Source organism: Hoplias malabaricus, chromosome 8 (genome assembly GCF_029633855.1).
Source record: "Hoplias malabaricus isolate fHopMal1 chromosome 8, fHopMal1.hap1, whole genome shotgun sequence".
NCBI classification, from domain to species: Eukaryota; Metazoa; Chordata; class Actinopteri; order Characiformes; family Erythrinidae; genus Hoplias; species Hoplias malabaricus.
This window is the reverse complement of record NC_089807.1, coordinates 37743409-37814055: the sequence shown is the minus strand read 5'-3', so window position 1 is coordinate 37814055 and position 70647 is coordinate 37743409. Positions and strand designations below refer to the sequence as shown.

General features: G+C 38.8%; 5 protein-coding genes and 2 long non-coding RNA genes across 14 annotated transcripts in view; 3 read left to right on the top strand and 4 right to left on the bottom strand.

The window, feature by feature from the left end:
• Positions 1-4487: 4487 nt before the first annotated feature.
• Positions 4488-8045, top strand: LOC136705244 (uncharacterized). Its single transcript, XR_010804042.1, has 3 exons — positions 4488-4598; positions 4848-4913; positions 7979-8045. It is a non-coding gene; the product is annotated as an uncharacterized lncRNA (long non-coding RNA).
• Positions 8046-10135: 2090 nt separating this feature from the next.
• Positions 10136-11456, top strand: LOC136705126 (uncharacterized). The gene is made up of 3 exons (XR_010804013.1): positions 10136-10191; positions 10381-10443; positions 11323-11456. It is a non-coding gene; the product is annotated as an uncharacterized lncRNA (long non-coding RNA).
• Positions 11457-12640: 1184 nt separating this feature from the next.
• htra3a (HtrA serine peptidase 3a) lies at positions 12641-21852 on the bottom strand. 2 transcript variants are annotated; one of them, XM_066679104.1, is made up of 10 exons: positions 21532-21852; positions 19469-19568; positions 18854-19076; positions 16731-16925; positions 16276-16308; positions 16067-16181; positions 15869-15928; positions 15077-15134; positions 14002-14097; positions 12641-13709 (listed from the first exon to the last, which is right to left on the bottom strand). In XM_066679104.1, exons 1-10 carry the CDS (start codon positions 21770-21772, stop codon positions 13541-13543), a joined length of 1290 nt encoding a protein of 429 aa, XP_066535201.1. In that variant the 5' UTR covers positions 21773-21852; the 3' UTR covers positions 12641-13540. The 2 variants fall into 2 exon arrangements, with proteins under 2 accessions (XP_066535201.1, XP_066535202.1); XM_066679105.1 differs by lacking the exon at positions 15869-15928.
• Positions 21853-24395: 2543 nt separating this feature from the next.
• On the bottom strand, positions 24396-27866 carry LOC136705922 (ras-related protein Rab-33B). The gene is made up of 2 exons (XM_066679755.1): positions 27589-27866; positions 24396-25707 (listed from the first exon to the last, which is right to left on the bottom strand). The coding sequence occupies exons 1-2, from the start codon at positions 27766-27768 to the stop codon at positions 25243-25245; spliced, it is 645 nt and encodes a 214-aa protein (XP_066535852.1). The 5' UTR covers positions 27769-27866; the 3' UTR covers positions 24396-25242.
• Positions 27867-28726: 860 nt separating this feature from the next.
• Positions 28727-52133, bottom strand: naa15b (N-alpha-acetyltransferase 15, NatA auxiliary subunit b). Of its 3 annotated transcripts, none has more exons than XM_066678931.1 (20): positions 51880-52133; positions 49078-49162; positions 47159-47263; positions 40501-40658; positions 40033-40167; positions 37373-37526; positions 36866-36985; positions 36330-36425; positions 35729-35835; positions 35567-35639; positions 35273-35442; positions 34841-34993; positions 34618-34746; positions 33086-33299; positions 32804-32997; positions 32485-32593; positions 32260-32358; positions 31961-32104; positions 31772-31869; positions 28727-31421 (listed from the first exon to the last, which is right to left on the bottom strand). In XM_066678931.1, the coding sequence occupies exons 1-20, from the start codon at positions 51931-51933 to the stop codon at positions 31221-31223; spliced, it is 2598 nt and encodes an 865-aa protein (XP_066535028.1). In that variant the 5' UTR covers positions 51934-52133; the 3' UTR covers positions 28727-31220. The 3 variants fall into 3 exon arrangements, with proteins under 3 accessions (XP_066535028.1, XP_066535029.1, XP_066535030.1); XM_066678932.1 differs by lacking the exon at positions 51880-52133 and adding an exon at positions 46620-46737 and having other exon boundaries at positions 46944-47263; positions 49078-49121; XM_066678933.1 differs by lacking the exon at positions 51880-52133 and having other exon boundaries at positions 46620-47263; positions 49078-49121.
• A 1863-nt stretch (positions 52134-53996) lies between these two features.
• On the top strand, positions 53997-66018 carry clgn (calmegin). 3 transcript variants are annotated; one of them, XM_066678822.1, is made up of 15 exons: positions 53997-54063; positions 55872-56045; positions 56202-56275; positions 56389-56447; positions 56723-56864; positions 57601-57682; positions 57773-57965; positions 58841-59030; positions 59870-59983; positions 60312-60468; positions 60967-61182; positions 62465-62581; positions 63531-63693; positions 64657-64775; positions 65107-66018. In XM_066678822.1, the coding sequence occupies exons 2-15, from the start codon at positions 55872-55874 to the stop codon at positions 65188-65190; spliced, it is 1884 nt and encodes a 627-aa protein (XP_066534919.1). In that variant the 5' UTR covers positions 53997-54063; the 3' UTR covers positions 65191-66018. The 3 variants fall into 3 exon arrangements, with proteins under 3 accessions (XP_066534919.1, XP_066534917.1, XP_066534918.1); XM_066678820.1 differs by lacking the exon at positions 53997-54063 and adding an exon at positions 54274-54407; XM_066678821.1 differs by lacking the exon at positions 53997-54063 and adding an exon at positions 54958-54987.
• Positions 66019-66721: 703 nt separating this feature from the next.
• Positions 66722-70647, bottom strand: part of scoca (short coiled-coil protein a) — a 7384-nt gene continuing 3458 nt past the window's right edge. For 2 of the 3 annotated variants that reach the window (XM_066678824.1, XM_066678823.1), the window contains 3 exons: positions 69140-69208; positions 68966-69046; positions 66722-67757 (listed from right to left, as the gene is read on the bottom strand). In XM_066678824.1, coding sequence (XP_066534921.1) covers positions 67615-67757; positions 68966-69046; positions 69140-69208 — 293 coding nt within the window. In that variant the 3' untranslated portion in view covers positions 66722-67614. Of the gene's footprint in view, positions 67758-68965; positions 69047-69139; positions 69209-69808; positions 70022-70647 lie in introns of those variants that run through there. The other variant, XM_066678825.1, reaches the window with a different exon arrangement.

Sequence of the window (70647 nt, the reverse complement as noted above, 5' to 3'; positions counted from 1 at the left end):
TAGTCGGTGAGTTGGCTTTAAATTTCACATTCAATCTCACAACACTTTAACTACAAAACCTTTCACTCACCTGTGAACCGAAGAATAGGACTCAAAACACTTTGTCTTCTCAGAAAATCTCATCTTTGCTGTTGATTTTTGATGCCTTCTATTATTTAAATCTTAAAACAACAAGGTGGACTTCAATAATGGTCAATACAATGAATGGCCAAAAGATTCCATAAAACCAAAAGTATTATTAGGTGGTTTGTTGCCTCCTGACTGTAGTAACAGCCTTAACTTTTCTACTTAAGCTTTACATTATATTGTGGAAAACTGGAGTCCACTGTACTCAAAAACAAGACCATTAGTGAGGTCAAGTACTGATGCCACTATGTACTGAATGGTGCTCCATCACTCTGAAGAACCGTTTAAATTTTAATACAGAACCTGAATATGTATTAGTTTTATTCACTGCTGTTCCAGTCGAAAATTACATTTCAGTGAAAAGATAATAACAGAAAATGTCCTCCAAAACACTCAGCAGGAGCATTATTTCACTCTAGTTAAGAAAATAGAGTTTGTTTAAGACTCCAATTGCATACTCATATTGTGGCTGCATCGCAGCAGAGTCCCCAGTTGATCTCAAAATTGTACATCTGATCATTTGAGAGTTTAAACAGTATCATGATTCTGAAGGTGAATACATTTTCAACGTATTTTCCAGCCTCTACTTGCCCTTTGTGTTTGCTCATTTCTGAAAGTAGGCTATTACCTCAATGACATGTTTTTACAACACAAACTGGGTTGACACATGGATCGAACCTAAACCTCCGTGGCCATAAACACCAAGAAACACTAACCCCTAGTCTTTACCTTAGGCATACAACCCGTCATCACAATGGACGAGGTGAAAGTCGGACTTCCTGCCACAGTAACATGTTCAGTCAACTACAGCTGTGAATCAAGCCCACCCAAGATAAGATGGAGTCATGAGCAGAGAGGAAATACCGAGACAACTCCGAAGGATGATGGAAGTCAATGGACATTGACCTCAAATTTGACCTTCCAGTCCAATAAAAGTGACCTGGGCACCAAGATTAACTGTTCTGTGAAGTACAACAGAATGGAAATAAATGAAACCCTTTTACTTAAGCTGGGCTGTGAGTAGCTGTATTAAAGTATACTTCCAGCAAAGAGTGAATGTTTGTGACAGTTAAAGCTAATCTTTTATCAGATTCTATAAGTTACAGTTAAAACAGTTTAAAAAATCTGTGATAAACTAGTTTTGCTTTTACTGAATGCTGCTGTATAAAATTTTTCATTTTAACTGGCCACTGTTAACCGCCTAAAACTTCTTACTAAAAACAGGCATTTATCTATTTTAATTCAGTTCAGCAGTATCCTGTTTTTATTTCATTCAGATCCACCAGAGATAAAACAATCTTCTTGTGTCAATTATCTCTGCTATTGTGTGGTTGAATACAGTCCTCCCACCACTATACAATGGATTTTACCAAATGAAACTAGAAGTGTCAGTACTTACACTGATGGCCATGAAGTGAACGTTACTTTGAATTTAAGTGATGTGGACTGGAGAGGTGGAGCAGTGCAATGTCATGCCAGGAATCAGTATGGAAGTGCTACCAGGAGCTTCAGTCTGGGTACAGTAATCTTCTCCCATTATAATATAATGTAGAGAACAGAGAATTTTTAGGCCATTTACATAGCTGTTTTTTAGCTACTATGAAATATTTGTGACTACTGTGTAACTAATGTGTATGTTTTATGTGGATTGAACTTACCAGTCACATCTTAAAGGTGCATTAGGCTAGATTTAAAATACCTTTATGGAGATGTAGATACAATAAAACCAGAGCAGACGTTTCCCATTTTGGGACCATCTTCAAATTTTGTTCATGAAAACAAACACACCATACCTAGCTATAGTGTACTACTACTATACTACTTACTGTGAACACCATGATAATCTGCAAAATGTGCATTAGTCCTGTCTTCATGGTGCAATCAAGTTCAGACCAAACACAAATGTACACTCTGCGCAGTATTTTATGTTCTATCTTTAGTACATTCATAAATTCAGCTTCATTCTGTGAAGTTGTTTCATCCAAGATATTACTTTACCTACAGTAGTTTTGTAATGGATACAGATTTATTATGTAAAGACAGTCATTCAGACAGTTTAACGATTTAACGATGGTGTTTACATGCTTGTGTCTAGTTTCAATCCCCTTCAAATGTAAGATTCTGTCCAACTTGGCAGCACAGCTTTTACCCACAGTGATATCCTCTGCTTGCGCAGGGTGTTTACTGGAATCTGCCATGTTTTCTAAGATGAAGACATGAAGATGGCATTTAGGAGAGTCTGTTAACCCGCAGTAATCGCTGATTACTCCGGCGTGATTAAATTTTGTGACTGGTTACAGGCAAAACGTGTGAAAACAAAGTCACACTGAGCATTGCTGTCAATTACATTCAAAAGTACAGGCCTTATGTTGTGTGTTCATGTTTGTTTTATGTGGATGAACAAAGTAGAAATGGAGATATCATAAATTTAAATGTGATTTTTTTAAAAAACACGCTCCCACATAAGTAAAAGTGTGAAAAACAGGATGGGACAGGCACTGCTTTTACTAAATATCTTTGTAAATTTGTCTAATATAAATGGAAAAAAGGGTTGGAATGTACTGTCTAAATGCAAAATCAGAAGCATACTTAAATAAATAATATTTTAAATAAATTTCCTCATATTTTGTGGTTAATTGTAATTATTTAGAATCTAAAATAAAATTAAATAAATACTAATGCACCTTTAAGGCCAGAGAACACTGGCAGGGCACAAATGAAGGAATAACTATAAATAAATGTGAAACGTTTGAGAGATGAAATTCACTGAAATCTACTCTTCTTATTCATTCAGTTTCATTTAATATATCAGTTCTATTTCAGATGCAAAGATTAGAATGTATGTGCTCATTAAGGTGTGCGCATGAATCTACTACTTTGATCTTACTGAAGTTTACTGAATCAAATATGAGTTGTGTAACAAAGAGTTTATCTAAGGCTCCAGATTACTTGAATTAGAACCCATTAGAACAGACAGACTGAGAAAGTCATAGTCAAACACTGATTGTTTAATGTTATCTCTTATTTGTAGGTGTTCCAGTCCTGTACATCATAATCTCTGTCTTTGGTGCAGTCATCCTGTTCTTTCTGGCTCTTATTGTGCTGGTTTGGAGATACAGAAATCTTCAGAAGTATGTTCTCTTTCTGATTCTATGTTGTAATTTAACAGGGGGTTGGTGACAGAGGGGTGGTGTACTGTGGCCCATGACACAGGAAGGCTAGAGGAAACCAGACCTCAAGCAATCTATATCAGATCTCTCTTAAAGATACTGATGCAAAAGTACTTACATGAAACAAAAAAAGCCACTGTCTAAAGAGCATACATCTTCACAAAAACTACACAGACACCACAGAAATCTATTTCTCGCCTGCTTCTTGTAGTTGGTATATGTATTGGATTTCACCACTGTTCTCCAAACTGCAGGTCTGATAAGCTATACTAGTAAGGATCTTTGCACAACACTCCTAATGTCACATTGGCCTGCCCCTGTAACATGTCAGAGTATGTTGTTCTGGATAAGAGAATCTGATTTAAAAGTAAATCATCCATGGTAAGCATTTTCAGATGACTCCTCTGCACTCTGCAGCATTGTGCATGTATGATTTTATGGCTTATTTGAGACAACACGAATAACAGCAAAAACTGTTTGTGAAAGTCATTTATAGATACCTTTTCACATATATCATAACGTAAGGATCCAGGAGTCACATTCTAGCACATCATTGTTTGTATTCACATATTTTTTTTCCACTACAGAAAGAAAAACGATTGTATTATGATGAACCCACTGTACAAAATGACAGAGTGAGTAAACATGCAATGTAGAAACAGAATATGGAAAACTTCTGAATCCTTAGTGTAAAGGAAATATCCGTTTGTAGTTTAATTATTTCAAGGAGAAACTGACTTGTTGAATTTAAATTTCTGAACTCCTTAAATCATTCATTAAATTTTTCATATATTTTCTTTAACCACTTCATCCTGTCCATGGTTGTGGTGTGTCCAGAACCAAGACAGAATGACTGGGCACAAGGCAGGAACGCACCCTGAACAGGGTGCCAATCCAACCCCACATTCATGCAATCACTCACATCAACAAACACTTTCGAACAGCAAATCAACCTAGAAACAAGGGTTTTTGGGCTGTGGGAGGAACAAAGAAACCACAGCAAACCAACGCGTACACAGTAAGAACACATCAAACTCCTCACAGACAGCAGCCTGGGGAAGGGTCTGAACTAACAACCCCAGAACCCTGGAACTGTGTGTGACAGACCTGTTGTGCCACTGTGCTGCCTAAAATGGAAATTCAAATTGAACTATAGGAAATTTGTATTCAATTTTAATTTTAATTCTGAGATGTTGATTCCATACCCTCACTGTTTTTTTTCCCTTCTATCTAAGGCAAGGGGAACAACAGAGTTACAGGACAGAAACTAGAAAAAAATCAGCTGTGGCAACCAGACGGCCAGTAAGTCCAGAATGATTGAATCAAATTGATTAATACATACTGCCTCATTTGAATAATATATCTAACAACTTAAGGAAATCAATTTTCATTTAGTTTTAGTTAAGTAATTAAGTTTTCCTAAGTTTACTGTGATTATTTGAACTCTAAAGCCGATGATGATCAACACTATTCACATGAGACTGTAGGAGTTCTTACTCTTGTATTTCTGTTATACTTGTCTTTAATTATATCTTAATTTCTTCTAAACAGGCACCACCAATTCCAGAGATGAGCACAGCAAACAGCAACCAAACAGGCGGCGATTACATTTTTCCAGTACCAATGAAACTTTAGTTTATAAATTTATAAACTTTAGTATATAAATGATGAAAGTTTGTACATTAATGATGCTACTTGAGGGAGAAACTGTGTATTGTATTTCTGTTCACATTGTGTTAAGACGCATGAATGAACAACCAACATTATTCATGACAATAGCCTAGCAATAAGCTAAACTCAAATTTAGAGGTACCGTTATTCTTGTAAATGTGACCGAAGTCGAACTCGAATTCATCCGACACTATAAACCTCCATAGTGCAACACTGGGGTCAAGCTATCCGCACTTTAGAAACTGACGGTGAAGCCATTCGCGCTTCAAATCCGAATGCACTTATAAGCGCGTCATTACGGTTTTTCATTGCGGAGACCACCACATCCGCTTTGGGACAGATTGAGAATCTGAAACCCACGTTTGAGCAGTGATGTCTCTGTCACTACATCAATAAATGCACGCAATGCTAAAATGGACTAAAATGAACAAGCCATTATGAATATATTTCGTTTTAAATAACTTTAAAGAGGCAAAACACGCATTGATTATTTCATATATTTACGTATTTTTTACTTTTCTATAAACACTTGTTTGGCTTTGAATGGTAATCCTGGTGGACATGTAGAAATACAGATTACATTTTACTGTCATTAAACAGAGGGACCTCACTGTATAATTTTCTCATGAATTTATACTGAATACCTACTGATATGGATTTCACAAAAACTACCCATAATGCCTAAACCATTCCACTGTCATTAAACAGAGGGACCTCTTGGCTATTAATTGTATGATTTTGGCAAAATGTCACTGTATACTTTTCTCATAAAATCATACTGAATACCTACCAATATGGATTTCTCAAAAACTACCCATAATGCCTAAACCATTCTACTGTCATTAAACAGAGGGACCTCTTGGCTATCAACTGTATGGGTATAGGTTGGAAACTAACCCTAGCTGTCTATGTTTTTGAACTTAGCCTACATGACAACCAATCAAATGAGAGCATCCGTCCACTACAGCAACGAAGAGCCCAGGAAGCCATGCTTATGTAACTGCAGGGAAGAGACCACTGATGCAACAGCAGAATATATAGTGCCGTGTGAATATATTTGGCCCCCTTGAACTTTCAACCTTTTGCCACAGGCTTCAAACATAAAGATATAAAATTTTTATTTTTTGTGAAGAATCAACAACAAGTGGGACACGATCGTGAAGTGGAATGAAATTTATTGGATGTGTCGAAATTTTTTAACAAATAAAAAACTGAAAAGTTTTTTAAGTTCCCCTTGCGTTAATAATATTGCACGCCCCACTTTTCAGTTTTTTATTTGTTAAAAAAGTTTGTTAAAAAAGTGTCCCACTTGTTGTTGATTCTTCACAAAAAATTAAAATTTTATATCTTTACGTTTGAAGTCTGTGGCAAAAGGTTGAAAGTTCAAGGGGGCCGAATACTTTCACAAGGCACTATATATTCTGCTGTTGCATCAGTGGTCTCTTCCCTGCAGTTACATAAGCATGGCATGCTGGGCTCTGGGCTGCTGTAGTGGACGGATGCTCTCATTTGATTGGTTGTCATGTAGGCTATGCAGGCTATGTTCAAAAACATAGACAGCTAGGGTTAGTTTCCAACCTAAAAACAGCTTAAAAACAGCTGTGCAGTCTGCCTTCCAAGCATCACAGAAATACAACTGTAACTCAAATGTATTTGCCATATGTTATGAAAATGCACAAGGTCCTTTCCCATGGGCTTCAGAAAATATCTTTCTTATCTATGTGAAGAATATACAGTGAAATTCTGTCAAAATCATACAGTTGATAGCCAAGAGGTCCCTCTGTTTAATAAGAGTAGAATGGTTTAAGCATTATGGGTATAGTTTTGAGAAATCCATATACGTATGTATTTAATATGATTTTATGAGAAAAGTATACAGTGAAAACTTACCAAAATCAAACAGTTAATAGCCAGGAGATCCCTCTGTTTAATGACAGTGGAATGTAAACTGTATTTCTACATGTCCACCAGGATTACCATTCAAAGCCAACAGAAAAGTAAAAAATACGTAAATATATGAAATAATCAGTGCGTGTTTTGCCTCTTTAAAGTAGTTTAAAACGAAATATATTCATAATGGCTTGTTAATTTTAGTCCATTTTAGCATTGCGTGCATTTATTTATGTAGTAACAGAGACATTGCTGCTGAAACGTGGGTTGCAGATTCTCAATCTGTCCCAAAGCGGATGTGGTGTTCGCCGCAATGACCGTAATGATGCGCCTATACGTGCATTCGGATTTGAAGCGCGAATGGCTACACCGTCAGTTTCCAAAGTGCGGATAGATTGACCCCAGTAATGCTACTACGTAGCCTAGTATAAGCTGAGCCACTAAGTTTAGCAAGTCAAGCTAACGTTAACTAACACCAACTAAAACAGGCGAAGTAAGTGTCCTTACCCTGTTTACCTCCATGTTACAGAGGCTCTTGAACACCTTTCGTTGGTGTCCTTACATGCCCATATTGTTGGAAAAGCGCCAGTGAAATGAGCTACAGATAACGGAGTGAGCGGATGGTCCTTTTCAAAGTGCCCGTTTAAAGTGGACAAATTTAGTCCATTTTCTGGATATTTTGGGATCTTTGGGCCATTTGTTCATGTCCCACTGTACATTGAATGATTGCAGCCAAAAACAACACACCTTTTCATCATTTTCCATTAAATTAAGTGCAACTTCTAGAGTTGTTGTCCACCATCTACGTCACAGGCAAGACGCCTATTAGAGTTTCCGAACACCGTTGGGGGGTCTTTTAAATCTTATTCCTTGAACTAGTAAGAAAAAACATGTTTTCTGACTATCAATAAACACAAGTTAGGAACTCAAATTCCACTGTATGTATTTTTTTGACACTTTCATATCCCTGGTGCTTAGCCTTTAAGATTAGCATAAATGTCTGGTTGCAGAACTGACAAAACTGCACTGCTCACTCTGACAGTTAGGACTGGCCTGATATTGTTCACTAAAATATTCAGGTGGTTAAAATTTCTTGTGAATATAAGCTTCAATATTAACAGGACTCTGCCCAGGACAGACGGAATGAGATGAAAAGGAGCAATGATATTAACATCATGCCTCATGAGGTAAAAATGACATATATACTAAAACGTCCATTTATTTCTAGATATATTGACTGTATGAAAATCTGAGTTGATGTCGATATGCCACCAGCTGCACAACTCTTACTACTCTTTTTATGCTTTACTCCCTGTTATATCAAAAACCTTGTTTGATCAAAAGCATAATAAAAAGTGGATTAATAAGAAATTCTCTAAAGTTATTTGGAAAATTTTGTTACATTAATTTTCATTGGAAATTCAAGCTGCAGAAGGTGTTTACTTATTCTTGTAAAGTTACCACTTTAGAGCTTTTGATCTGAGAGTGATGATCACATACACGAATTGGACTCGTATACACTTTCTACATAGTTTAATATTTGTGTGGAGCCTGCATTTTTAAATGTCCAAAAATGATTGAAAATCACAGCCACTACATTTGTTAGTCACAACTGAAGGAATACTGTGTTTTTCAACCAGAGTATCTTTGGTGTGTTTTCAAATACCATGGCCAATAACTGTGGTTTAGAAAATGTTAGAAACCTCTTCACTGTAAAAGTACTCTTAACAGAATCACCTGGACAGTTGCTGCTGTTGCATTCAATGCCATTGCTTTCCCTTTACCTTAACTGTGATTCAAGTCATCCGGTTGTTTCAAATACTAGGATTCATATTATTGCTACAAAACTACCTTTTATATTGTCTCAAAATGACAATATTATCTCAAAAATCCAATATTATCAGTGAGGTGCAGTGAGGTGAGGCACTGGACAAACAGAGCCAGGTTTACGTACATGAACCCCTGTAAGATTAAATTAGCAATAACTTTATTCGATTAGACTGGTATTTTTGCTATCTGGTACGGTCTGTTTATTGGGTCTAAACCTGATTTTCATTAATATCCCATGTTAAATTATTGTTACCAGAACCCATAAAAGTTTTGGTTAAAAACGGATCGGACTCATATCTGTGTCAGAGACAGCCCTTGTTGCCGATAAAGTTCAGATATTTACTTAAACACATGGAAATATACATTGGACGTTTATACAAAGGACATTTATAGCAGATCAGAAAAAAAATACTTTTATATTTATTTTTATTGTAATATAACAGCTGAGACACTGCCTCCCTGGTTTGACTGTGATCTGATTTTAACAATATGTTTATGTTGTTAATGGTTTTTGGCTTCACTCTATAGATACAGTAGACTGAGGTCAGGTGAAAATCTCTGAAGTATGCCTTAATTTATCTAGACATTAAGTTTACAAACAGCACTGTACTCTAATGTATATCTGTTGGCATGCTTATTTTTGATGTATCTAGATATTGTTTGAAAATTCTCTGTGTCTTGTCTACTGTGCAGGGAGATGAAGATCAAGGATATCACAAGAGAGGTCCAAATGGTCTAGGAGTCTCTAGCCGCAAATCAGACAGGTGCAAGAACATTATCTTTTTCTCATTTTTTCTTCTCTCTCTCTCTCACCCTCTCTCTCTCTCTCTCTCTCTCTCTCTCATATATAACCATAACACCAAATATTTTGTTAACCTCTTTTTTCCTGGCAGAAAGAAGAATATAAGAAACAGTGCAATGTTTGATTATTATATACCTGAGGTGAGACAAGAACATGTTTGACAGAACAAAGCAGAGCATAAAGAACCCATATTATGGAAAAGCAGACTTTTCTCAATTCTTAATATAAATAAATAAATAAATAAATAAATAAATAAATAATAAAATAAAAAGATATTGGTTCTAGTTTTCAGTCTATAGATGAGACTAAGCAGCAAAATCAGTCTTGTTCTGTTGTTGTATTTTTTATTTCTCAGAAAAACAATAAACTAACATATTTAAATCTGAAATTGCAGCAGTGAACATATAAAATAAAGTTTCATTTCTATTAATTTCCATTCAAAGATAAAAAATAATGTTTATCCTTCTCCTGTAAAACAACCATTTTTGTTAAATTAGTTTAATTAGTGTACATTTCATATAGGTAGAATGGACATCACTGCACAGTTAGGGTGGAATTCCCAATGTGTTGATTACTAAATACAACCAGTTATGAAATAATGTCATGTAAACGTTTCATATGTTTCAATGTTAACATGACCCACCACAGGAGACCCAAGGGGAGTTGAACAGCAGCAGAAACCTTTACATTGTGCCGTTGCAGGTAAAAATAAATAAATTGATTAAATATAAAATAAACTTCAGTTTAATTGAAAGAACAGCTGCATTCTGTGCAACATCAGCCATATATAAGTCTATTATAAAATCATGCAAAGATTCACGCAACTGTTTGGTTATAATAATAAAAAGTGTAAAGAAAAACATGTATAATTGTTTTCCTCAATGTTAACAGGACCCAACACTGGACACCCAAACGGACAAAAACAGCAGACGCATTTATATTGTGCCACTGGAGGTAAAATAATGTATACATACTCATACTTGAGTTTATCTCAAGATTTAGCTTCAGTTCTAACTCTACATATATTTAGTACATTGCCAAATGCAATTTACAGTTGCAGTCTGTCATGATCAGTGAAAGCCAGAAAAGAATGAGATTTGATTTGGACTCATGGACACTTCGTAATGGTTAAAGATCAGTTTAGATATTAGTTGGTAAAATGTCAGAGAATCTTCTTATGCAGTATTTTATTAAAAGTGAATGGGTAAAACAGAGTGAGAGATAGTGGGTGTTACAAACCAGTTCCATGATAAACTTCACATCTGAAAATACTTTTTTCAATTGTTTTCCAAACTGCATTTAGTGAGTGAGAAAATGAGTGCGTGAGTGGATGAATGTGAGGATGAGTTTATGAATGTTTAAGAGATTCTGTGAATAGCAAGTTAGATCCATGAAGTGCTTCACGTTTAAAAATGCCAGCAGAATGTACACATTTTTTAAAATTACAATCAAATTAGCACTGTAAACACTGTTGGTTTCTAAATTGCATGGAGACTAAGCTGCAAAAACAATTATGTTCTAAGACAGAACATAATGAACACAGAATTGAGCAGAAAAATAAAAAAAACAAAAAATGTGCAGATATTTTTGCACAAACCACATTATACATTTAATACTTTCCATTTCTTTTAAAGGAAATCATCTGTGTATGATTTTCATTTTAAGTCAAGAAATTAAAACAATTTTGTCAATATGTTTTTTGTGAAATATGGTAAATATGAAAAATATCATGTTCAAGTATTTATGACAAAATATGACAGTAGTTTTTTATGTTTTTGGTTTTATTTAAATGTTCCATGTTTCTCATGTTCTCCTTCATTTTGGTTTCCATAGGAAGGAGCCTGTGCAGATACATCAGTCTACAATAATGATCAAATTAATATATATGAAAATTAATATATATGAAACCATTGTACATTTTGGATATTGTTCTGTTGAAACATGGGTAAAATGTAAATAGAAATATAACACAATGGTATGAACATTTTTTAAACATTTGAATCAATTGAAAATGATACTAAGATAACTTTTCATATGTTATAACTAATTATTTTATGGTTTGTGAAAAATATCTTTCACAAATGTCTTTCACAAATGGCTGGTTTGATCTTTTTAACAGTCCTTTGAGAATGGAGGAGACTAATTGCTGTAGTGGATTTACATTTTCTCATTTTGCTTGATATTAAGACTTAACTGCTCAACATTTCAGTGTCTCCTTTGTTATGTTTTTCTTTTTATAATGTGCCAAATATTTTCACTTGACATGTCTGGACTGTATATATGTATTTATGTAGATGGCCTACACTCCTCTTTAACTAACGTCACTGCAAAAATGACTGGCTGTTCAAGTCATTGCAGTAGATGCTGGAATACATCTGTGATGTTGTGTTTGCATTTTGCACTTGGCCTAAATTCATCTTCATATTTGAACCCCAAACGTGTGTCTGAGCCTGGTATAAAGATTAAATAAAGAATAAATTGCATTACATTAATTTATTCTGGAACAAATTTGGTTTATTTGGAAAGTTGATGTGTATTTTGGTGTACATTTGTGTTTAGACATTCAGTCAAACCTACAGTCGTGTTTGAAAAGTCTTTACTTTTATATTTATTTTTCTCCATCATTGAAACACTGACTTAGTGTAAAACAAAAAAGTAGGTGATATAGAGTAGTGGATAACATTCCTCCGCTACACATTGCAGCATATGGTTTCCTCCCAGCTCAGGCAGGAATATTGATGCCTTAGGCAAGAGGCATATCACTGCTTTAGGCTGTAGTCTTAGGTTGTAATAAAAGATTATCCAAAATAAGTATATATATATATATGTTATTGTGGGACCACTAATTTGTACAAGCCTTGCACCCAGTGACTCTGGGAAGGCTCCGGACCCACCATGACCCTGAACTGGATAAGCGCTTACAGACAGAGTGAATAAATAGTTTGTACTAAATCACTACTAATATGTCATTTAAATTATATTAAGTTACAATTAATATATACTGAGTATACTTGTCATTAATTATTTTTGTCACTCTTCTACTAGAAGTGAAATATATTTCTCTGAGCTGTCAGCCTTAACTCGAAAACACATTAAAATTGGCTTAAATTTTTTTAATAAAAATATAAAATAAAAGTCACTAATAAAAAATGATGCAATAGCACAAAATATACCAATATATATTACAAATTACAATATATTTAAATGATAAGGATTTGACTCATACAACACTAAGCATATACATATATTTAAAGAGTATTTACAGAGTTGCAAAAAATAACATGACTTGTACACTCAGTTAAGTGCAACTTAATGTAATTTAAATTACATATTATTAATGCTTTAGTACAAATTAGTGGTTCCAAAATAGTACACTTTAAGTACACTCTTTTTACAAGGGATATCTTACTACAGAGAGTGAATCTCCAAATCAGAACAAAACACTTTGTAACTTCGTTTAATATTTGTTAAATTTGGACATAATCGCGAGTTGCTTAATACATTATGTGGAAGTGCATGATTAATGTACCAATAGAAATGGTCTGAAAGTGCTTGGAAAAACTATAATAACTTCAACTTCCATAGAAATTGAGAATGTTTTTCCTTCTTTTGTAAAGTTACCCTTTTCAAGATAGAAAGTTTAGTTTTGACAGCAAGTATATAAATGTAGCATATTCATTCAGTCATTTCAAAAACCATCTTCATGCAGGCGTTAAGTGAGGGACAAAAGACTTTCAGGCAGATATAATCACAGAAAGCTTGCTCCAGTTACTGACAGCTTGACAACAAGAACATCTCCAAGAACAGCACTACCATGGCTGGGTTCAGAGGCCTCAGTTGTATTCAGAAAGGTATTACTTCAATAGTCATCATTTACAAACTGTTGGTGTTCTCTGTCTTTTAGTGTACATTACTTGCACATCTTGGTATTGGTCACTGTATAGTGCTGAATATAGGAACACCATCATTTCAGTCTTCCTTAAGTTCCTTCAGAGCTCCATTGTCCTATAATCCACTTCAGTCCATCCGGGCTCACTTCACACTCACATATTCACTGCATGATAACCTGTGGCTCAATGTTGAACAGCAGATTATCATCGCCACGATGAACTTCCAGAAGAAGAGGCATGTCTTTTTGAAGTGCAGACTGTAACTCATCAGTGCTGGACAGTGGATGACCATTCAGTTTCACAATGATGTCACCTGCTTCCAGTCCACCCCTGAATAAAAAAAGAAAAGAATAAAGGCATGATAAAGAATCAGAAACTTCTTGTTTAACCAAGAATGTTACACGTACAGTTAGTTTGTCTTAATGAGTGCACACATGAATGACATGTAACAAATAGAAAATAGACTAAAATAAAAAAAAATGACAAACAAAGCAAATCTAAGAAATCCAGGTAAAAGGGGCAAACACTCGGAGTGTGTATATGTCTAGGATTAGAGCAGCATAAAAAACAGACTTATTTACAGTAGGGTATAAAAGAGTGTTGCTTAGCTAAATAGACTTACTTCTGTGCTGGAGAATCTGGAAAAACCTCATAAACCAATATTCCACTGCTGACATTCGGGAAATCTGAAGTGTGCTGTTTGAGCTCTTCGACCAAACTAAAGACAAATCAAACACAAAATATATGTTTAGACTTCCCCTGTATAATATGAAGAAATTCTGAAAATGCTCATGATTTCCCCATTATCCAAGTCAAAACAAGCTTCGTGTCCATGTATTGCTTCTATACATTAGCACAGGAGCAATGCTAACACTGCTAACAAAACTAAAAATTTAATAGTCACCTAAATCTTTTTGTCCTCTAAAATCACATCTAAAGTTTCAAGTTGGTGTAGACTGTGGTTTCATAGTAAAGCCTGATTTATTGTGAACTATAAAAATGACCTAATTTCAATGTAAACAAAATTTTACCATGTAGTGGAATGCTGCAGCAGCCTCTCAGTACCACAGATTTTAACCAGTTTTGATTCCCCTTTAAGTGTACACACATCACACTGACGTTTTGGATGCTAGACTACAATTGTGATAGGCTATTTGTTATTTCACCTCTGTGGCATAAAATGGCTGTCCCCAACATTCAGTCACACAGTCAAGTTTGTTGATTTTTATGGTTTACAGGGAGTTATAGTAGGCCTTTCCTTATGACCTGAACATGGAATGAGTTGGTTCAGAGAAGAGTTGGTTCAGTGGCTTGCAAAAGTATGCATCTTGACCCTTTTCACATTTTATCACCTTACAACCACAAACCTAAATGTATTTTAGGTTTTAAGTGATAGACCAACACAAAGTAGCACATAATTGTGAAGTGGAACAAAAATGATACATGATTTTCAAAATTTTAATCAAATAAAAATCTGAAAAGGGTGACGTTCAAAAGTATTCAGCCCATTTATATCAATACTTTCACTGCTTTTTTGCCCATTCTTCTTTGCAAAATAGCTCAGCCAGGTCTTTTCTGTTGTAAGTATATACTTCCCCTTACCTGTATGTATTTTTTAACATTTTTAATTATATATTTGCACCTTTATATTCATTTCTTTTTAGTTAATACATTTATCAAGAGAAGATTTCACTTACTCTTCTGTGAGGGTCACCATTCTGATGCCAATGAACCTTTTCTTTGAGGCTTCTACATCTGAAAAAATGGTTATTAATTACCTTATGTAACATAAAAGGTAACCAAACACCGAAGATAATATCAGCTCAAATGTTTGGAATACATTTATGACTGGAATTTGTGGGCACAATTGTGGAATTCAAATTCCATTTAATTCCATTGTAGTGTAGTAAAAATGAGATAACGGAGAAGAGGATAATTATTAAGCCCAAAAAAATTAATAGATCATGAGTTAATTCAGAGTAATGCCTTTATATCTATATGTAGATGTTTGTCTTAATGTAATGGCAAACAATAGCTGATAGGGCATAATCTAATATTAATTCAAGAAGAATAATTGGATGAGCAGATGCTTAACTTTTGAACATACAGAATTAAATCCATGAACTGTAAGATAAGTAGATAACAAATGTATCAGCAAGGAGATTATATATTAATTTAGAAAATATTTAATTTTACAGTTTAAAGTTCACCATATCAGCTCCAAACAGATAATATTGTTGTGATTTACCTCATACACCACACATGCAGGAAAACATACTGCACATTACATCTTGAAATAAGTGGTGCTTACATTTTTAATGCAAAAAGTTCAGTCACCAGGGTATAAACCTGGACACTCAGGACTATTTCCGTTTTTAATTTCTCCCTGTGACTTTCTGTGGCTCCGTAATGTGCTTCTAATGAATGACTAAGGAAATGAAATAAGGAAATTAAGAATAATATGTAATATATTGTCTGAGCTGTCTCACCTGAGTCAGATACCACAGGCTGAGACTGCATGTAGTGCGTCCTGACTAGTCTGTGTTTAACTGCAACCAAAGTAAATGAAATACATATTAATACCTATGCCAAAAACCTTATGCAGTTACAATATCAATGTGTGTAACTGGCCTAGTACACGTAGTCTCGTTGTTTCACCAAAATGGACATTATATTAAAGTTCTTACCTTTTTTCTGTTTGTCCTGTGACTCATTTAGAAATCGATTGATACGGTCTGACGGAATAGCAAATGAGATCCCAGCTGTCACCTTCAGTGTGTTTATCCCAATCACCTCTCCATCCTGAGGCAAAAAAGATTAACATTTTATCTAATGTTATCTTCTGTAAATTGATACTAGAACAGAATGAGCAAACTGATATTTGGCCAGTACTCACAAGGTTAACGAGTGGACCCCCTGAATTACCATACTATGTCCAGACGGTGGTGTGGTGCAGGTGGAGAGAAAGTACATTGTAAGCACATTATATGTAATTTGACATACATATTAATAGAATACTTTAAGGTAATGTTTCTTTCTCCATTCTCTGGCAGTAGCATGTCAAAATAATGGCTGTTAATAGATTACTTTTTCTTCAGATTATTGACAAAATATTGACTTAGAATCAAAATAATACTTTACTGAATTCATAAAGCTACACTTTATTACATATGTTCAAAATATTTATCAAAATGTTTTATATTTGCCGTTTGATTTGTTTTAAAACAAATTGGAAAAAAAACATTATTTATTGTGCAAAAAATATAAGTCAAGTCTGTGACTTATTGTTGCCAGAAACAGAGATATATAAACAGATGATTCACTCCCGACGAGCCACATCTGGAGTCTCACATTAATGATGGCATCAGTCTGGATGTAGTCCATGTCTGAGTCTTGGATGCCAAGCTCTTTCCCATCTCTCTGAGCCGTGCTGACGATGCCTGTGGTCACAGTGTTCTGCAGAGCAAACGGACTTCCGATGGCCACCACAAACTCTCCTGGACGAAGGTCAGCTGAGTGACCCATCGTCAACACTGGCAACTTTTTCTGACAAAAGAAATTGAAAAGGTGTTATTTACATATTAGTAACATAACATGTACTAAAAAATATCAATAATAAAGTCTTAATATTTATTAATTCAGTTTCTGTAACTGCTTCAATACCTAATTAATAAGCTTATGATTCAAGGAATTAACCAAGTGTACATATGTATCCTATCTTACTTCACTATTAGTACATTCAGAATGTTTTTCTTGATTAAAAGTAAAGAAAAAAAAAAAAAACAGGAAAATTTCACATAAAAATTTGAACAGAAAGGTGATTTGTGTAACAAAATGCTCTGTTTGGACGAGATCTTATATAAGGAACTAACCAGGCCTGTCAGTGGTTATGCTCCCACATAATGAGTTCCATACACAAGAGGAAATAAAATCCATCATCCTCAACCCAACACCACAGCATCCCCAGAGTTCTCACACCAGCAGCATATGTAGGACAACGCAAGAGGAAACAGCAGACAGCCATTTATGTGTACAAGTGGTCTAGACACAGCTAGGAGTGCGATGTAAACCAGCTTGTTGAATTTTAGAGATGGGTTAAGCTCACACAGACTTCAGTGCTTTAGTGTCTAGACTTGTAATCAGATGTTTTGACAACAGTGGAGTAATGTATATTACAGGTCCACTGAGATATACTAGTGGTCTATGGGGAAAGCTCATTAATGACTCTAATGCCTGGAAATGAGTCAGTGTTGGTCGGGAAAAATTCACAGCATCAGCAAACATGCCCTTGTTAGGAAGAGGTGACATAGACATTTCGGGCTGACACCAGGCTTCATTCCTTTAGGCTTCGTTCACACAGCAGCACAAAATAAATTTGTTTCTTAAACTGTGAGAGTGATTTTCCACACAGCAAATTCCAGCTGGGCAAATCTGATTAGCATGGCTCTGTTAACACATGGCATTAAAAAGAGTCTTGAATTTGGATGATAGCTACATATAATATTTAAAGCAGAAGTCAGTCTTTAATTCCTGCAAAACTTTTTACAAATATTAATGAAACGATTAATTATTATTTTTACAAATAATAACCTAAACTGTTTTTAGGTGTCAGAATAACATTTAAGCCTTTAGGTGTCAGCATACATGCTGTTTCATTATGTGCAGTAGAATCATTTTGGAAGATTTCTTTTATGTATAATAACAATATATAACTGGGCAGCACTGTGGTGCAGCAGGTAGTGTTACAGTCACAGAGCTCCAGGGACCTGGAGGTTGTGAGTTCAAGTCTTGCTCCGGGTGACTGTATGTGAGGAGTTTGATGTGTTCTCCCTGTGTCCGCGTGGGTTTCTTCCGGGTGCTCCGGTTTCCTCCCATGGCCCAAAAACACATGTTGGTAGGTGGATTGGGACTCATAAGTGTTCATAGGTGTGAGTGAAAGTGTGAGTGAATGTGTCGCCCTGTGAAGGACTGGCGCCCCCTCCAATGTGTGATACCGCCTTGCGCCCAGTGATTCCGGGTAGGCTCCGGACCCACCGCGACCCTGAACTGGATAAGCAGTTAAAGCCAATGAATGAATGAATGAATATCTAACTGTGTCTGTAGCTGAAACGTGTTGGAATCCAGCTCCATTGTTATAAATTTTGTTTATATCTGTGTATGAGTGTAAACAAAATGTGGATACAGCTTGGATAAGGAGTCTAACTTCTCTTGTACTCTGCCAATAACATTCAACACTGCTCCCAACTCTTACATTTGTGCATTTATTCAAACATAGGCAAATGTCTATGACTTTGCTTTAGTTATGGCTTCTGACCACAACAAATATAAATATGTACACTGAAGCTTAAAAGGACCATCAACTGCATGTACGCAGAAAGTCTACAGCAAACCTCTTAATCTTGACCCACATGCAGCGTATGGGCGAGTTGTAAGACTACGGTGACTGTGAATAAACTATTTATGATTCTTCTCACCTTTGCGTTGACTTTGATGGTGGCGATGTCAGATTTCCTGTCAATGTCTTTGATAGAGGCCTCATATGTTTGACCGTTGTGTAGCTGCACACGTAGCTGCTGTCTGCCTGTTACTGCTGCATTGCTGGTCACTACGTGAGCATTGGTCACAATCAGACCAGACTCCGTCATGATGTACCCAGAACCACTGGACAACGGCACATGGCGACCAAACAGAGGATGACTAGACAGAAACGTTGAAGAAACCGCTTCAGTACAATCAGATTTCTATTAGAGGTTTCACATTATGATTCTCATCATAATAGATATTTCTAAAAAATAATAATAAACAAATATATACAACAAATAGACTGAATGCGTGCTTTATCTGGCATGCTTTTCACAATCTTTTGAGCTAAACAGCTTTAATCTTTTTGATGGCAGTAATACTGTGAAATAAACAGAGCGCAAACTTGCCCAACAGTCCCAATTTTTGACATGGGAAGAATTTTTAAACTAACTAGGGACAAAATACTTGTAGCTTTGCTCAACCACAGACTCTGCCAAGGTCTAATAAGAAGCCATGTTTATCTCAACTTCATTTCTCAACCTCACAGTTCCAGGGAAAGTGTTTACCTGACAAAGAGCTCGATATGGACCACAGCAGGGGCAATTTTCTCCACCACATCAGCAATGAAGTTAAACTTGTACCTGGGGCTGTTGAGGTGTGTGGAACCTATACTAGCAGAAAGAAATATTCATGTTAATAACACAATAAACAAGACGCAAACATCACTAAGTGCGGGTGTTTATTAAATATTGTTTAAATATGATTTTATTTTTGTTAGTTTTTTTAAACTGTAGTTACTCCTGGACACAGAGGGAAATTGTACACTCAGAAGAAATAATGGTGATTCTTAGGAGAAAAAGTATGAGACTAAAAGGAGACATGGGAGACATAAAGGAGAGATGAAGGAGTGAGTAGGATTTAGTTCGTCTGGCAAATATGTGCACAGTTTATGCCTTTAGTGAGATCTCCACTAAAACTGAGCGGAGAGCTGTGAGATTACTGCCTACACTAAAGTCTCCTCTGTCTTTCCATCTGATCGCACTGTTGTCTCTAGTAGCAGATACAAGAAACAAATCCTCTCCACAGTTCTACTTTCTTCCCTTGAGGACAGAGTGCAACCTCTCATGTGAAAGTCTGGCAAGCATCGCTAAAGTCTGGTGTATGTTTGTTGCTAAATGACACTGCGGGATGTTTTATATCCAAGGCGTGTCAGGTCCACATTGTTTCTCACAACACATCGAAGGCCACCCATGAGCTGGAACCAAACCTAATAGCACTATTCATGGACTGAGAACTTTGGTAGACTTTAATGATAATTCCTCCTAGATACATAAAGGAAGGTCAGTGAAGGATAATTTTGATGATTAGAGACAGTGTTAACCTTCCTGCGAGTGTAAATGAAGACTTAATTAAATGCTACAATAAGGGACCTGACAATTCGAGAATGTGTTAAACATTCCAGGAGGTGTGTGAACCAGTTCAGGGCACCTACCCGGAATCACTGGGCGCAAGGCAGGAACGTATCCTGAAGGGGGCGCCAATCCATCGCAGGGGGACACACACTCACACATTCACTCAGAGCTATGGACACTTTTGAGTAGCCAATCCACCTACCAACATGTGTTTTTTGGACCATGGGAGAAACCGGAGGACCAGAGGAAACCTGTGTGACAGTGTCACTACTTGTTGCACCACTGTGCCGCCATACTTTTTAAAACATTAACCAAAAGTACAAACTAATTAAATGTTTGCTGAGAAATTTCATGATGTCCTTACCCACCTGTGTCCTCCTTATCCCCAGCCTGTGTCCTCCTTATCCCCAGCCTGTGTCCTTCCCCTCCTTCCAGTATTTGTTTTTCCTTTATCTCCTAGCTCTCTGTCCCCTGTCTATTTCTTACTCTCATACAGATGCCGTTTCAAAGCTGCTGTCCTCCCGTTCCCCTGTTCTCTAACCGTGTTCTCCTACCCCCTAAATGAGTCTTCCTATCTGATGTGAACATCATGTTAACAGAAAGTGGCCCATGTGTAAACAATGCTCATTTAGCCACGTATCACAAAATAGATCTAACCCACTTCTGGCAAAAATATGTCTGTGCTTGCTGTGGCAAACTGGATAGGACCCAAAAAACATGTAAAAGCTGGCCCCGTTTTGGTGTTTACCCAAGTGCTCTCATTCCATGTGGCAACTGGACCAGGAAAATGGGGAACGTGGGCCAGACCAGGGCCTGAATAATTTTGTTATCTGACAAGGAGTTACTCTACATGAAAATGAGAAATGAAACCTATTGTATGAATATTTTAAAAAACAGCTTTTCCCTTTCTCACTCTCGGTGGCTGAGTCGTAACAGTGAAATTCCATATGGCTAGTGCATCCCTGGCCAATTTGATTTGGCAGTGTTTATGTTTGAGTCCAGTCTGTCATCTTTCTGTTACATTTTCTTCTTCTTGTACAGTCTGGAAACAATATTAACCTAAAACAAAATGAATCTGTCCACATTCCTAATCTGCATGTGACCTGGGCTGACCTCTGTTCACTAATCAGCCATAACATTAATACCGTCTCCTTGTTACTAAAATCACTGTCCATTCTCTCAGCGTCTGTGGTCTCTATGTCCTCGTGATCTCTTACCTGTCTTCGCCGGCGCGCACGGACCCTTGTGCGCCTGCGTCACGGCGCGTTTTCCGCTGTTGAGCGCTTTCCTGCTGGCCGCGCGCAGTCTGCACGGCGTGCTGTACGTCGAGCCGTCGCTGCCACAGACCGCGTGCTTGAGTTTACACACACACCGGCGTGTTCCCGACGAGCCACCGCACTGCAACCCGTCCCCGCAGCGCCGCTGCTGCTCGTCCCCGCAGCGCGCCCCCTCGCCCATCGGCCCGGCTCCGGACACGGGGTCGAGGTGGAAGAGGAGCAGGGAGTAAAAAAAGAAAGTGAAAAGGAAGAGGAGACGCATGGTGCCGTGGCCACTGCTCTGTGAAGTGTGTGAGATCAGCTCTGGAGTAACATCACTGAGCTGGAGTGTGGAGGGGGGGCATTAACATAGCAGCTGATTTATCACACACACACATCGAGAGAGAGAGTGCGTTTACAATCGATGTAATTCAGATCCAGTTGTGTTGACTTTAGAAAACAAGCTGCACTATGGCCTCCATTTCAAATACCAGGCGTTCAAACAATGGAAAGTATTCTTTCTCTCTTAGAGCTGGGCGGATCGATCCAAATATCGTTAATATCGATACCAACGCTGGTATTGGTATTGATCAATAATCGTGGAAAGTATTTCCCTCATTTAAAGTCTGTGGGTGTATGTCATTATTTTTGTGCCACCATTCTGCATGAGCGCGCGGATATTTTAAGCGAGCAAGGAGGTAAAAAAAACCCACTGAGGTCAGAGGTCAGAGACATCGCAAGCGCGGAAACCTTGCTCGCTCACAAATAGCCGGGCGCACGCAGAAACCTTCTTGCTCGCCGTGCGTGTGTGCACAATTGTGGCACAAAAATAATGCCATACAGGTGAGTCAGCGCAGAGCAGGCGCGCGCCCTCCTGTCTTTTGCTTCGGCACCAGTACGTGGTGAAGACTAGCGGTATCGGTATCAATATCGGCGATACTGGCCCTGTATTTACATGTATCTACATCTATACCAAAACTCCCGGTATCGCCCACCTCTACTCTCTCTCTCTCTCTTTATTTACACACACACACTCAGTTTAAATTCTTCTTTGGTTTATTTTCATTGCTCTATGGCGCTGTGCTTCAACTCATTCTTGATCCGGGAAACCTTCTCAGAAATCTGTGTATTTCCAAACAAATGATGGTTTGTTTTATGTTTTTCAGATTTACTGATTCAACCCCATTTCCAGAAAAGGGATGCGCCTCTTAACCATGACAGAGGTTGACTTGTGCATCTATCACTCATACAGTCAGGGTGGTCCCTTTTGTCTTTGACTCAGAGAACTCAGTGTCTTTTTTTCTCAAATACAATATGAATCATCGACCCACTGTCTTCCCCACCATCTGAGAGGAGCTTGGGACCCAGGAGCTTTTTTGCACATTCCTATGGGTTCTTCTTGCATAACAGATTTTAAACTGCATTTTTTTATGCAGTGATGGGCTGTGATAAGTGACAGCAGTTTTCTGCACTATCAATTTTTTTAGTTTACGGTAAAGGTATTCTTGCAGTGCCATCTGAGGGTTTGAAGGTAACGCTCATTTTACAGTGTAATTATTTCATATTATGGTGGTTTTTAAAAGGCCTACATTTATAGCAATGTGGGATTAGAAGAAAATGTTTTTTTTAACTGTTTTAAAGGTCTCTCATGATGTTTGGCACAAAATGCTGAGATATAACCCATCTTTGTTGCAAAGGCTGAGACTTGGTGGATACTGCTTTAACTTTTATTTTCACCTTGGTACAGCTGAAAGTTGGAAAAACCTTTGAATACTTTACCAATGTTTCACTCTTATTTTGCCCCTATAAACATCAAATTCATGTTTATATTTACAAAATGCAATCATGTTGGCCTGTGTCAACAAGGGATTATTTATTTATTTATGTCAGTTAAACAAAGGTTCGTGAGATAGAACAAATTAAAGACTTTTATTTTTAAAGTCCGTTATTTGTGGACGGATGGATACGTTGGTGGGGGGCGGAGGTGGGACTAGATGAATGTGGAGTGGCCGTGATGAGGCTCAAGCGTCCACAGTATTATGATTTGAAAGCTGAAGTGCGCCATCTAGTGTCAGATACAATGCTTTAACCTAAAGAATGCAAGAGGTCACCCAAGAGTCAAATGTATACTATTTCTTCTGATACGTACTTTTTCCTTGATATTTATTCATGTGTACAGGCCAGCAACTTACAAAACCTCTGAAGCAAGGCTATTTGACATAATTTATTTTACAGTTTAACATGATTACAGCGAGTTGTAATAATTGTTAGCTAGGTTAGAATAGCCATCTGGCACAAATAGCCATGTTTACATTGACTTCACTGAATTGAATTTCCCAGCTTGGCATGTCAGAATTCCTAGTTTCTTTAGTTAATTTATTTTCTTCTTTTTTGTTTGGTTGCGGGCAGGGGCGCATAATCCTAAACAATGGCTGTGTTAGCTACATGAGCTACATGTACATGAGCTATAAACCTCAGACAGGAAAATTAAATTTTATTTATATTTGATCACATATGACTAGGCATTTGATTAAATAATAGTGCCATACAACAATGCTAATAGCACTTTTCCTCAGGCATATTGCAGGATGCAGAGCCTCAGATTCTACACTCAGTTTTCTCTCTAGCAGCAATGATGTGTTGAATGTAACACCAGGATAATGTGTGTGTGTATGTTTTCTTTAGTAAATTTGAGTCCAGGCTAGGAACTCTCTGAAGGACTTTAAAGCATTTAATGGAGCAGACACTACATTTGACCTTGTGTCCTGAAATATCCATGTCATGCAAAGCAAACAAGTTCGTACAAGGATATAGTAATTTTCGGCCAGTACTCACATTAAATATTTATCATGGACATATGTGCCCCTGCAAATATATAAATATACATAAAAATTACAACTACAATCCAAAACCCACAAGGACCCTCAGGAAACAAATGTCAAAGATATTAAAACATTTATTCTCAGATCAACATGTCCTTAAAATAGGCTTAGAAAACAACAGAGTTACCGTCATAGCAATCTGACTTCTAGTCTTTTCAGTGTCATAAAAAAATAAGTTTACCTAACACTCAGTTACACACATACATTAAAACGGAAATGTACAAAAATAAAGCCAGCTTCAGTCAATAAAGGCACAAAGTTGTTACAAGCAGCTGAACCGAAATAAAGTGGAGCTCTGTAAATTTAACATGGATGTTAAGAAGTCCAGCACCATTGTTAATTTTTTGGCAAGAAGTGTCAGTAACAGTTACAACACTCAATGTTTTGCCCTTAAAAAAATATAACTCCAAAGTCAGTTTCAAGCCAGAGCTCTCAGTTGGAACCAGTTAAATGAAAAACCTATGGCCTTGACTATGACTGCTTCAGCTCATGTTACATAGCCCTATTTACATGCATACACCATTCTATAGCCTGTTTAAGGTAGGCTCAGTTCAACTGGGCCAAATTGCGAGTTTAATATTATTTTCAACTGCATTTAAAGTCTATTTTAAAGACCGAATAAACTGGTACTCTAGTAACAGTCATTTCAGAGTTTGTAAGCATCGCATGACTTTGGATGAGCTGTAAATGTGTTTTTTCCCAAGATGAGTTGGGGACCAGTCATGGGTGAGATTATGCATGTAAGTTTGTAAAAACAAAAAAGTCCCCATTTTTATTCTTCATCCGTCCATCAGCAGTTGCAGGCCCATTTCTCCTGCTTTTTTCTCTCTGCTCTTGATTTTGAGGGGAGTTTAAAGCTTCCAGCCACTGAAGCTCCTTTTCTTCTCAAGCCTCTCTGGTTCTTCAGCAGGTGGGCCAGACTCATGAATATGGCGTCCACTTGTGGTTTACTGTCTCCTTTGGCTGAGCAGAGATAGAAGGACATTCCGTGGACATCGGCTAAGTGGCTGGCCTGCTCCAGAGTAATAGAGGATCCTGAAGAAGCAGACAAGTCAGCCTTGTTACCGACAAGTATGCGAGGCACTTCGTATCCAAGTGAGTTCTGTCGACACTCCTCCATCCACACGGGCAGGCTGCAGAATGTGGCAGTGTTAGTGACGTCATACACAAAGATGATGGCATGAACATCACGATAGTAGTGCTGCACCATGCTCTTACGAAAACGCTCCTGACCCGCAGTGTCCCATAATTGCAACTGGAGACAGAGAGAAAGGAAATTAAGGACATCATTAGCTTCATGATCACGTCCTGATATACTTATTTACTTATTGTGTTTTTATGAAAAAAGAAATAACTGACATTTTTGTTTAAACAATCATAAAATCTACATTAAATATGCTGGAGAAAAACATTATATAAGAAATATTGCAAACATTATTTTCAGAGCAAAATTCCTCTGATATTGTAATATATTTAACATCTCACTGTCCTTCAGCTAATCAGTTTGAAAATATCAAGCCTATATATGTATTACTGCTAAATCAGCTTGCATGACCACTCACACACTGCAGTCAAAATCTCAGGGAAAAGAAACAGAGAATGTTCCGGCAAAGGTGTACAGCTATGTAAAAGAAAGGCGCACATTGTTCAAAACTGTGTAAGGAAGTTTATTTATTTATTTATTTATTTATTTTGTACAAGGCAACCGATTCAACGACAGACATGTTTTCAACACCACGAAAAGATTCATTTCCTCTTTTAAAAGGCCATAAAACTCCCTCAAAATTTATATAAGATTCATTTCTCTCTTACTGCACCATTAAATATGCATTGGAAAATCCTAAACAAACCCTGAACTTCATTCTCTTGGCCAGCATGAAAATAAGTGTCTGCCAGCAGTTTGATTAGGATAGTTTTTAATCAGTGTATTCATGAGGCTTGATGTAGATGCAGGTAATAGGAAAATCGTTATGCAATAAAATTTCCACTTATCCATCACCCATTCCTCTCATTCAAGTATTGCACACCCCTGTTTCAAAATTCTTCTGATTGACTAAGCAGAGATGTGAAGTAATTTGATCCATTAATTAAGTTGCTGAAAAGGTAAAATGAGGCAAAATATAATAACAAAATATTAGAGAAATAAAGTATTATGTCTAGATCCCTTTAAGAATAGTTTACCATTATCAACTTTAAAACTATTTGTAGATTGATTGGAATAGTACATATAATGTAGGCTATGAATTTGTAATTTCTTTCCAATAAACCACTTCACATTAATCCACCTACCTGAATACTGAATACATTTGTTTGCGTTTCAATTACAAAATATCACCCTGAATTAGAAGCCATTTTAGAAAAGTAAAAAATGTCTGAAATCCACACTCCCAGCCTATTAACCACACCACTTTCTTATGCAGTCTGCAAAACCTTTTTAAGTTGTCTTGGTCCATTCATTCATTCTTTATTAGGTCATTATTAGAGATGTATTATGACGTCCTGCTGGTGAAATATATTCATATTATACAGAGGCAACAAGTAAATAATTTGTGAAAATTACTTAATTATGCGTGGGAACAACTTAGGCGTTGGAATAAAAATAATCTTGTATTCTTAAACTGTTATTACGTGAGAATTAAGGAATGCTAATAACTTAAGGCATGATAATCAATGAATGAAAAAAGACGTAACAATGCATGGAATAATTAAATAAAAATTGATAATGCGTTGAAACCAGTAAACAAGGGACGTTCCTGGACGTTCAAAATAGGTCTAAAAGTAGTCTGTCCGTCAAGGACATATTTTAAACGTCAATGGACGTCCAAATTCCATCTTAATAAGTTAGTTAAGTGGTGACCAATCGATGTGGACGTCCAAAATGCGTTTTAGACAAGTAATTTATTTCGGGACCAATTAATAACGTCAATTGACGTCCAAAATACGTCTAATAGTCGTCTTTTCAATGTCTGTGTTTGGACGTCTTTTCAACTTTCATTTTCAACCTTAAGAGAACGTTGATTAGACTGCAGTCATTACGTTATTTCAACTTTGAATCAACTCAAACAAATGTTTACTGGGAATCCTCTTAATAAGGTGTGAGGACTACACTACAACAATATAAATGTGTGATTTTTACCTTCAGCTTCTCTCCCTCCACGTCTACGACTCTCTCTCTAAAATCGACGCCGATGGTAGTCTCTGTTTTGCTGGGGAAGTTGCCAGTACACAAGCGGTAAGTTAGACAGGTTTTCCCCACTCCAGAGTCTCCGAGCACAATGACTTTAAGAGTACGACAACTAGAGAAGGCCATATTCATTGTGTCCTCTCCTCAGGAGGAAAAAACAGCACTGTTCATAGAGTCAGGAGACATAAAACCGGCTCCTCTCCTATTGCTGCCCGTCCACCGCTCTAACGGAGAACACGGAACGGCAGCGAGAGAATGAGGAAAGTACACTTCATGGTTTAATAATCAGTAGCACACACGCACACACAGCTTGGTGAATGTTGGCCCAGCCCACTAAAACACACGCACAGATGGAAAGTCCTGTTAATTTCCTACCTCAGCTGTTAATTGTGACTGAAGATTTTCTAGCCTTCTGTCATCAGCAGTACACCCAAAGTGTAAATCCATGTAAATTTCCTCAGGGTTGATCCTCTGACAATACAAAGTACAAACATTTCAAAGGCCAGGTTTTCTCTTGGCAGTCAGCTGAGTGACTGCTTTATTAAAACTGGTTGTATTTATTATTAGTGGCAAATATTTATCAAAGACAACTATTCTGCTACTTGTGTTTTTTTTGGAGAGAATTAGTATAATTGATCATTTTTAGCTTGACTTACTGTGAGGAGTTTGTGTTCTCCCCGTGTCCGCGTGGGTTTCCTCCGGCTTACACCCACAGTCCAAAAACACACGTTGGTAGGTTGATTGGCGATTCAAAAGTAACCGTAGGTGTGTGTGTGTGTGTGTTGCCCTCTGAAGGACTGGCGCCCCCTCCAGGGTGTATTCCCGCCTTGCGCCCAATGATTCCAGGTAGGCTCTGTACCCACCGTGACCCTGAATTGGATAAGGGCTACAGCTAATGGATGGATGGATAGTTTCACTTAAGTTTTTGTCTCCATACATCCAATTTTAATTACAGTAAATATTTGACAGATCATCCCGGGGTGAAGATGTGAAATGTATCTTGTGAACCAACCTCAGTAGAGTCCTCTTGTGGCTGCATAATTCAGCTATCGATAAATCGAAGCACAAACTTTACACACCCCATGGGTTTCGAGACAATTTATTGTATTGCTTTTTTGGAACCCCTTCTGTAACAAGAGGACAAATATGCACAGCTGGAAAATAAGACGTCCTGGATCAGAAACCACAAAATTACATTATTCTCTGATACATTTCTCTCTAGAGGCCAATGGGTAATGTAAGTGGTCTTTTTTGATGTTAAGACATACTATGTAAAACTTTTGAGATTATGAACATTTAAACAAGTACACAGCTGGAACACGGGCAAAGGAGCTATGTGCAAAGCTTGTCACATCCACATCACATTGCTAACTCAAAACCTAGGTGTTTCAACAAGATCTTGAAATATATGTGAAACATTTACAAACAAGCTTTTCACAATAGCTCAAACCGTATAAGAATTGTTTTTCGATTTAATATAGCAATACAAACTTTAAAAGTTCTAAATCTGTACAAAATCTTACATAGTACATCTTGAGGTTCTAAAAGGGCTCCTCTGTATCTGAAAGTCCTGCTAGAGCCTTTTCAGAACTTTTTTGTGGAAGAACCATTTAAACTTCAATTTAAAATTCAGACATCTCGCAAACTTCACCACCAAACAAATGGCAAAACAGTGTACAAACTACAAGGTACATAGACTGGTACCAAATGTTTGCTTTCTTAATTTGATATTTTATTACAAAAATCCATATCATACAACAAACTTATCATTTCACACTGTAACCAAATCAGGGGCGAGAGAGTGTGAAGGAGAGTGGCCAAAAGCAAGAGAGAATAGAGCAAAGATTTACCTGGACATTTAACTAAGGTCCTGATCACACTCTACCACAGATGCTTTTTCTACTTGTCTCACACCAGCAATGGGGAGCGAGTGCTGAGTGGGATGTCCCACGAGTGTTTATGGTGGAGAAGAGATGGCTCAGTGGTTTCCCAGCTTTGGGGACAAAGCACTCATGTGCTGCTCATAGTAACATTTCCCCTGTTCCAACACAACCAAGAAAGTATAGCTATTACACTGAGGAGTTGGACCAGAGCATATTTCACAAAGCACAATGTGGCCAGTTTTAAAATAACTTAAAATTGTATTTCTGCATAAAGTCATTGAGACTTTCAGAGTGGTTAAATATGAAATGTGAAATTCTAAAGAAATGTACAGTTTTATTGTTCACAGTGGTGGTGATTGGAACTAGATGTTCAAAATGTTTAATGCCTTTAAACGGTTCCTAAACAGAAAAAGTTACATGAATATACATGACTGTGCTTACAGTTGCTTTAACCTACACTTTTGGTGTAAAACACTTTAAAACATTCCTGGTGTATACACACATATAGGGCAATTTGAGGCCAAAATAAACAAAACCTAATGAACATATTTTCCACATTTACCACTCCTGGACATGTAAAATGACTGCATTTGCATTGTTGAGGTGTTGAGCCCTTCAGTCTCCTCAATGACCATTTCACCTAAAGCCACTCAGGATATGGTTTACATGTCAATGATTGCATTATGCAGAAAATTTGAAAAATTAAAAAAGGAGGAGCCTGTTCAATGAGAGGTCAAATCTTAATGGAGAATCCTCACTGAAACCTATTTTGGTCCTAAACGGACAGTACTTGGCAAAATGAACTCTAGGTCGGTTTCTAAACCCTGTTACTAGAGGCACTACACATTTTAGTGGTTTCCCTGCTTTAACACACCCACTGCAGCTGGGAAAGACTTATTCATCAACTTATTAGTAGAATCTGGTGCACTGGGTGAAGGGGCAGAATTAAACGTGTAGGTCAAGGTGCATTGAGGACCAGGGAAGAAAAAACACTTCCCTCTGTGTACTAGAGCAGGGAAAATATCAAAATACGCAGAACAATGGTACTCCAGAACTAGGGATTAGAATCCCTGCCCGAATTTCAAACCCAATTATAAATCAAATTACAATACTGGAATCTGAGATGGATCAGTCATTAAAAAGAGGCTTCTCCATGACCTTCTCATTACAAAACACCACTCTCCTCCCTTTCCTAAACCATCATCTACATCCCATATTTCCTGATCCCATTTCACACCAATAAACCCCATGCTCCAAACACTCCACAACTCGTTTTATGCTGTTTTTATTTCCCATATAAATTATTATTTTAAACAGAAGGGGTTGTAAGATGAGTTTGGTGGTTGTTGACTATCAGGCTTGCTTATTCTCTGCACAATTGTAGCTTGCTGCCTTCAGATACGTTTCAGAAGAGGGTGTTTGTGTGTTGCTAGAGAGTAGTCATCAGCAAGGTTTAAAAAAAAAAAAAAAAAGGGCCATTTTATTCTTCTTTTCCTCCCCCTACCCAGAATCTTCCTCTCAACAGACGCTATCCACGTCTCTCGGTCCTGATTGTTATTTCGGGCAGTGGGGGAGAACTCAGGAAGTTCAGCACAGAAACAAGTCGTCAAAAGCAACCGTCTCAAGTGTTTGAAAAATGGCACAGTTGCCCCACCTCCTGTTCCATCCCCTCCTCCCTCAGCCCTGTCCCCTCTCAGGTGTTCACATGTCATTAGCTAGTTCTTCCGTTTCCGTAGAGAGGTCTCCGTTGACAGCAATTTTCATGTTTTCCTCATAGCCTGGCGGCATGAAAGCCAGTGTGTACGGGTAGATCTTATGACACTCTGCTCGGTATGATTCGGCTGCCTCCGTGGCATCTCCAAGGCTTCCGTCATGCAGGTTTTCCAATACCTCTGTACAGATCTGAACAAAGGAAAAGCATTTAGTTGAAAGTTTATGAATAGTCAGAAGCCCATAGATGGAAGACTTCCTATGACAGGAAATAAAGGTGAAGGGCACTGCCAAGAATACACACTGACATATGGGGAAGTATATCTGAAAGTCACTAGAACATTATATTAACATGGAAAAAGTAATTGATCCTTCATTTTACCACATCACAGTAAATAAATAAATGAAAAAAGTCTGACAATGTAAACCATATTATTATTTGCCTGAACGCAGAGGCAGTTCAAATCTAAACATTTGTTAAATACAAAGCACCTCTGAATGTTCTAAACGTTTTATTAGCTATACCTATGCCAAGCCTGTACCTGAATGCTCCTGTTATTAAGTGATTCATCCAGTCCAGTAGCAAGATCCATTGCCTTTTTCTGTGTTGAAGGGTCTAAGTAGAACATGATTTTGGCAGCTGTAAGGAAAAATGGAGATAAAATACAGGTTAGATTCCCATATTTGGAGTCATATCCAATTATATTTGGTTTATTTTTGAGTGTATGCACCTGCTAATCGGTGAGGGATTGAGTCTGAGTGCTTGTTGAGAAAAGCCTGGTTGAAGCTCTTGGCATTGCTGTCACCAAACAACCGAGAGATTTCCTGTTTTAGGACCGTGCGGACAGGTTCCGCCAAGTCTTTAGCCTCCGATACTGTCAAACCATAGACAAAATCACATCACACGTGGTCACTATACAGACTGAGCTTAAATCAAAATATAGGAAGAAATCTGCAAAAATTATAAATCTGTTTGCAAAAGACCGTGGCTGGCAAAAAAAAAAAAACAGCCTCATCATCTGGCAGTTACCTCTTTTGAAAAAGCGCACGAGACATTGATGAAGCCAAGGGTGATCCGGGTCTATAGCATAGGCCCTCTTCACTGATTGCAGCATTAACAAGAACTTTTCTAAAAAGTAACGGAGAAAAGTTTTAGTAATTTTTAAAAAACTAATGGGCTCAAATTCTTGTCAACATTAGTTAATGTAGCCAGTCAGTTTCATAGAATAATACATTTCTATGCTGAAATGTTCACCTTTTCTGAAGTAGATCTCAAAGGCCAGGAGGTGAGTCTCTATCTTATTCTTCACAAGGTTTTTTAAAGGAATTAGGAACTTCACAGCCTCATCTAATGGGTTTTCCACCTGCAGAAAAATAAAAAAAAACATGAACTGTCGATTCAGCATTTCCATTTTGGCTACTAAATTGACTTAAAATACAGAAATAAATCAGAGTTTGTATTCTGTGTTGTTTTTAAAACCCATTCATACAGACCCAAGGCTTCATCAGACCTGAGGTCCATAACATTTTTTTCTGCTCAAGCCAACATGCACATAACAGGTTCAAATAAGCACCTTAGCTAGTTTTTCTGGTATGAGCTCCTCTTTGGGTCCCCCTATCTCCTCATCGTCATCCTCCTTCTTTTTCTTCTGATTCTTCAGCTGCTTCTCTTTCTCTGCATTCTTCTTTTCTTCCTCCAGTTGAGCCTTTTTCTGTGCTCGTCTCTGCTTATTCCGTAGTTTCTTTAGCTCTTTATCTGTCAGATTCCCTATGAGAACAAACATACATACCAAGAGCTTGACTTTGACTGTCCACAGTCACATTGACTGAAATGCACCTGAACATATGCATCTTACCGGTATCAGCTTGTAGCTCCTTGCTGTCATCAGTGAGTGGGTTGTCATGCAGGTTGAGGTAGATTTGGATGGCGGTGCTTGCAGCTTTGTAGTAGAATGGGTGCATGCGCAATACGTCCTCCAGCTTTAAAAGGTCTACATAGGAGCGAAGCGTCATCTTCCGCATGCAGTATGTGTGAAAGTCAAACTGATCATCTGTTATCTCCACGAAATGCTACAGAAGAAAATAGTTCATTTTAAGTACAGACAGTATTTAAAGGGCAGATTGAAATACAATGAATAAAGCAAGAAAAAGTTCAGAAAGCAAACAGCTGGGGTCTAGGGATCAGATATGCTCATGTCATTGTTCCTTTCTCAAAATATGAAGTGCACTTTTTGATGAGCTGAGGGCTGGGCAATTAATCGAAATCGACATTCGGGAACTTCTAATCGACATAATCTTGTCTATATTGATTATTTTTATTCTGTTATGTCCTCTCTGTGTGTTCATGTACCGTCCCTTTAAAATCACAGTGCCAACCTGAAGTCACGTGATTCTGCCCCTGATTCTGGTTTGGACGTGCTGTGTTTGACCATAATTAAGACGACACTAAACAAAAAGTAGTCAAATGTAAACGCTAAGAAAAAAACTACCAGAAACATTAGAAAAATATCCCATATTTACAGTACAAGCCTCGTTACTTAACTATAAGCGTCATAAATACAAAAACAAAATAATTGTTCATTAATTGTAATACAGGGTGGGCCATTTATATGGATGCACCTTAATAAAATAAGAATAGTTGGTGATATTAACTTCCTGTTTGTGGCACATTAGTGTATGGGAGGGGGGAAACTTTTCAAGATGGGTGGTGACCGTGGTGGCCATTTTGAATCCAACTCTTGTTTTTTCAATGGGAAGAGAGTCATGTGACACATCACATTTATTGGGAATTTCACAAGAAAAACAATGGTGTGCTTGGTTTTAACGTAACTGTACTAACATACCCCATATACCACACTATACCATCAAGATGTGCACCTGAAACTACGGATACTGGAAGCCTGTGCTAGCATTTCTCCTGTGGAGTTGCTATCAGTGTGTGAAGAGTGGGAGAAGAGGGATGCATTGACAATCCAACACAATGGGCAGCATTTTGAACACATTTTATAATTTTATAGTTATATTTTATAGTCAGAAACTTGGAAATAACTCATGAAAGAATAAAGTTACGTTAAAACCAAGCAAATTTTTTTTGTGAAATTCACAATAAATTTGATGTGTCACATGACCCTCTTCCCATTGAAAAAAAAAACCAAAAGTTGGATCCAAAATGGTCACCACCCATCATGAAAAGTTTCCCCCCCTCCCATATACTAATGTGCCACAAACAGGGAGTTAATATCACCAATCATTCCCATTTTTTTAAGGTGTATCCATATAAACGGCCCACCCTGTAGTGATAAGATATTACATTAATACATCGTGATATTGGTTTGGGCTCATATCGCCCAGCACTAGATGAGCTCTAAAAATACAAGACAGCACTCACCCTCTCAATCTCATGGCATTTTTTGAGTGCATCTCCATATTTCTTCATAGACTTATATGCCAGTGCACATTCTGTTTGAAACCACATACACTGCATCTCATTCAGGTTCTCTACTGCAGATGCACCCTCCTAAAGCACGGACAGAGCAGAAAAAGGTTAAACAAACATACACACACTTTGGTAACACAGCCAAATCTGTGGTTGCCAATTACTTATTTCTTACCCGTGTGAACTTGGAGCACATCTCCTCTGCCTCTTTTACTAGGCCTGCTTTGAGCAGATACTTGGCACATTTGGAGTTAATGAATCGATCAGCAGTGTCCAGTGCCTGAGCCTCATCCATCCATCGTGCTGCCTCCCTAATATTCCCAGAGTGCTATAGCCAAAAGAGGTGAGGATTTATGAGATAAATATAATAGAACACCGTGATACATATGCAGTACATGAAATATAACTGTACATAAAGACAGTATGTCACGTGCTACCATTTTTTAATGTATATAGTGCCTCCTTGATGCATATTAAATTAGCTCATAATGGTTTCATTTTGAAGGGCATAAAATGCACAAAAAAAAAGATATGTTTATTGCTTAAATTGGTTAAACATCTGTGCACAGAAAACATCCTTTTCATTCAAAATGTGAATGTTTGATACCTTATATATCTTGGCTTTCACTAGGAAGAGTTCGATGAGTGTTGGCGTGCTTTCTATTGCGGCATTGATGTATTCTAGAGCTAGGGTCTGCTGACCAATTTGATCATAATGTTGTGCCAGGAAATACTGAACCCATAGTAACGTTGTGGGGGGCTCCTCCTTCCCATCATCTAGGAGAGAGTGAAAAAAAAAGGGGAGGGGGTAATAAATAAAAAGTAGCAGAGCTTGAAGTAAGCAGACCAGCCAATCAGAAGAATACACACACACATATAAAAGAGTAATGGAAGTTCTTACCATTTTGATTGAACATTCTGCAGCTATTTAAAGATGTTTCATATCCTACAACTAAGTCTTCAATTATTGCCACCTGCCAATAAAAGAATAAGTGACATAATTTAAGAGTTATAACAGTTTATTGATTTGGGGTTTAGGGGTCACGTTAAAATGGTTGCTCACCTTGTCTTTGTCCTTGTAGAGGGGTTTAAGGGTAGTGAAGACTGGAGGGCAGCCTTTGCTGAAGTTCATTCTTAAGTACCTATCCAGACATTCCCGAAACTTCTCTCCTAAAATGAATAAATAAATGCATGAATAATGGAAAACATTGGAATCCCAGATGGCTGTCTCTGAGGATTTTGATTTGTTCTCTCTGTGTCCGTGTGGGTTTCCTTCAGCTGCTCTGGTTCCCTCCCAGAATTCAAAAACACAAATGTCAATAGTGTGCGCGTGAGTGAGTGTCCCCCTACGAAGGACTGGTGCCCCCTCCAGGATGTGTTTCCCAGCTTGCAACCAGTGATTCCATTTAGGCTCTGGACCAACCAGGACTCCGAACTGGTTAAGGATTACAGTCAATAAATGAATGTAATCCCAGGAAGATAACCCATTTTAATCATGCCATTGCTGATTCTAAGTTTGTAATATTAAGTAGCTCACAACTGACAACAGAAAAAAAAACACCACTGCCCTATAAAGGTGTTAGAGAACACAAATAAAATAATAATAAAATATTGATAATGTGACACACACACACGCAGATGATGGTTTAAAGAAAATTACTAACCAGACAGGAAATTGAGCGGTAGCCTGCGAGGCACCAGACCTTTTGGGTACTTAACCCAGGCCTCCTCGTAGATCTTCAGCATTTCTTCTGGCGTAGCTACAAATAAACAAACATGTGTCAGAGGCTGTACGTTCACCATGAATACAATACACTGATGTATAATCAGGAACTAATTATACATATAAGGGAAGTGACTCAATTATATAATTTGGGATTTTTGGAATTTCTTCAGATATAAATAATTTATAAATTAAGTTTTTTTTGGAGGTATTGTGCAAGAACATATTCCATTACTGTGCAAAGTGCCTCAAGTCATAATTGTGTAATTACAACCTAAAACAAAAATATTCTGAACCATGCCCAAGTAACAAAAACACAACGGAATTAAGGTGACATTTTCTGATGGAAGATGTCATGATGCTCTGAATCATCTAAACAATCGGAATCATATTGTTTTGTGAAGGCACAAATTTACATCTAATGTTTGCTAAGATTAGTGATATTAATGCAGTTACAATAAAGATAAGTGAGATTACCAGGCTTAAGTGCTTTCTCCAAACCGTGATAATAGGACCAGTTCTCCGGATTTCTCTCTTGTAGTCTCCTGTACACATCTGCAGCATCCTCATAGCGGCCCAGACACAGCAGGAGCTCTCCTAAACACACACACGTGTGCTTGTAAGTATTATATAATTCCTGAAAAAACAGTAAATGTACAAAGCCCCAAAAAACAAAGCCACAATATGTAGAAACTGCAATATACAAATAAGCCTCCTCACAAATCACAGTGGATATCTTTACCATGAGTTCCAGATAAGTGGCCATTGAATCAAACCGAACTAAAAGAATTTGGTAAAGAAAATGTCGGTAATTCTAACACAATCAGATTAATGCAGAATCCATGTATAATAATATAATGCAAAGCATATCACAATTGCTATATGCAGCAGTGTAACTGCAACTGTAGCATTTTGTGCAGCCCTTGAATGTTACTCCCTATGTCCCTATGCGTGAAGTCAGAAAAACTGTATATGTGCATGTACCTCTGGTCTCCTCGACTGCCAGCTTGTCACAGATCTGTTTCTCATAGGTAGTTAGATGCTCCAGTGCCTCTTTGAGAAGCCCTGCCTCCCTCAGCACCTGGTTCTGATACAGCAGCAACTCACTGTACTCGTAGTCCACTTTATCTGGGGATGTCTGCCATAAAAAAAAACACGCATGCAGACAAAAAGTGAGATATATAAATTTTCCCAAAATATATCTCACATTGGTTTGAATGCTCCAAAGGCTCTAGAACCATTTCCACCTCAGATACAACTGATGGAACTCACATTACCAGGTTTAGAAAACTGATATCCAGCCCTCAGGACTGGAAATATTAATTCTTGCTACAGACTGAATTAATTTTACCTGCTGTCATCAACTTCATTTAAGACATTACTATTAGAGTGGGAAAAATGTACACAGATTTGTTTTGTGAATGTGTTAATAGAACAGAACAAAGGACATTCATGGAATTGTTTACTTACATACCCCAAAGACAGAGACACACAAACAATTATAATTAAACACACAGGATAAGACATAAAATTGTCAATTGTCTATGTCAATCCATTAGAGCTTTACATAGGGCCCACCACACTCTTTTCCTACCTGCAGCCACCTTTACACTAAGGTTACTGTGGCAGTTTATGATCCGATCAGCAACCAGATATCCTTAACAACTACGGTTACTCATTGAGCCCAGCCCAAACCACCCACTGTATCACTAGCTCTTTACATGGGTCATCAGGTGGGCACCCCCTCTCATTGATATTTCGCTGAATTAAGCCAAAAACACCTCAAGTAGGCTCAAAAGTTAAGTCTGGAGTCCCAGACCCACCCCCTCCAAGCCAGCTTTACAGTCCAATCTTACCCTTTACCATAAACAACCTTAAATCCACACTGGCCTCCCTGGTGACTAAGGAGGTACCTAGCCCCACTGGCACCGTTAATGCATGCACAGTGCCACCAGTTTCATGTGAACTTTACGTGCTACATCACCAAAAATCACAATAGCATCTCTACAGTGCATTTCCCCAAGTAATCTGTGTTCTCCTTAACCACAACCAAAATAGTTATACAAATAAACTTACCATCAGGCAAACTAATGAATGTGATATAGAAAAAAAAGTGGCACAATTTATTTACATGATTTTATAATTTTATTTATGTGCTGCAACAATTCATTTTTTTAAATCAATGAAACCCCCTTTGCAATAAAACTTGAAGTTGGTCTTTTGGGTTTTTAATTATTTTAGTTACAATCTGTTAGTGTGATAAATTTTATTTTGCCATACATCCCTACATACACACATTTAACAGCAGATCATGAATAAAACAATATTAAAACACTTGTGTACTTATTCAATTAATGTGCCTAAATTACCTAAACAAATAAATAATTTTTCCAGGAGTCCACATATGAACATAAAGCACTTTTTGAACCCCACTGAGGCCAGTTCAGTATTCTGTGTTTTTATTTGCAAAGCCACAACTTCCTGTGAAAATGTGGAAATGCATTCTGGGACAAAGACAGGAAGAGGGTGTGTGATTGGTAGCAAAGCTTAGCCATGGCAACTTGGGGCAAGTGGCCATGGCAATGTGCATGTTATACACCACACAATACATGTTCTACCACACCCTTGACCTCTACTACCATTATCCCTCTTTTTTGGCCACATTCCAAAAACACATTCACTCGTTCCTTTGTTTTGCTTCTTACTCACTATCAGGAACACCTGAACAAACTCTTAACCACTCTAGCCCTCTATCTATCTATCTATAGACATCTTTTCATAAAGGGACCATTCCTGACCAGTAGGTCTGACCAGTGGACAGAAGTGACTTCAACCTAGTAGATACATGGCAGAGTGTGCATATCGTCAGGTGGTATAAAGGAGTGGGAGCAAGTAACCCATGTGCAACCAAGTTACCATGGTAATTATCAAGCAAATCTTTAAAATCATGTCAAATCTGAGGTCAAGCAAGGCGAGTCAAAACGTATACAATTCTGATAATCAACTCCAGTTTAGACAGTGGTCAATAAAACTCACATTTCTGCTTGGACTGTTAATTTATCTACAGTGCACTTGTCCCTTTCCCAACAAAACAGCCCCACAACATGACGTTGTCACCCTCATGCTTCACAGTTGGGATGATATTTTTCCATTAAAAGCTTAAACCTTCATATCTGCTGTGCAACAAATATGACCTAACTCAAACTCCGGCATGAAAACACAGACTGAAGTTTGCACATGATCACCAGGATAAGCTCCTTGCTTTTAGAGGAACTGTTTGACCATTAAGTTTAGTGCTAAACATGAAGCAGAAGCTTTGAAAAAGTAAGCTGAAACTATATCACTTGAGTTACAAGCATATTCAGACATAAGCTTGATGTTACTTTTTATTGATACTAGGTTTTGTCATTTTGAGGACACACTTTGCACATTCAAATACACAACGATTGTTGAATTTAATTTACATGAAAAATATCTTGTGTAAAAGTTCTGGAACTTATTATATATTTGTTGTCAGTATGATAAAACTGAAATTTTACAGAAAATGCAGTATTTAGTTCCCTACTAAACGAGTTAACTTATTCAATACGTATGACTGTACATGCTAACTAGTTCTCCCACTGTACATGATTAACAGTATTTACCTGTTGCGTTTTTCGGAACTCCTCAATAATCTTTGCTGCCATCTCATAATCCTCCAGTAGATGGTATGCAATGGCATAACCGATCCATGATGCCCGCTGAGCAGGCCTCAGCTGCAGCAGTTGGTACCGGGTCTCCTAAACACACACACAAAAATAAAATACATAAATATTATATCTCTACCTAAAACAATTACATTTATGACCAATTTCTTAGACTTTGATAAGTTTGGACTGCACTGCACATTGAACGCCACTGAAAAAACATTTTATTAGAGGATTAACATAAATGTGTGTCTGGGAAACTGTCATTAATCATTAAGGTGACACTTTTGTCCAAAGCAAATAACCTCAGTCGGGTTTTACATTAAAACCAGCATCATTTAACTCTGTAGCCTTAAGCTCTCTAATTAGAATTAGCAGCACAAAAGGTGTGCACCTCTCTCACCACACAGACACACACACACTCACCCTGTAGCCTTCTAGGTCCCGCATTTGAATCTGCAGCAGAGAGAGGTCTCTGAGGATCTGCAGGTTGTCTTTGTCCCATTTCAGAGCATTTCTGTAGCACTTAATGGCCTCGTCATACTTCTTATCCGAGCGCTGCAGCAGGCCGTACACGTGCCAGCCTGGGGACCCATGTTAAGGCTAAGCAAAAAACTACTCTGAGGCAAAGGGCTCAAACAAATCTTTATTCTACAATCTGACTGTTCCCTATCAGTCGATTCACTCGGTACAACACAAGCTGTATGGGATATTATGCCTCTTCCATATCTGGCTGAAGACACCTCTAATCACGCCTGTAAGGCAGATGACGCATAGTGACGAGGGTAGGTGGGCCCGCCCCTCACCTATAACCTCTGGACACTAGCGTCTCTCTTCAGTTCTTATGCTCTTCACCTCGCTAAGAACACCTTACACTTCTCTGCTAATCTAGCTATCTAGTTAGCTCTTTTCCTTAGCAAAGACACTACAAATAGCTTACTGTTCCAATAGGAAAGAACGGCAACAACCTCACGTTGGTGAGTCGTCTTTCCGCGGAGCGCTGTTTTGGAACGTCTTTTGCATTCTTTTCTTGAGCTCGCTTTGCCTAGTCTCGGTGCTAGCCCGTTTAGTTTTGCTAACGGCTATCTAAATGAGCTCGCAAGCAGCTACCCGCCATGGCAGGAAAGTCCTCAAGGGTGTGGGTTCGCTATTCATGAGAAGGACCTACATGATGCGTGCCCAGTTTGCCTGGGAATCGTTCATGCTAGGAGGGCCTTACTGCAGCCTGAGGCGTGCGAGTTCTGTCACCGGCTCAGACGTTCTACCCTGGAGCGCAGGGTGTCGTTTGTTGAAAAAATTCTCGGACAAGCAGCGTTGGACCGTGAGGATCCCCTGTTTTCCGAACAAGTTGAGCCTTCTCACTCGGACGCTGAAGAGGCTGAATCAGTGGGTGAGCCGTGTATTAATTGGGCTGAGCACATGGAGAGTCTGGGGGACGTGTGTGAAATGGGTTCGCAGTCACCTGCTCTCCTAATGAAGCCCCGGATCCCCGAGCCCGCAGCTGAACTAGAGGACGACGACCCTTTCGATCTCGGGTTAGATGAGCACGGTCTCTCCGAGGACGAGCAGGAGGACCTTCCGGCTCCTCTCGTTGCAGCGGCTTCGGGGGGGAAACAGGACGAGGCGGACACGTCCTTTATCTCCCTTTATCGCCGTGCTGCTCAGAAACTGGACGTCCAGTGGCCCGCTCCTCACACAACCAAAGCGGCTACGAGATTCTCTGGGTTTTTCCTTCCCCCGGTCCCGACAGCGGTGAAACACCGTCTCCCGCTGTTTCCGGACTTCATCGCCGAGCTAAAGTCCTCATGGGCTAAACCACTGTCGATCCGTACGGCGGTTCCGGGTTTCGCGCCATTTCTCGACATAGAGGGGGCGGAGGAGACAGGTCTGCTGAACCCCCCTCCCATGGAGCCGTCATTAGCAGCTTATCTCGCCCCATCACACAACCTAGGGGTAGCAGGACCAGCCGTGCTTCCCTCTAAGCCCTGCCGTTTTTCCTCCTCGCAGCTGGATAAAGTTTACCGCGCTCAGGCAGGCACAGCTAGGGCTATGAATTCGGTCACTCTTCTCCAAACATATCAGGCGATGTGTCTGGCCGAGCTCGGAGAGCAACTGCCGGCGGAGAGCCCGTTAACCGCCTTGCTTAACGAGGTCAGAATTGCCTCGGATTACATCCTGCGCATGTCCCGCTGTGCTGCACTGTCGCTGGGCAGAGGAATGGCGTCAACGAGGTGGCTCAGCGTCACTTGTGGCTGACTATGTCCGATATGTCGGAAAGAGACCGAGTGTCCTATTTGGACGAACCCGTTTCATCTGCAGGTTTGTTTGGTCACTCTCTCGAAGCCATTCAGGCTAAATTTGAGATCAGGAAAAAGCAGACAGAGGCACTGCGCTCTATTCTGCCAAGAAGGGAGGCTAAGCAGAAGCCAGCGTGGGTCGCTCATAAGCCTGCCACTCCATTTCTCGCTGTAAAGAGGTCTGCACTGGCAGTTCTTCCGGGGAACCCCCCTCCTAAGCAGCAACCACAAAAAACAGGCCCCGCGGCACTCCGCCTGGAGCAGGGGTCCTCCACCTGGACCTCTGAAGGATTCAGCGGTGAGGAGGAAGAAGCCTAATTCATCCTAACCTTCAGTTCAGTGTGGAAGAGGTCTCCGAGGCTCGGAGACACCGCAGCCTCTCCCCTCAGGCCCCTCAAGAGGCGCCACCCTTCTCCCGTACCGGGGCCCAGTCCAAAAAGGACACGTTCTACCCCAGTATTGTTCACAAAGCACCTGTTCTGCCCAGACACGTGTGCACAAACATCCCCTCAATTCTTTCCCAGTTCTCAGGGGTGGGTGGGTTTCCCACAGTGTTTACAAGCCCCCAGTTTGGGTGCAATAAAAGAGCATTATGTTCCTCGATGTGCCTTAATAAAGTCTCATTTTGTACATCAGGAAATAAAGGTGTCTGTTTCAAGCAAAACAATAAACGATCTGGCGTTAGTGAGCCTGAGGAAGCATTCTGTACGCTCCCCAGCTCAGCCACAGGAGGGCCTCATTTCCCCACAAATAGGCTGTTATCACGGCCGACTCGCAGCTCATGCAGCAGAGTGGCGCGCATGCGCAGTCTCTCCTTGGGTAGAAAGAACAGTGTGTGTAGGGTACCGTTTACAATTTCGAATTCCCCCTCCCCGCTTTTCCAGCGTGGTGTTCACCCGAGTATCGGGCAGTGCTGCAGCGGTCCTCAAGGAGGAGATAAGAAATCTCCTCAGCAAAGAGGCAATAAGAGTGGTGCCTCAAACCGAATCACGAAAGGGCTGGTACAGCCGTTACTTTGTTGTGCCGAAAAAGGACGGAGGGGCTCGTCCAATTTTGGATCTGAGAGTGCTAAACAAGCATTTGAGAGTTTTCACTTTCAAAATGCTAACTCTGCGCCAGTTCCTTCGCTCGATTGGCCCAGGGGACTGGTTCACGTCCATAGATCTCACAGACGCATATTTTCATATAGCAATCCATCCAGATCACAGAAAGTATCTGAGGTTTGCATTCGAGGGAGTGGCGTACGAGTGGCTCGTTCTCCCGTTCTGGCTTTCTCTAGCTCCTCGCACTTTTACGAAGTGTATGGAAGCAGCTCTCGCCCCGCTGCGGGGGCGAGGAGTGCGCGTGCTCGCGTATTTGGACGACCTCGCTATAATAGCACGGTCGAAAGTGAAAGCTCGGACAGATACAAACGCTGTGCTTTCTCATTTGAAGCAGCTGGGCTTATCGGTCAATTTAAAGAAGAGCTCTCTGATCCCCAGTCAGAAACTTTCTTTTCTGGGGTTAGAAATATGCTCGCTCTCCGGCCGAGCATGTCTGTCAGAGCGCAGAATATGTGCGCTTCGCGACGGCCTCGCTCAGTTTCAGCTGGGACACAAACTGCGCGTCCGCCAGTTTCTCCAGCTGTTGGGCCAGATGGCTTCTGCAATAGCGGTAGTTCCGCTAGGTTTACTTCTAATGCGGGCATTTCAGCGCTGGCTCTTATTCCATCGCTTGATTGCCTCGCGTCAATTGGGGAAAAGAATAGTTGTGACAAGAGCATGCATGACAGCGTTGTCCCCTTGGAGGGAGTCCCGCCTATTGTGTCAGGGCTCGCCGATAGGCAGAGTTCTGTTTCGCAAAGTGGTGTCGACGGACGCGTCCCTAACGGGTTGGGGGGCAGTGTGCAACCAGGTTGCGGTGAAGGGGGCGTGGTCTCTGGCTCAACGCTCACACCACATCAATTGCTTGGAGCTACTGGCGGTTCATCTAGCCTTAAAGCACTTTCTCCCCGTTCTGTGTGGGCAGCATGTCCTGGTCAGGACAGACAACACCACTGTGGTGTCTTATATAAACAGGCAAGGGGGGACACGTTCCCTTCCTCTGTTGAAGCTGTCCCAGACCCTTCTGTTGTGGAGCAGTCTCCACCTTCTGTCACTCAGGGCGACGCATATACCAGGTCACCTGAACCTGGGGGCAGACCTCCTCTCCAGAGGGGGCCCTTCAGCACGGGAATGGAGAATCAGTCCTCTGGTGACAATGCAGATATGGGATCGGTTTGGCAGGGCCAACGTAGATCTCTTCGCATCCAGAGAAAACGCGCATTGTCCTCTGTTTTTCTCTCTAACGGACCACAGCGCGCCCCTGGGAGTGGATGCGCTGGCACACCCGTGGCCCAACACTCTTCTCTATGCGTTTCCTCCAGTAGCTCTTATATTGCCAACACTGGAGAGGGTGCGCCAGGGAAACCTTTCCCTAATTCTGGTAGCCCCCTGCTGGCCATCGAAACCATGGTACGCAGAGATAATCAGTCTTCTTGCAGGGGACCCTTGGCCTCTCCCTCTTCACAAGAACCTCCTGTCTCAGGCAGGTGGAGAAATAGTTCACCCTCGACCGGAGTTGTGGTGTCTCCACGCTTACCCGCTGAAAGGTCAATGTTAATGGCTCGTGGCTTACCCTCCAATGTAGTTGCCACTATTCAGAGTGCAAGAGCAGCCTCTACAAGAGGTCTGTATGCATTTAAATGGCATGCATTTGAGCTTTGGTGTCAGGAGAGGGAATTGGTCCCTTTCCAATGTTCCATTGTTGATATTTTAACTTCAGGAGTTCAGGAGTTATTTGAACGAGGGCTCTCTTTTTCAACAATAAAAGTCTATCTGGCAGCTATATCAGCCTGTCATGAGGGCTTTGGTGGGTTGTCACCAGGAGCACACCCCCTAACCACACGTTTCATGAAGGGGGTGAGGCGCCTAAAGCCTGTATTTAGGCCCACTGTTCCTCCCTGGGACCTGTGTATGGTACTTGGTGCACTATGTGCACCTCCCTTTGAGCCACTGGAGTCTGTGGACATCAAGTTCGTTTCATATAAGACTGCTCTACTCCTAGCTTTAGCATCTGCAAAACGGGTGGGTGACCTCCACGCACTGTCAGTGCACCCTTCTTGTACCCAGTTTGCACCAGGGGACACTAAGGTGACTCTGTGTCCTAATGCAACATATGTGCCAAAGGTGTTGCCTATGTCTTATAGCTCACTGGCTTTTGAGTTAAATTCTTTCTCTCCTCCTCCATTTACATCTGAGGTGCAGCAAAGACTACACATGCTCTGCCCCGTGCGGGCACTGCGCACATACATTAATCGTACTCAGGATTTCCGTAGGTGTGACCAGCTTTTCGTCTGTTTTGCTAACCCAGTTCGTGGCAGGGCTTTGTCTAAACAACGTCTCTCTCACTGGGTTTTAGAAGCTATTTCTATAGCTTACAGCAGCAAAGGTATGGATTTACCAGAGGGGGTGAGGGCTCATTCCACAAGAGGAATAGCTACATCCTGGGCTCTTTTTAAGGGTGTCCCAGTTGGAGACATCTGTGCCGCTGCTAGCTGGGCATCACCTCATACATTTGTTCGTTTTTATCACCTGGATGTGCTGGCCCCTTCGGTAGCTCATGCTGTCCTTTCTATAGGGTCTAACATGCACTAGGCTGCTTTCTTGGTTCGGTGTCTGTTTCTCAGGGCGTGAATTTAGATCCCATTCAGCTTGTGTTGTACCGAGTGAATCGACTGATAGGGAACGTTAGGTTATGCATATAACCACTGTTCCCTGAAGAAGAGGAACGAGGTACAACACGGGCTGCCCCGTTTCACTATTAGCTCGGTGAAGATCAGCATCTTGAACTGAAGAGAGACGCTAGTGTCCAGAGGTTATAGTGAGGGGCGGGCCCACCTACCCTCGTCACTATGCGTCATCTGCCTTACAGGCGTGATTAGAGGTGTCTTCAGCCAGATATGGAAGAGGCATAATATCCCATACAGCTTGTGTTGTACCTCGTTCCTCTTCTTCAGGGAACAGTGGTTATATGCATAACCTAACGTTTCTGCATGTCTCACTGTTTCACACCGCAGCGAATAAACAAAACAATTTACACATGCCTACTTCAGCAGCACTAAAATTAGAATCAGAAGAAAAAAAAACACATTTCTCAAAATAACAACGACAAGAACTGCAGAGGGCATGCGAAGCAGAGCAAAAAAATTGAAGTGTTACAGCAGCGTACTGTGGGGGTGTGTTACTGGCTGGTGGTGTCAGTACAGATCAGTCAGGCTCAGGGCAAGTATTCTGGCCTGTTTCCACCATCTTCAGCAGCAGCATCAGAGAAACACCTTTTTGCTGCTCTGCAGTAGAACACAAACAATAGCCTGAAACTTTATCTATACTTTAAATTGGACAGATGAGTTGTTAAATGACTTTTGTTTTAAACAATATCTTTTTAAAACAAATGATCTATACCCTGGATGATCTGTTTAAACAAATGTCTATTTCTTGCGGTACATTTATGTAAAGGTACATCTCCACAGATCAAACATAACATTATAATTACCTGCTGGTTTCTACATTCCTTGCCCATTTCATCAGCTCCACTTATCACAGAGGTGCCCTCTGAACTGGCATATTGCTGATGTGTACCAGTGCGACATTAGCTCATTTTTGTCTATGTAAATGTAAAAATCTTATCCACACATACACAACTATCCACAAGGGTTTACACATATAACATCAAAAGCAGGAATGTGTGCATATGTGCTTTAAGGATACAGACATGGCTCTTCAGGTCATTTCTGAGTCCTCGGCGGACAAGTTCATATGCTTCTTCTTTCTTCCCTAGGCAGTTCAGTGTAAGCCCTTTCATCGCCAGCGTCTCTGCAAAGGTCATTCAAGGTCAGACAAGATAACACCAGCAATATAAATTAACTAAACCAAATTTTAAAAGAAAATACATTTTTAAAAATGTTATTTTTAGATTTTTAATACAGTTATGTCTGTGTGTGTATATATGTGGTAATGCACTTAAGTAAAAAGTTGTAGCAGAAATAGTATCACCTTAACTTTGAAAAGATTAAACAAACACACTTTCTTACACAAGTGATCAAATCCATTGAAAATGACATGTGAACAGCAGCCATTTTATTCAGATCCAATGGCTTGAAAACAATAAATAAAAGTTTAAAAAAGTGACTCTGTTCATTAATTGCTTTCTGAAGCAGTGGTTTATAAATCAACAGAAAACTGCAGCTAATACATAAAGGGAATCTAATCTCATTAAATGAAATAATGCTGATCTACCAGGAAGCAAAAACATGCTTCTCTATTCATCTATTATTACTCTGCTGTTCGTTCAGTTATTATACAATGGACATTGTTGACTCTAACCAGAGCTCCTTTTCTTAAAAGTGCCCTGAAACTGTGCCAGCTATCCTGAAATGAAAGTTGACCATTTTGAATATTAAATTCAATTTCCATTACAATTATTGCTTAGTTTATTTTCTTGCACTGCCATAATAATGTCAGTATTCAGCTGCTTTTTGTCATGCTGACTGTGTATTTTATGTAACTGTGGCAAATTAAGGACAAGTAATGGTAAGAGCATCAAAATTACAGAAACAGAAATAGGTATACAGCAATATCTGTACATCTACTTCCCCAATACAGCAGTTATACACAAAAGAGTGAAAAATCATTTATTTATTTATGGTCAGCAAAGTCATCTGGCATGGTCAGTTATCAAGATCTTCTTGTAAAAATATATTTCAGTGCAAAGTCTACACCACCACAAACAACTGCCCTCTCTATCTGAATATCGAAATTATTCAAAAAAGCAATTATTATACATTCATTCATTTTCTGCAACAGCTTATTGAGTTCAGGGTCCAGAGCCTACCCACAATCACTGGGTGGGAACACATCCTGAAGGGGGCACCAGTCCTTTGCTGCACAACACACACTAACATATTGACTCACACACTCATAACTATGGACGCTTTTAGAGTCACCAATCCACCTACCAATGTGTGTTTTTGGACCATGGAAAGAAACTGAAGCACCCGGAGGAAACCCACGTGGACATAGGGAGAACACACGAAAGTCCTCACAGACAGTCACCCTGAACCGGGCCTCAAACCCACAACCCCAGGACCCTGCAGCTGTGTGACAGCGACACTACCTAATGTGCCACAGTGCCGCACAGCAATTATTATAATATAATAAATGAAATGTAGTATACAGCCATATACAACACAACTGAACCCAAAAGAAGCCATAAGAATGAAGAATGTACTAGTCTATGTTTAAAGTAATAAATATGTAATAAATAATTTATTCTTTTTTTTTTAACTAATTAAAAGTTTGTTCATGCTGATTATTAGGTGAATGTTGAGTAAATATGTCTTAACATAGGCCTATAGAGTATTTTATTACAGGTAACAGCGGTTAACATCTCCCAGTTACTACTGTAAAATGTATTCCTTATATATTAGATTAATTCTTTTTGTCCATTTGATGATGGGATGCCATTAATCTGGAGAACTTCTACAACAAATCTATATCAGTCTTTTACTTAACATGTGGAAACAGTTGTACAGTGCTCTAGAGGTGCTAACTATCCTCAAATGCATATTATGAAACATCAAAATAACACATTATGTCTAATAGTCAGTGGGAAAAACCCTGTGTCTTACCTCCATGCTCAGCAAACTTGGGGTTGGACAAAATTTGTTTGCAGAATTTCAGCCCATTTCTGTACTGCTTGTGCTCATAGCATCTCTAAAATTAGAACAAAATAAATAATGCTTGGTTAGATATAGCATCAACATATTAAAATATAGACTTGCCCTGAAATTTCAGCCATATATTTTAGCCAGAAATCAGGCTAACATTTGTGACTGAGAATAATGAAAATTAAATAGGCCTACAAAGAGGTGTCAAAAAAATACTTTGACAATCATTGAATGTAATGAAAATGATGACTAGTAAATAAAGTAATATGTTCATTTCACACTCTTGCACAGGTAAATACAGACACAAGTAAATAGTTTGAGAAGCAGCAGAGTAAAAATTTAGAATATGTAATTTTTGCTGATGAATTAAAAGGACATAATATTATTAATATTATACAAAATATATAGTTTGAGATGATGAACACGTGGCCCCATGGCTACCAGACCATGGAACATTACAAGGCAAAAGTGAAAGAACACAAATGCCACCCCAGTACTGCAATTAAACTGCTATGTTGCAATATTCTTTGTAGTGAAATGAAAAAATGATGGGGGAGGGGGGGAGAGAGAAAAAAAAAAGTTACGCCAATGGCTCAAGGCAAGTATGCATCATTTGTATTTATTATCCTGAGTAATATCAGTGTAAAACCACAATGACTAAATTAATTTAACTAAAATATGTGAATCATTTATCTATAAATTTACAGAAAAACTCCTTTGAAACAAATTTGTTAGGAAGCTCACAGCACACAATAAAAATAATTAAATTTTTTTTAAATATAAAGTATTACAAATTATTTTTCACAAAATATGAGAAACATATATAAAATGTTAGATATTTTAGGGTATCAAATCAACAGAACTTCAACAATCAACGTCAGGCATTATGCTTCTCTTACAATAAAAAGCTAACGTGTGCTAGTGTAACAGTTTATTAATCATGAAATTTTAAAATTCAACTAATACTACTCAAAAATGTAAACCTGCAGCTCGTATGCTCGTAACGCAGACAATACATCATCTACCATTTTTTTCTGATCACTTTGGCAAGTGGCACAATCATATTCAATCAGATAACATCATCCTAAACACTTCACAGTGGTTACACCAAATTCATGAAATAGTGCATTTATCAAAATGTATAACTTGAACATGTCAGCTGTCTAGTTCCTATGACCACCACTGTAAACATCTCTGACTTTCTCTAGGATTGAGCATTCAAAAATGAAGTGAACCATCAGTGTATTGCTTGGTTGGATATCCATGCCTACTATTATTATTCATTCATTATCTGTAACCCTTATCCAGTTCAGGGTTGCGGTGGGTCCAGAGCCTACCCAGAATCGTTGGCGCAAGGTAGGAACACACCCTGGAGGGGGCGCCAGTCCTTCACAGGGCGACACACACTTAACATTATTATTGTTCGTACTAATTAAAAATAACAGCCTACAATTTTGTATATGTATTATAAATGTAAATATTAATTATTACATTTAATAATAAAAAATAAAAACCCTTGTTCAAAAAGTGAGGGAGGTTTAGAGATTTCATTCAGAAAAATATGAACGAACAGAATACATGAATAATCGCTATGAGATTCGCACATGCAAATACAATAGACGACCCTTTCCTAAAAATGAAAATTATGGTTTTTTTCCCATAAAACAATTCAACCAACCAGGAGTTTTAGCCACTGAAGATAGAGCCATATCCTGCTAGCGGGCCCCAATCAACTAGAGAGCCGTAATGTTATAGAGAAACTCTACATTAAAACACAGCAACAAAACGTCACACTGGCTTGAATGAACTGAAAGAAACTGAAAGTGAATAAACTGGAAGACGAATAATTATCGTTTGCTTTGAAAATTAAGTGATATGGGCCATCTAATGCCTACTATACAACTAAAACAATGTTACGCTAGCAGTGCGCCTAACGTTTCTGTACTAGCGATAGCTAGCATTAACCAATACACCCAGACAACAAGAGCACACACTAAAATAAAAACGTCGACTTTAAACATTCAGGTTTTGATTTCATTTATTTGTCTCTGAGCTAAGAAAAATGAGTGAGCAGCGACCTGTGCGAGGGCACTTTATTACTTGGAGGATTGTTTAGGTTTAGCCATTTTAGCCGACTTGGTAGCTAAGCATAAGCAATATCCATATCTTTCAATCGGTCAAAGATTAATTACATCAAAATAAAACTAATTCCAGAGCAGTACTGTGAGAAGATCGAGGTTTAATCTAGCTACGACATAAGGACAACGTTGAATTGTGGCTCTGAATTCATTAGCTACTTATCCGTATTTTGCTGTCCACCTTAAACTGTGCACTAACGCTGCTGAAGCTAATTTTAAGGTGGAACCGTTGGCTAGCTGAGCAACATTAAACAAGGGATGTGACAAAGGCCGTGTTCATTCGTATAAAACATGCAAATAATATATGCACCTGAAATATATAGAATATGAATGATGAATATACAGTCTGCAGAAGTAAATAATGGTGAGTAAAGATATAAACTGCGGAGTGGTTTTGCTTTAACAATAACCGTGAGGCTAACCTCCATTTGACAGGACGCACATCTCGGCCAGGGATTTGTGTTTATCTGCATTCAGCAGCAAGGCCGCTGGCTTTTTGTTAACTCCACTAACAGTAGCGCAGCGGTGGTGCCTCCTACAGTAAAACGGTAAACGGAGATCAGTCTGTAAACGTGAGACATTATTAGATCCCAGTCGGCTTCAGGAATAAAACAGAAAAGCTCACCAGGATCCTCTTGAAGAGAGCATTTTCTTTAGGCGGTAGGGTGACTGTCGGCATCGTTTTCCTCTTCTTCAGCACATGTGAGACGAGCGCGTGTGTGTTTAGGTCTCGGCTCCCCGGCTTTGCCCCTGATTCTTCGATATCCTCGCTCTCAACTCCCCTCGGTTTTTTTTGTTGATTTTTTTTTTCACTCCTCTCCCTTTTCGGACTCTCCCTCCTCCCTCACGTGGTGACAGAAAAGCCCCCTTCTTCTTATCCCAAAATGGCCGATGTACTTCTCCTCCGGGTCAAGTTGCAAGTTGACAGCTCTCTCTCTCTCTCTCTCTCTCTCTCTCTCTCTCTCTCTCTCTCTCTCTCTCTCTCTCTCGCTCTCGTTTTTTTTTCAGTTCAATTCAGCAATTCAATTGGCTTTATTAGCATGACTGTTTCAGTAACACTGTTGCCAAAGCACATAAACAAACTTAAACCGAACATAAATTCTTTATAAATTTTGAAAAAAAAAAAAAATTGGCCTAATATTTAAGCAAATAACCATTAATTAATATAAAAACATATAAAAAATACATTATATAGATAAAATTAATAACAACAACAATAATAATGACAATCAGGCAATTTATCAATTTAAGAAAAAATATCAAATATTACTGAATAAACAGAATAAGATATTCATTAAGTGTTGCAAAGTAATAAGATATATAATATTCAATAAGAGTTTACATTCTTATTTATAGTGTTTGGGGTGGGGGATTAGTAGTGGGTGTTGGTGGAGTGTGTGGGGGGTTATTAGTCTGTGTGTATGGGGAGGGGGTATTACTGTGTGGGTGTGGGGGTAGTGAATGATGAGTGGTGCACACTGCCACTTTCAGGCGGTGGCATGTTGTCACATATTTGGCGGCGAGAGGCGCTGCCCCCCCCCCTCTCTCTCTCTTTCTCTCTCTCTGTCTCTGTCTCTCTCTCTCATTCTCCCTCTGTTCTCTTCCACTGCCGGCAGATGGCGCACGACAACAATATTACTGTACACAAAAGGGGAAAAATGCTGCGTCCAAATCGCCACCCTACCATTTTCAGAAGTAGGCCTAAGCCAAATATCAAACACTAACATTCATTAGTGTAGTAGGCATACCAATGTAATACGTGGTTTAGAATACAGCCCAAAGCTTAATTCACACCCTCCTAGGTATGCACACATTTTTGCAGTCAGTAATGCTTGTTTATACGTACGTGTAATTTTCTATTCTATGTATTCTGGGGTGTTTTTATTTCTGAAAGAGCTACAAATGTTTATATATTTGTGGCATTTTATACTGGACACTAAATAAATGTTAACACGCTGTAGTGTGTTTTCTGTTGTGTGAGCTTGTACTTTATTGGAAATTAGTAATTCAATAACACTGGACAATATCAGGGCGGCACGGTGGCGCAGCAGGTAGTGTCGCAGTCACACAGCTCCAGAGACCTTCGATTCCCGCTCTGGGTGACTGTCTGTGAGGAGTTGGTGTGTTCTCCCCGTGTCCACGTGGGTTTCCTCCGTTTGCTCCGGTTTCCTCCCACAGTCCAAAAACACACGTTGTAGGTGGATTGGCGACTCGAAAGTGTCCGTAGGTGTGAGTGAATGTGTGTGTCTGTGTTGCCCTGTGAAGGACTGGCGCCCCCTCCAGGGTGTATTCCCGCCTTGCGCCCAATGATTCCAGGTAGGCTCTGGACCCCCCGCGACCCTAAATTGGATAAGCGGTTACAGATAATGGATGGATGGATGGATGGACAATATCAGTGGTCTACGCAGTAATTATTTATCATATGAAATATTAGGAATTATTAGATAATTATTACAATCGGTGGTACTGTTCTTCATAGTTGTTGTTAATTTAATTTGTAAACACACCTACTTACAAAATGTTTGAAAAGTTGGACTATATTAGAAACAAGTTTTAAATGTATTTGAAACAAAACTTGATTTTACATCGTATTTTAAAACCAGTTTTCCAAGCTTTCGAATGACAATGGCTCTTAAATTGACAGGGTATTGTGGAGAGGGTTACAGTAGATGTGGGAGTGTTTCTGCACCCGCTTCAGTTCATTTAAACTGTCGCTGTTGTGTGTCAGTGCAGCTCCCAGCGCCGTCCACACTGAAGCACAGCCAGCGGAACACCGGACTGAAATACGAGCTTATCCGGAGAAAAAAAGGTGAGGATACGAATTAAACTGCGGCCCTTTCTGCAGCCACGAATAGTGTAGCGTAGCTGTATATCTAAATATTTTGTGTTTTGAAAGAAAACTTCAAATTCAGGGCTGCGGTATAGCATTAGCTTACCGCGAGTAGAGTCTGGGACGATGCTGCAGCTTCATGTTGAAAATGTCCAATCCACCTTAAACGCTGCATCAGTTATATGCTACTTAAGGTGGAAAGTCATATACAACACGTTCGAAGCTGAGCTAACGTTTTTTAACCTATGGTGGACAATTGGCTTATATGCTTTCATTTAGTTTTTTTTCTCGCTTGTTGTTTGATTGCTTTTCTTATTAATGTGGTAAGATAGCTATAGCTGGCTAACATTATTGAAATGTTAAATACGCATACTCTATTTGCATTTTTGTCTAACGTTATTAAAAATATGGATTTTGTTTTCTTAACGGTGTTTGTCAATGACGAGTGATGTGTAAAGTGCATACGTTAGTTTTGCTATATTTTAAAATGAATATGTAACGTAAAATATTGAAGTGAAGTTAATGTTTATTTTATTGAACGTTGCGAGATTTACGGGAGCATTAATGATCATTCTGAAAACGGAAAGCTGCAGTATTTGTAAATTGCACATTTTAAACGTTTGTACGCATTTGTTTGTTTGTTATTTGTTTACGTTTATACTGTCATGTTTCAACAACATAAACTAGCTAATAAAATAACGGTCGTGTAACCAGCGCGATTAACGGTAACGTTAACGGTAGATGTGCGAGCGCAGCCAACTGTTAGCTTAGCTTGCTGTGTTAGCCAGCTAATTTACAGTACATCTGGTGTAGGGCTGAATGTAGCCTAATATACTCCCGATATATATATATATATACCTCAGTGTGTGTGTGTATATATATGTGTATATGTATGTATGTAATGTATGTATGTATGTGTGTGTGTGTATGTGTATATATATATATATATATATATATATATAATGTATATGTGTGTATGCATGTGTTTTTTTTTTTTTACCTTAATATTCAGTAACGAGGGCTCAGAATAAGGGTGACGTTTGTGTAATAAGCTGATTAATTTAATTATGCAAATATACAAGTGCGTATTTGTCGCTTAAGGTTTTGTGTTCGTCATTTACAGTGGTTGGTAACGTTTATTAAGGCGTTCAAAAATTGAAACAGCTAGTTAAATCTTATAACGTCTAAATAACGTTAGGACATAGAATAACTCTCTGAAAAATAAAACGTATGTAGCTAGTATTTTCTAAAACCTAGGTGAGGGCAGTCTATCAAAAATAACAATTTCACAATGCCTTATACTCATCACAAAATACAACAGTTAGTGCCCCATTAAAAAGAACTCCACCTATCATATTAAACTAAATATAATTTAACTTAATGCTATTGTATAATGACGATTTTACTTTATGTGAGTTTTCTGTATGTGCTTATACTGTAGGAAACATCGTTTTGCTTACCTCTACATTTCATCAAAATAATCAATACCTGGGGAAATGTTTGGTTCTACCATTGGCACAGGAGCTAAAATAATTCAGTTTTCATGTAATAAAAATAGGTTGCTTATTTGTGATTTAGGAGACTATTGAGTATATTTAGCCATTTTATATTTTTGTGTAAACAAGAAAATCTCTCAGTGCACAATTCCTAGTAAACACTGAATCAGTAAATCTGCTGAGTATATACAGCATATGAGTCTCTTGTTACTATATTACTCTGTCCCTTGTTACACTTGTCCCTATGATCTGGGCAGTTAAAATACCCAAATCTGTTTTTTTTGGGTGTAGATGAAGCTGCGGTGGGGCTGGATGTGTCTCTTGCTGCTGTCCGTTGCCTTGGTAACATTGGCCCAGGAGGAAGAGCTGGATGATGAAGAGGAAGCACAAGTGGAGGATGGAGAGTTGGATTCAGAGGCAGATGACAGCAGTGAAGTAAAAGCTGATGCCAACGTGTCGTTTCAGGTCAGAGGTCAAGTGAATTTATAGTGCATAATTAAATGCACTGTGGTACATATATTATTCTAGATTTTGTGATTTTTAAATTATACTGAGAATAGCATATATGTGAATTCTCAATAATTCCAAATCATATACTTATTATATTTATATATTTTCTAGGTGACTTACAAGACTCCTGTTCCAACTGGAGAGGTTTTCTTCTCTGAGACATTTGATGATGGATCTCTCAGCGGGTACAGTGAAATATCATTTGCAGTTATTTTTAATTCCCAGAATCAAATCTGTAAGTTGTTTATATGTTTCCTGGGCTTCTGATGTAACCTTATTTTGTATTATTGTTCTTCAGGTGGATAAAATCTAGAACAATGAAAGAGGATGCAGATGAAGATATTGCTAAATATGATGGTGAGTTTGAAGACCTTTTTTGGTCTGTTTGGTTTTAGTCTTTGTCCTGCTCTTCAGATGGGAAGTAAACAGTAGTGTCTCTGCAAAAATTACTTTACATCTGAACAGGGTTCTTTGTTTTACGGCTTGATAAGAACTTGAGTAAAACAAAATTAAAAGTTATTACCAAAGTGAAACGTTTTATCATATCTAGGTCTGTGATCTGTGTTTAATAAAGCTTTTTTCTTATGATTTGTAAGTTGTGTGATAAGCACAGTGTCTTTTATTTCTTTCAGGCAAATGGGAGGTTGAGTCCCTGAAAGAGAATAAAGTGCCCGGTGATCTTGGTTTGGTACTGAAGTCTCGTGCAAAGCACCATGCCATTGCAGCTCCTCTGAAGAAACCTTATGTTTTCAAAGACAAGCCACTTGTAGTCCAGTAAGTAGATTTCCCAGTTACTATCATCGTAGAAATCTGTTGTTGGTGTGAAATCAATATTAAAACAGAGTTAAAACTGTATGGCATGAAGATGTTGCTTTCTACAGTTGGGTTGGGAGATGGTAGAATGTAGAAACTGCTGTCAAGTGCTATAACCATATAATAATGTGTATAACTGTGTTTTAATCCAGTGTTGTTATTTTTGTGGGTTTATTTACTGCCTGTGTTCTATGTACAGTTGTTGTTTAAAAAGGTCTCTTTCTATCCTGTATGTTAGGAAGACAATTGTATTTGACTGAATACTGCTTGCCACATTACTACTATGTACAAATAATTGCGAACAAACCTGTGTGCTTATGTTTTCTGACATTGGATAGTCATATGCTGGGTAAGGTAGATTCTTGAGAATGAGCCCCAGCAACAACAAACATGCACTGTGCAAAAATGCTATTTAAGTTTTGAATAATTGATATGTTGCACTATATGCAAATTAATTATCGTTTAAAAAATACTAAAATCACTTGTGATGGTGTGTACAACCATCGATGAATAATAGCATTTAAAGTGTTACAAATTTTAATTAATGTAATGTTGAAGTCATAAAGGAGTTAAAAAGGAATTAAAACTATGAACAAACAATCATAAGTTACTTTATTTGATTTGATCATGAATGAACACTGCTTTTAATGTATTTACATCTGTGCCTAATTCACACAAGAGGTTGTCTCTACATTAGGTATGAGGTCAATTTTCAAGATGGTATTGATTGTGGGGGTGCCTACATCAAGTTACTGTCTGATGCTCCTGACTTGGATCTGGTATGTCTGTTTAAATAGAAATGATACAAGAAAACTTATCAAAACTGTGCCAATTGTAGGGATGTTTAATAGTTTGCCTTGGACTTGCAGGAGCAGTTTCATGATCGGACAGCGTACAGTATTATGTTTGGACCAGATAAGTGTGGAGAAGACTACAAGCTGCACTTCATCTTCAGACACAAGAGCCCTCTGAATGGAGATTATGAAGAGAAGCATGCCAAGCGAGCTGACACTGACCTCAGAAAGGTGTATTCTGACAAGAAGACTCACCTCTACACTCTGGGTAGGTATTTCACTGTATTTGTGACACACTGCAAAGTAAATATTTATGTTCTCCCCCTGTCTACTTGGGTTTTATCTGGGGTCTCCAGCTTCCTCCCACTGTCCAAAAACCTGGAGGTTAGATCAATTGGCTATTCTAAAGCCACTGCCCTGTGTGAGTGAATGAGTGTGTATGTAAGTGAATGCACATGTGTGTATGCCCAGATATAGATTGGTGTTCTATCATTGGTCAACCAGGAGTGCTCAGTGCAGTCCTCCAAGTCGACACTGCACCTTTGGCTGCTGCTTCTCGCTATTGTGTGTGTTGAATAGAGTGGCATTTAGTGCAGTGTTGATTGTAACACATCCTTGGTTATCTAGAAAGGTGCTATATAAGTGTAATTATTAATAAAATAATAAATAAATGAATATGTACAGATATCAACCATAACATTATGAACACCTGCTTGTTTCTACACCCATGGTTAATTGTCTTAGCTCCACTGACACATGGTAGTTTCAGTTACAATGGACAGTGAATGGGCACAGAGTCTAAAAACACCAGGGTGAAAAGGAACACAGAAAATCTGCAAACCAACAGATGAACCACAGTCTGTAAGCGTTGAACTACAAGGTGCTCCTTTATTTTCAGTGGAGTTGAGCAAATGCACTGTGAGTGTAGAAACAAGGAGATGGTGTGAATGTTGTAGCATTTTGGTGCATTTGCTGTGAAATAATGAAAAAGAAATGAAATTTGAATGATTCTGAATTAAGCTTTTCTTAATAGTTTAATGTGAGTTGAATTGATTTTATATAAAAATGTAATATACAGTTGACTAACTTTTTATTACAAATGGACTTACTTCAAGATTCTTTCTTCTTTTTTTTCTTTTTCAGTCCTTAACCCAGACAATACCTATGAAGTATTTATCGACCAATCCAGTGTTAGCAAAGGAAGTTTACTCACTGACGTGATTCCACCAGTGAACCCACCTAAAGAGATTGATGATCCTAAAGACTCCAAACCAGATGACTGGGATGAGAGAGCAAAGATTCCTGACCCTGAAGCAGTCAAGCCTGATGACTGGTGAGGTCTTAATTTTTGGGAACAAAAAGTGGGCCATTGATGTATAAAATATTGTTGTGATGCTATTATTTGGACCATGGAAGGTTAACATTTCTAAGGAAATCCATCCTTAATACTTCAGTGGTGCTCATTTACCAAGGCCTCCATTCTCATTCAAGTACTTCTTTACTTCTACACTTCTTAGCTTAAACACAGAGAAATTATAGCTTTTTTATTCCAAGCATCTGGATAGCAAAACCTCCTACTAGCTTCCTACTAAGATATAATGAGCATGTTAAGTTAGCTGTTGCACTGAGATTATTATTTTCATAAACATTTACTGACTAACTGGATAAATTTAGTTTTTATTCATGTGTTTACACATTTTATTTCCAAATGAAATCCATTTTTAACCATATTTTTTTGTTTAAAAAAAACAAAGATAATAGTTGTCAGTGAAAAGTTCATACGAAGGCACAGTGCAACAAGTAGCTCCAGATTTCTGTTCCAGGGTTGTGGTTTCAGTCCGAGCCTCAGGTGACTGTCTGTGAGGACGTTGGTGTTTTCTCTTCATGTCTGGGTCATACTATATTGTCCCACAGTTCAAAATCAAATGCTGGTAAATGGATTGGTTATTCAGAATAGTAAATGTGTGATGCCCTGTCTAGTGTGTGTTGCGGCCTTGTGCCCCATGATTCTGGGTAGGCTCTGGACCAGAACCCTGAAGAGGATGAACATATTGCATAGTGAAGGAATGAAAAGTTTAGCCTCTTCCTGTATTACTCAGTTATATATTACATAAATCATCCCTCTCTTGTTGCGATCCCCCTTTTTAACTTTTCTTTCTGTTTATTCTGTAGGGATGAGGATGCTCCAGCAATGGTACCAGATCCTGATGCCATAAAGCCAGATGGCTGGCTGGATGATGAGCCTGAATTTGTTCCTGATCCTACAGCAATAAAACCTGATGACTGGTAATCTCTACCCTCAGTGTCTCTGTATTCTCTAGGCACATTTAAATATAGCAGCACTCTAATTATGCCACTTAGTTTAAAATATAGCGGCAGATTTTGTATAATAGTGATGTGAAAATCATGTTAAAAATGTTTGTCAGAAAAAAATGTTTTGTCAGAGTTAAATATTGTGCTTGTTAACAAGAATAGCATGAAGTTGTAATTGTCACATATGATATGATTCAAGCATTCCAATTATTTTTTTTAGTGTGGTTGCATGCATATACAACACCCCTGCCTCTTAACATTGTTTGACATGTGGTCAAATATATTTATTTATTTTTCCAAGGGATGAAGAGATGGATGGTGAATGGGAAGCTCCTCAGGTGCCTAATCCGAAGTGCCAGACTGCTCCTGGGTGTGGGGAATGGAAACCCCCCACAATCAATAACCCGCAGTACAAGGGCAAGTGGAAGGCACCGCTTATAGATAACCCCAACTACCAGGTACTGTTTCAGAACATGTTATTTTATATATAATTTTTTGTCATGCAGTTAAAACATTACATGGAAAAAAAGTTACATACAGCGAATATGGTCAGTTCACATCAGCATTATTTGTAAAGTAATAAGTTGGTAACGGTATGGTAACTGCTTGTATTTAAGTTAAATTTTAGTAAATAAATAAATTATATTTTAGTTCCCTAATTACTACTCAATCATAAATCAGGTATAACTTCTACAACTTTGTTGTATTAGTGTCATTTCCCCAAAACAATGTAGTTCTGTTAAAATGTAAAGCCAATGTTATTATTACCTCCAAACTATTCATCCTTAAAATCTGGCTTTATTTATAAATGAAAGGCACATATTCATAAATTCTCAAGAGATACATATTACCCAGGGATTTTTTTTAAATTATATAATTTCAACTACTCATGCACAGTTTAAATTCAACAATTTGTGCACAAAATTCCAGTTTTGACTTCTGTGGTCTGAATGCAGGGTGTGTGGAGTTCACGTAAGATTTTGAATCCGGACTATTTTGAGGATCTGGAGCCGTTTAAGATGACCCCATTCCGGGCTGTAGGGCTGGAGCTGTGGTCTATGACATCTGATATTTACTTCGACAACTTCATCATCACTGCAGACAAAGAAGTAGCAGACCGTTGGGCTGCAGACAGCTGGGGTCTCAAGAAACTTGTGGCTAGCGCCAATGAGGTGAGCATACAAATTAGCCTGACATCTGGATGAATATTTTAAAAATATATATATTTTAATATAAGCTGTTGTATAGGACACTACCATATATCCTTCCTTAAGTTAGCATTTTTTTTATTGCATGTGATGCTGTGTCAGCTTCTGCACCTCAGTTTTTGGCCAAATTCTGTTACATGCTCTGGGACATTAGTTATGCTTGGTTTTTGTAAAAGTCAGACAACTACAGTTTTTCTGGGAAAATGTGAACTGAATGCTAGGCAAGTTTAAAATATTTGAGCTGTAAAATAATATTGTTTAAATTAGTACAGCATTATGTGGACAGCAGCATTTTACTGTAAGTAAGTGTTTTAAAGAGTCTTATAATGAGGTGTAATTCACATATTGTAACCAAAAGCAGATCTTATGTAGTTTCGGAAATCTTTTGTTTCTAAAGATTCGGTCATAGGTTATAAGTGACTCTTTCCTCTGAATTTTTCAACACTTCACCTGGCAGAACTTAGTGTTTTATGGAGTGATGGTTGAAGTTCATGATTACATTATTTAATTACAACAAATACAACACATTACATACAACTTTATCACAAGGCTTGTGTTATGCTGACTATTAAAATACAATTAATTGTGCATCCTGTGAGGAGTGTGGTGTTCTACTCTTGGTAAAAACACACGTTGGTAGGTGGACTGGCGACTCAAAAGTGTCCGTAGGTGTGAGTGTGTGAGTGAATGTGTGTGTGTCTGTGTTGGCCTGTGAAGGACTAGTGCCCCCTCCAGGGTGTATTCCTGCCTTGCGCCCAATGATTCCAGGTAGGCTCTGGACCCACCGCGACCCTGAACTGGATAAGGGTAACAGAGAATGAATGAATGAATAATTGTGCATCCCTAGTGTAAAGTAATACCATTTGTAGTTTAATATCTTTGTGACATTGCAAGCTACACTGTTAGAACAACGTCAAAGGCTGTCTTTTGTGGCAGACATATTAATTCAGCAGTTATGGTACAATCATGGGCAAAAAATTGTGCAGTCTAATTTATAGTGTTCATAGAGATATCAAAGAAGAAAACAAAGCATTCATAAGATCAAACACACGTGATATCAAAGTCCTGGACTACACAGCACATTTAATTGTTTTTTTTTTTCTTCCCCTCATTGAAAGGGGTATATAGTCCTGGACTAGGCTTAATCCATGTCTGGGAAACCACCCTCCTTGTTTATATGTTTGCTTTTTCTGTCTTTTTTTCTGGCTAACGGTCACATTTATGTCACTCTGTATCTCCCTCTCAGCCTGGGGTGTTCAGTCAGCTGACACTGGCAGCAGAGGAAAGACCATGGCTGTGGGTGATTTATATCCTGACTGTTGGATTACCAATTGGCCTGGCTGTGCTATTCTGCTGGCCTAAGGTGAGGACTAAACACTATAGATGAATAATTCCAGTCACGAGGACCAAATTCGTGTCATTGTTGTGTTCATCATTGGGATCCGACTTGATTTAAAGGAGAAATATGCATTTCAGTCACACCCTGCAAATAGAAGATGCATTCTCTTCACTCTAATGGAAGTCTGGATGATCAAAAGTTCATTTTATCTGTTTATTTCTAACTAGATCATCATCATCATCTTTTCCAATTATCCATTTCAGAGTTGCAATTTTCTAACTAGAGCCCAACCAATATATTGACTGGCTGAAAAAATTGATATACTGTTTAAGTGGAAATCCTGCCACCAAAGCATAGATTTCTTTAAATGTAGAAAAGGATATCCAGCATGTGAAACCCTGCTTTATTGACCAGGATAATAGATGCCTCTTTTTGGAATTGCTCATGTTCTGATGCCTGGGGCTGTAAAAAGTTATATCAGCTTTTCTTATTGGTTATTATTATTGGTTAAAATCAGTATCAATGGCAAATGTTCATATCTGCTTGCCCCTTTTTCTAAATTCATGGCTATGTGCAGATGGTTAGCAAAACTGGAATTGTACACAGTTGAAATGTGCCATTTATTTAATTCATCAATTGCTGTGAACACACACTCTCACACATTAGTTCACTCGACACAGTGAACACACATGAAGTGGCAGGCAGGCATCACCAGTGCCCGTGGAGCAGTTAGGGGTTGGGTGCCTTGCTCAAGGGCACCTCAGCCATGGATTGAGAGAGGACAGTGCTGTTCCTTCTCTCCCCCTGCCTCCTGTATTCCTGCCAGTACCAGGCTAGCTTCTCTATTAAATAAATCTAAAACTATATAAAAATTTCTTACACGATGCTCAGAAGCCAGTGCTAATTTAGATTTTATTTATCATTTCCTAACATATTCCTAAATGTTTGTCTTTATTTCCCCTCTGTGCTGTAGAAGTCAGATGATGATTACACCTACAAGAAAACTGACCCGCCTATTTCTGAAGATGTAGAAGAAGAAAATGAGGACGAGGAAGATGATGATGTAGAGGAAGAGGAGCAAGAGACAGGGAAGCAAGAGGACCAAGACCAAACAAATGAGGTTTCTGAACCAAATGGTAAGAAAATAGAATTTTATTTTATTACTCCAATGATGGGGGCAGTACTTATTGAATAGAAAAACTGGTGATGTTAGGTTCAGTATAGTTTTCCAGTTCTAATGTCACAATTGGCTTTGTGTTAAAAATTGCTTACAAATTAGAAACATTTGGCTCAAAAATAAAACTTCTGCGTTGCCTTGTACCAAACCAAACCAAATCTCCCAAGAAGTTTAAATGTGGTTTTAGTGATAGACAACATGCAGTAATGGCAAAGCAATATCAGATTTTTTCACACAAACTATATCTCTGTCGGACCTGAAGAGGCCATCTGCTCAACCTCAGCCTGACTCCGTTTGCACCAGTGGAGTAGTGGGAGACAAAGATGTACCAGGATGTAACAGGAACAAAAAGGAGACTAAAAAAACATGGCAAGATTCGAAGACATGAAAAGGCACACAATTGCTTTATTATACATATTATTCGGCACTTAAGAAAAGCTATTGGCGCATTGTATTTTTTTCCACTAAGCTAATTTCTTTTGGCTGGAGGCCTGGCAGACACTGTGGGATTTCAGAAATCTTATCATTGAATGACAATTCAAACTGCATGTTTGAATCTTCCGTTGTATGTGGCCAGCACTCCTGAATATTTAGCACACATTGCATTAAGGAAAGCATATCAAGTGACTAAATGTCAAAAATCCACTCGTTTGTCCAACCACTCAGTCAGTGATTCTTTTTCAGTTGGTTAGACATCACTACCTCCATCCCCCTCTCAAACCAGGCTAAAATTGCATTTAGAGAAGGAGTGATATTTAAGTGCTACAGCTGTACTCTTCAATCAGTACTGTTTTAGATTTGCTTTTTTAACACATGCAAAGCAGTTTCTTTTAATTCATGTTAAAGCAGATTTAATAAGATTTATACAATGTGCATTGGAGATGGTATCACTTTTGTAAAACCATTAATTTTCCTTAATCAGAAAAGGAGAGCAGAACTGACGATGAAGGTGAAGCTGCTGGAACTAATGCAGCAGAGGAGGAAGATGAAGATGAGGAAGAGGAAGCTAGCAAGTCAAATGACACACCTTCTGATGATGAGGTAAGACTGCTAGGTGAAGTTATTTAGGCTAGAGGTCTTCACTCCCAGCTCTGCTGTCCCCGTTTTTAAGCCCTTTAGAGGAGTTATAGCTTTAAACCGTGCCAGAGAGTGAAGTAAAGAACACTAGTATTCAGTTAATGTCAGGGAAGACTAACCACCTTTTGGTTCAAAAGATATTACAGTTAAATATTTAAATACTATTACATTGGCATTACATTTGTATGTTGTAATAACAGATTTAAGTCCATATTTATTTGCATTATAAATTTTATAAATATAATTAAAAATCTTTCTACTGATGACCACACAAACTTGTTTTTTTCTGTTGCAGATGAAGGATGCTGATGAGGGTAATCAGAACACTGGAGATGGACATAAACAGGCTGTGAGAAAAAGGAGAGTACGGAAGGACTGAAAGGCCTTTTTTCTTCTTTCTTCCTCTCTCTTCCTTTTTCTTGTCCCCTCCTGCCTTTATAAATGCTGCATGCCCCTGGCTTTGCAAAGTCAACAGGCCCTGCCCCCTCCACTGGAGCTTTTTCCTCCTCCTGCTCCTTCCAGTCTTCCTGTCCACCAATAGATCTTACTGGTTGCTTTTCAGATTTAGCTGTACCAATCACAACTCTGCTGTATTTCCTCTCTTGAGGTATTTTGAAGGAGTAGCATTACAGCCAGTTTTTACCATTGCTAGTGCTAGTTTTAGTACTGTGACAAATGATTGTGGGGTGTGTTTTTTAGAAACACACCTCATGACATTTCATAGTTTCGAGAAATTGTTCTTTAACTTATTTTAAGAGTCAGTTACATCTGTTTTAAGTTATGTTTTAATGTTATTGGTCAAAAATCGCACTGAATATTTATTGTTTGTAAATTGTTTGAAAACGTTGCAGTTGAACTGACTAATGGCGGACATTAAGATCTTGGTTTCCTCATTTTCTAGTGAAGGAGAGCTTGACTTGTGGGATCTGAATCTGCACTCACATCTGTCTACACTTGGCAGTCAGTATTGTTAAAAGCATATCTGAGATATAATTTTTTCCCCTTCAGCTCTAAATAGAATACAGATCTTTTCAAACATGTTTTTCACACTAATGCTGTCATTTTAGCCAGAGAATGCTTCTCTGTGCTCTCTACACCTACAGATCCAATGAAGAGAACGCAAGCAAAGAAACCTGATCATCAGATTTGAGTCAGGATGCTTTGTGATTACAGCCTCGATAACAAATCTTTAACACAGCACAATATATTTATTCTGAGCCCTCATGGCAAACGAGGCTGACTGACGTGTAAAACATTTCAGCTTTGGGAATGGAGACATTTGTCTTGAGCAATGTACACAGTTCTGTTTGATTTCTGCTTTTCTAGTTTTGTTTACATGTTTGTAAGTTGTACATTGCTCTTGGAAATAAACATTTAATACAAAACAGAAGTATGTGCCCATAAGAGACTCTAATGCAAAGGCAAAAACAATTTATTAACACAAAAAGGTTAAAGGCATAAGAGTAGAAGTACAATTTACACACTTACACGCAAGGCAGTATCTACATTGGACGTGTGCAGGCTTTTGTTATATACCTGAAGGAAAGGTTAATAATATACAGTATTAAAGTACATTAAAACAATAAATAACATGACAATATGACCATTCCCTTATCGTTCTTTATATTCCTCAGGCTGAATTCTTGACACTTTTGAATGCCGGCATGTTTGAGCAATGTAAGAGTCTAATGGACATGTTCATGTAGAAATAGAACAAGAAATGTATATTATATGTACCCTTTGTCCGAAACGCAGCAGGCCTGTATTGCTCTGTTTCTTCTCACTGGTTCATCATAGATCTTTCAGTCCATTTTTCATGAAACTGTCATCATTTGCTCTGTGCTTGTCACAGAAATTGCAATCTACCGGACTTACATTAATCAAATACATCCAGAGCACTCAATCAATATCACAACAGTCCATCCCTTTTCCTTTTTATACAACACAATCCAAGCTCTGTTTTATCAATCCCAAATGAAGGCAGTGGAAGTGTGCACACAACACTAACTCTGCACTCATTGCAATACTTTACACTTTTATGTGCAATTCAGTTCAAAACAGATCATTCGAGTTAAAGGAATACAGACTGTCCAATAACTATTGTCCTGCGTATGGTTTTCATTGTCATTCATTCACCCAACATACCCATCACTATAAGCTGCTTACGCCATGCATACCTTCTTTGGAATAAGAATTTCGACCTCATGCACTTTCATAAGAATTTATCATAACTGTGCTGCTAAATAGTCCAGATATTTCCCCTGTGCTTTTCTCTCTACTACTAACAACAAAGTGCAAAAAAGGGAGAAGTATTAAAACATAGTACATTAATGCACTCGTCTTTGGGTTGGCCCTTTGAAACCTGAAACATCACTATTGCACATTCTGGCTGGAGAAACATGCAGATGGGCTGTGGAGTAGCCACTAAAAGAGCTGCGCAGAGAGTCTGATGTGCATTAGCACTGTGGATATCTGACCACAGACTACAAAATGCTTCCATTAACTCCGTAACAGCTAGCAACCAGCTAAAGAGAGCAGGTCAGTCTGTTTTAGTGTCACCCTCAAGCAGCCACTATGAAAATTAAAAGATGGACTGAAGAGCCAAGAAAGAAAAGAATTCTTACCAAAAAATGTATGACTAAAGGTAAAGCTCAGCATAATGCTATGTTTTGGTGTGTGAGAGACTGTCTGAACACTGGAGGTGTTGGAAGATACAAGCAAACAAGGCCTTGTGTGTACTGGCCTTTGAAGGAAAAAGGGTCCATTCTGATGTGAGGGGAATATCCGTGTTCCACATGTGATTTCATTTCCGTTTGCTCTTGGTATCGGTTGTCTGGAACACGCTGGACGCAGACATGAGGTTCTCGATGTACTGCCCCAAAACCTGGTTCTCTGACTTCAGCTTCAGGTTCTCTTCTTTCACCGCATCCACTCGAGCAGAGAGATCTAGCAGAAAGGAATCAGGATTAGTTTCCCATGAAAGTACAGCTGAATTTAGGCTACACTGCTTTACTTTTTGCTTGGCAACAAATTTGATGTAACCACTATTTCAGCACAATTTAATGTTTCACAGGGAGAGATGCATAGCGAATTATTTATCTGTTTAATCAAGGCTCATCTTTCATACGAAATGGTGCTACAATACAGTGCTACCTTGGGAAGTTAATCAAGAATTTAAATACAGACAACATATCAGAACTGACACCGGACATGGACAACATACTCAAATCTCAGATTTAATATTTAAGGGTGTGTTCATGCTTGTCAGCTTTGCTTTGCAGTCGCTTAGAGCGTGAACATTTTCTTTTGTTTCTAAATAAACACTGGTGTGGTTTGTTTTCAGTGTGAACTCAATATTAACCAAAAGTCATCTAAACTAACCAATCACAGGACCCCGAAGTCAGAAGACGTAACACTAAATGCACCGTGAAAATACAGATTGCTTTGAAAACATAACCTTCTTTGGTTTGAGCAGGGAAGGACTTTCTGCCACTGTTTTTATTCCTTTATCTATTTCACCACCACTTGCTTTGTTTCCAGCTGTCAAAAAATAACAAATACTACCAGGTATACATGACCCAATAAGTGAATTAAGACCAGCAATTTGGCAGTTTGTCAGTGTGAATGCTAACCAAACTAGGACTATAACGTAACATATAATTTTCTTTGGTTCGGACCAAGGGTTCTGAGCTACAGACTCACAGAGAACACATGTTGTGACCTCTAAATTGATGATGACTTTCAGAATGAATAAAATAATAATAGCTACTGTTTCAATGTTATACAAGAAAGTAGGTTTAAAGAGATAGAAGTCACAGGAAATATACAGACACATGGTGCATTATAATGTACACATACACAGTAGTGTGACTGAGATTAACACCATCACTGTCCTGCTACTGCTTCACAAACCCTCTCCAGGAAGCCATTAAGATTCTCTGAGTGGATCTTAGTCAGGAGTCTAGAGTACGGTCAGCATGCCAGTAGAGCCAATCAATAAATAAAGCAGATAAGCACTGAAAATATACTGAACAGAACAGTCAAAGAAACAGAAACAAAAGCTAAATCCAAAGAAAAAGTTAATACAGGGGCAGAGCGAAAGCGAAACGGTCACAAAGAGAGAGTGATGGAGCTTGCTGGTGTTTATCACTTACCTTCTAGTGTGTGCTGGAGCTCAAGCACTTGGTTGATGAGTCTTGTCTTCTCCTCCAGTTCAACCTGATTCTCCATATCACCTGGGTTATAAAAGACACACAAATGTACCCGATGAGATCAACAGCTGGAGTTCAAAATGGGGTAAACACACTTAAAAACAAGTTTGAGTTTACCATCCATGTCACAATTCATCGCAAAGTATTCGTCCTCTTGTCTGGATTGCAGGACAGCAGGACTGTCACCTGAAACCAACACAGTACACTGTTAGTCACTGATGCAGAGAATAATCCACCACCCAAATAATACCTGGTGGTCCTACAGAGGCTGAAATAAAATCCCCTACTTCACCTTTAAAGTGTCTTGACTTAAAACTTTCTAAATATAACGTCTCCAGTTCAGCCTGCGGCTACTATTCGATGTATTTAACACGGTATATGAACTTATGCTCAAAAAACAGTTGAGAAAAGTAGCTAGCAACTAGCTAAATAACCCCAGTCCTTCGTGGCCTCAGTTCGGTTCGGTTCTGTTTGTTTTACACAGCTCCAGGCCACGCAGCAAAGCCACACTGCCAGCTAAAAATACAGCATCTGTTATTAGTGAGTGACACTGACCATACACATAATTTATCTACATTATTGACGCATTTCCTTCATATATTTGCTTCTACGGCTTATAAATACTGTTGCTGTATTTATTCGCAAAGAAATAATACATTATCACTGTTTTAGCTTGTTAGCCGAGCTAACCACCTAAGCCTTCTTTATTTCCGAAACAAGCGTTAGCAAACAACCAGAAAACAATGATATTTAAACCCACACACTGTCTCCAATCGCTTTTCTTACCGCTCAAGTGTCGACAGATTAAACTTTGTGACCGTAAGACTGGAAACCGCTTTGGTAAAATCGCTCCCGCAGATCTCTGAACTGATGAAACTGCGCTAACGGTGAAGTGTTCGTTTCGGGCTCAAATACAAACGTCTCCATGATCCCTATCTAGTGTTCTGTGGAGGGGTTAAAATAAAACGCCCTATACTTCGAAAAATGGTAAAATACATAGGAAAAACATTCTGGGTTTCGACGTGTGTGCGTAAAGTGAACGGATTTTTAGATATAGTGGACCATTTGAGTGACGAAAAGTACATTTCATAACTCATGTTGTGCCCTATATAGGGTTCACAGCGCGATTTGTGATACATCCGCGGTCACAGTGGGGTTTGGTCGGTGCGGTGGCGGTTGTGGCCACTAGAGGTAGACAAAGCGCTGCAAATCAATAACAGCTCAACCCAATGTTTTAATTCACTCTCAGTCATACTCAAAAGACTAGGAGTCCATTAAGAGAACATATTAATGCTGTTCATAAGATTTAGGAATAACACTCTACACAGTAGCAACTCATTTTAACGTAAACATATTTTAGATAATTATATGAGTACAATAATATATTAGAATAGCTCCATAGGCTCTAGTGTGGCTGTACATGTGAGATTGTACACGATTACTACACCATCTCCACCCAAGGCATAGTGAATGATTTATCATTAAAACCCATCATTTATGGCTGAATGCAATCAGCATCTACAGTAAAGCTTTGCTGCAAAGTGGGCAAACTCCATAGAAATGCCCTTGCCTTCAGAAGAAGCTCACTAATCACAAGGGGTGTCCTTATATTTTAGTACATATAG

What these genes read in the sequence shown, in the direction of transcription:
- htra3a (XM_066679104.1), bottom strand. Translation starts at nt 21,772, where the DNA reads ATGGGCGAGGGGGCGCGCTGCGGGGACGAGCAGCAGCGGCGCTGCGGG. An exon ending in AGACTGATGCCATCATTAAT is followed by an intron (nt 16,309 to 16,730) that starts GTGAGACTCCAG and finishes GTCTGGACATAG; the next exon opens with TATGGTAATTCAGGGGGTCC. An exon ending in GCCTGTGGTATCTGACTCAG is followed by an intron (nt 15,135 to 15,868) that starts GTGAGACAGCTC and finishes CCATTTTTTCAG; the next exon opens with ATGTAGAAGCCTCAAAGAAA.
- LOC136705922 (XM_066679755.1), bottom strand. Translation starts at nt 27,768, where the DNA reads ATGAATATGGCCTTCTCTAGTTGTCGTACTCTTAAAGTCATTGTGCTC. An exon ending in TGGAGGGAGAGAAGCTGAAG is followed by an intron (nt 25,708 to 27,588) that starts GTAAAAATCACA and finishes CTCTGTCTCCAG; the next exon opens with TTGCAATTATGGGACACTGC.
- naa15b (XM_066678931.1), bottom strand. Translation starts at nt 51,933, where the DNA reads ATGCCGACAGTCACCCTACCGCCTAAAGAAAATGCTCTCTTCAAGAGG. An exon ending in TGAAAGCCAAGATATATAAG is followed by an intron (nt 34,994 to 35,272) that starts GTATCAAACATT and finishes TTTTGGCTATAG; the next exon opens with CACTCTGGGAATATTAGGGA. An exon ending in AATGCCATGAGATTGAGAGG is followed by an intron (nt 33,300 to 34,617) that starts GTGAGTGCTGTC and finishes TTTCTTCTGTAG; the next exon opens with CATTTCGTGGAGATAACAGA.
- clgn (XM_066678820.1), top strand. Translation starts at nt 54,330, where the DNA reads ATGGTGGACAATTGGCTTATATGCTTTCATTTAGTTTTTTTTCTCGCT. An exon ending in TGCTATTCTGCTGGCCTAAG is followed by an intron (nt 62,582 to 63,530) that starts GTGAGGACTAAA and finishes TCTGTGCTGTAG; the next exon opens with AAGTCAGATGATGATTACAC. An exon ending in TGAGGTTTCTGAACCAAATG is followed by an intron (nt 63,694 to 64,656) that starts GTAAGAAAATAG and finishes TTCCTTAATCAG; the next exon opens with AAAAGGAGAGCAGAACTGAC.